The sequence below is a fragment of the Nylanderia fulva genome, unplaced genomic scaffold (genome assembly GCF_048542155.1).
Source record: "Nylanderia fulva isolate GAGA-0341 unplaced genomic scaffold, ASM4854215v1 Scaffold164, whole genome shotgun sequence".
NCBI classification, from domain to species: Eukaryota; Metazoa; Arthropoda; class Insecta; order Hymenoptera; family Formicidae; genus Nylanderia; species Nylanderia fulva.
In genome coordinates, this window is record NW_028189879.1 from 194,889 (window position 1) to 266,977 (window position 72,089).

Here is a 72,089-nt window from a genome sequence, read left to right on the forward strand (position 1 = left end):
TACTTCCTCCACTCTTTTTCTCAGTCCCTTCCTTATTCCACCCTCTTCCATTGCCTCCATTACTTTCTCCCTGTTCACCGAGTCGAACGCTGCCCTCAAATCTACGAACAGTGCCGTCATCCTTCCACCTTTTCTTTCCAACTGCCTGTTAATCAGGTAGTTCATCACATAGATGTCCCATTCCTCTTCTAAATCCCATCTGATTTTCTTTTATTATTCTTCTCTCCTCCACCTCCTTCCTCAGTCTTTCTGTTAGGATCATTGTATACACTTTATACAGTGTTGGCATCAATGTTACTCCCCTGTAATCCTCTACCACCTTTCCTTCTCCTTTTTTCTTTATCGGTACTATCACACCCTCCTTCCATTTCTCCGGCCAGCCTTCTCCTCTTCAAATCCTGTTACAAAAATCCAGTGCCCAATTTTCCAAGTTCCCTCCTCCGCATTTCCATACCTCATTCGGAATCTCGTCTATCCCCGACGCTTTTCCTTTTTTCAATTTCTTTATTGCCTCTAGCAATTCTGTGTTACTTATTTCCTGTTCCTCCTCTTCTTCTTCTTTATCTCTTCTGTCCTTTCTCTCCTTTCTTACTCTCCTCTCCTCCACACCTCCTAGCAGTTTCATGAAGTACTCTCTCCACTCCCTCATCTCAATTTCCTCATTTATTCCCTTCTCTCTCCTCTTCTTGTTAACTATTTCCTACACTTCTGCTTCTTTTTTCACCTCCGCTGCCCTCCTTTCCCATTTCTCGTTTTCTTCCTTTTTCTTCCTCTCACATAACTTCCTGTATTCTCCTTTTTTCCTCCTGTATTCTTCTCCTTCTCCTCCTTCCCTCCTCCACTTCCTCAGCTCCCTCCTTACCTTCCTTTTTTCTTCTCCACACTCCTCGTCCCACCATCCGCTCCTTTCCTTTTTCATTTTCCTCTCTTCCTCCTCTGTCACATTCATTGCTTCCTTCAGCTTCTTCTCTACTTTCTTCCATTCTCCATATATCTTTTCCTCTCTTCCTTCTAATTCTCCCACTTTCTCCTTAAACCTCCTGCACCTTTCCTCATTCCAAGTTCCTTCTCTTCTCCCTCCTCTATTCCTTCTCCTCTCTCCTCTCTGCTTTCCTTCTATCTCCACCTCTATTGGATGATGATCTGAATCCACTTTATCTCTTACTCTTAACTTTTTTACTTTTTCTCTGCTATCCTCGTCTCCCAGTACGTAATCTATTACTATGTTTTCTCTTCCTCCTGTAAAGGTCCATTCCCCCTCCTCATCTCCTTTTGTGTTCCCATTTAGTATGCTTCATCCTCTTTCTCTCAAAAATTCTAATAATTTTCTTCCCTCTGCGTTAATTACTTTGTCCTTTGACTTCCTTTTACTTTCCTCTACCTCCTCTTCCTCTGCATTTTCTTCTCCCCTCACTCTTCCCCCTTCCTTTCCGGTCTTTACATTAAAATCTCCTCCTATTATCGTGTAAACCTCCTCCTCTTTTTCCTCTGTCCACTGCTCCATTTCTTTACATGCCTTCTCTATTCCTTCTCCTGCATATATTCCTATCACCCTTCATCTTTCTCCCTCTACCTTTACCCTTCCTATCGCAACACCTTCCTTTTCCATTTCCATCTTCCCTCCTTTCTCTACTATCTCCTTTCTTATTCCCATAATCATGCCTCCTATCGCTCTTCCCCTCTTGCTCTTTCTGCCAGCTCCTTGTACTCTTCACACGTATCCTTTCGGCAAAATTCTTCTGACTTTCTTCCAACTCTTTTCTTCCATCCTATGTTTCTGTCAGCACTATCACATCCCATTCCTCTAATTCCTTCCAAAAATCCTTATCATTGTTCCCTACTCCCGCCACATTCCAAAATCTTATCTTCCATCCTCTTTCTCCCTCCCCCCTCTTCCTTTCCTCCTTTTCTATCTCTTCAAATCTTCTTTCCTCATCTCCTCTTCCCCCAATGCTTCTTTTCTTACGTTTCCTTTCTCATCTTTTAAAACCTCCTTTACCTCATCCCATCTCCACCATTTTTCTCCTATTCTTATCCTGCCCATTGTTTATCCATGTCCTTTCCCCTCTTTTCTCTTCTCTCCATGCTATTTCTCCCAATTTCCTTTTTACCTCCCTTTCTTTACACGTTAGGTCCATGCCTATCTTTTCTTTTCTACCTTTCAGTTTCTTCTTCTTCTCCATCACCTCCCATTTTTGTTCTTCCTTCTCCAGTTCTACTATCACCATCTCTCTCCCTTTCTCTCTATCTTCTCCTATCTTCCCTATTTTCATTATTTTCACTTTTGCCTCAATCTCCTCCATCAAACTCTCTACCCCCTCTCTTCTTTTCCCCTCCTTAACCTCCAGGCTTCTTATCACTATGTTTTTCTTCTTTTCCTCCTTTTCTAACATCTCCCATTTCCTTTCCATCTCCCTTACTCTTTTTTGTATTTTACCCCCTTGTGCCCTCCTCCTTTTCTCTCACTCTCCCCCCTCCCCCTTCCTCTATCCTCTCCAGTCCCTCTATCCTCTTCTTCATACCTTCCATGCTCTTTTATTTCTTCCTTCTCTTCTTTCCATTTTTCAATCTGTTCCTTGTAGTCTTTTCTTATCTCCTCCATCTTCCCTCTAATCTTCTCTCCCTGCTCCTTTATTTCCTCTCTCATCTCCCTTATCTCCTGCCACATTTCTTGTAACATTTTTTAAATTTCTCCTTTCTCTCTCTCCTCCTTGCCTTCTCTTTCTGGTGATCTTGTTATTTTGTTGCTTCTCTTAAAGATTTCTGCTCCCTCCTCTCCATTCTTTTCCTCTAACTCCCTTTTTTTCTCTTCAATAATTCCTCTATGTTTCCCAAGCTGCCACTTCTTTCCTTTCTCTTAATTCCTTCCTTCTTTCCGTTCATCCTGCATTTTAAGCTCTTATGTTCTTTTTCTAACTACTTTCCTCTCTATATTCTCTTTTTCCCTTGCTTTCCTTTCTACCTGCCTATTTACCCCTCTATGTTTTCCCTACTCCTTGCCTCTTACTTTCTGTATTCCCTAGCTATTCCCTAGCGCCTGCTTTTTTCTCTCCTTACCCTGTTTCCTCTCTATACTTTCTGTATTCCCTGCCTACAATCAGCTGTCATCCAGCCTTCTAATTCTCTCTTTCCTATCTCCTCCTTCTATCTATTTTCTTCTCAACTATTCTCACACTCTCTCACTTTTTTCCCGCTTCCTCCTCGCCCTATCCTCTCCTCTCTCGCTTGCACTCTATACTCCCTAACCCCTTTCAATTATCCACACTCACACTCCACGTGTCTAACGCGTTTGCACCGGAAACGGAAGTCCTATATTATGAAAATATTTTTTCATATAATAATATCTATTTTCTTGTTACGTAATCATCCTATTATTTTTTCAAAAGATTAACAATTATATTCTTAAAATGATGATTAGTTTGATTATATACAAAAATGAATGATATAATCTCTAAAAACTTACCTTTAAAAAAAGATGAAAAAAAGCGCTCGGTTAATGGCATGCCACTAGCAAAAAATTACCCATTGCAAACCCATGTAGAATCCTATAAAAAATTAATCATTGCAAACCCATATAGAATTCTATGAAAAAATTAATCATTGCAAACCCGTGTAGAATTCTATGCAAAATGAACCATTGCAAACCCATGTAGAATTGTATGAAAAATTATCCATTGTAAACTCATGTAGAATCTTACTACAAAAGTAATGATATCAAAAAAAATTGCGCCAAGTAAAAGTAGAAGCTTGTACTAGTGGAAAATTAAAATTGCAAACATACAGGGTGCGTTCACAAAGTTTTAAGACTGATTTTTTTCTGAGTAGGGAAAGGCGCGCAGACCAGTTTCACCGACAGGGTAAAGTAGTTGGGGGTGTCAGCTAACCGACCGCTCAGCGGCAGTTGCCTCCGAGACGCTGGAGTGAGCAGATCGCTAGTGGCGTGAGTGCGTGTCAGTGACCCCTGTCGAAAAGGAGAGTCGAAAATGCAGCGTCATTTGGAGCAGCGTTATTCGATAAAGTTCTGTGCGAAACTGAACAAAACCGCTACAGAGACTTTTGGTATGATTCAACAAGAGGCCTATAAAGAAGAAGCCATGTCACGTGCAATGGTTTTCATGTGGCACAAGAGATTCAAAGATGGCCGCGAGGACGTTGACGACGATGACCGCGCTGGGAGACGTTTAACAAGCCGAACTCATGAAAATTTGGTGAAAGTGCGTGAAAGATGACGGTCAGTATTTAAAAGTTCACGCACTTTCACCAAATTTTCATGAGTTCGGCTTGTTGAAGGTCTCCCAGCGTGGTCATCGTCGTCAACGTCCTCGCGACCATCTTTGAACCTCTTGTGCCACATGAAAACTATTGCACGTGACATGGTTTCTTCTTTATAGGCCTCTTGAATCATACCAAAAGTCTCTGTAGCGGTTTTGTTCAATTTCGCACAGAACTTTATCGAATAACGCTGCTCCAAATGACGCTGCATTTTCGACTCTCCTTTTCGACAGGGGTCACTGACACGCACTCACGCCACTAGCGATCTGCTCACTCCAGCGTCTCGGAGGCAACTGCCGCTGAGCGGTCGGTTAGCTGACACCCCCAACTACTTTACCCTGTCGGTGAAATCGGTCTGCGCGTCTTCCCCTACTCAGGCAAAAATCAGTCTTGAAACTTTGTAAACGCACCCTGTATATACAGTTGTATAATGATCTAGTAAATTAATATAATAGTAAAGTATTATATAATAAAAAAATAATAAAATTTTAGTTAAAAAAACTGGGCGCGCTGCTAAGTTTCAAAATTACAATGCACCTTAAAGTTACATAAATTAATTTAACTACAAGGCTTCCGGTTTCGGAGTGTGAGAGAGTGACAGGCATGTGAGTGTGCTGTCGAATTTGTGCGCGGTAGAAGAGAAAAGAGTGAGAGAAGTGAGAAAGGAGTGGATAAGAAGTGTAAGGAAGAGTGCAGGAACCGTGTGAGAGAAAGGGGGAATAAAAAGAATAAAGAGTTGAATAGAAATAAAGTTGGGAAGAAATAGACTGACACGTGGAAAGTGCAGATGTAATAAACAGGTGTAAAGTCACTAGAAAGAGAGCATAGAGAAATTAGATAGTAAAGGTAAGAACATAGAGTGTGAAAGATAGCAGAAGAGAAACTGAAAGTAGGAGAAAGTTTTCAGAAAAAGTAGACATTCATTCATCTATTTAAGTAGATAAATAGATAGACATCAAACTTAAAAAACAAAAATGATGCAAGAGAAAAAATTAAGTAAAGGGAAAGAGGAGGAAAAAATGATAGTAGAGGAGGAAGTGAAAAAGAAAGTAGAGAGACTGAAAAAAGTGGAGGAGCTAGCTAAGGAGGAGGAGCAGTACGGGGTGCTTGGATGATTTTTTAAAAAGGAAAAAGAGCGGGAAAGGTGAAATGGAGGGGGAAGGGGATGAAAGGTTGCTGAGGAGAAGCAAAAAAATGGAAAGGTTGGGGGATTCGTGGATAGATAAAGAAGAGTTGAGAAAGATGATCGATGATGGGCGAGATGATTATGGAGAGAATGAAGAAGGAAATGGGAGGATTAAAGTTAGAAATATGGAGAAAAGAGGGAAAATGAAAGAAAAAGAAAAAAGAATTGAGGGAAAAAATAGGGAAGCTGGAGAGTAGAGTGGCGGAATTAGAAGGGAAGATAGGAGAAGAGAGAAGGAATGGAGAAACAGAAGCGGTGACAAGGAGTGAATGGGAGTATAAGACAATGGGGAAGGAGATGGTAGGAAAGATGAAAGGTATAGGGAGAAAGATGGAGATGAAGAAAAGAGAGGAAAAAAGAAACAATGTAGTGATATGTAATATGAAGGAAAGAGAGGAGAGTTAAAAGAGAGAGTGGAAAAGATGCTAGAAGGGATAAGAGCAAAAGTGGAGATAGAATGGACGAGAAGAATAAGAGGAAAAGAAGGGGGAGGAGGAGAGATGATGGTGGCGAGGCTTGGAAGCAGAGAACAGAAAAGACAGGTGATGGAAAAGAAAAGAGGATTGAGAGGAAGGAAAGTGAGGAAAAGAAAAAAACTGAGGGAAAAGAAAATGATCTAACTTGGGAGGAAAGAAGAATGAAATGGGAGATAGCAGAAATTGCAAAAAAAGAAAAAAGAAGAGGATATAGGACCTGAGCAGGTTACAGGAAAATAAAGATAAATGAAAAATAGTGGAGATGGGATGAGGAGGAAGGATGTCTTAAGGACTGGAGGAGCGAAACAAGAAGGGAGAAGAGAAGGGGGAAAAGAACCAAGGAAGCGGAAATCTGTAAGGGCAAAGAAAAGAAGAGTGGAAAAAGGACACGGAGGAAGAGAGGAGGGAGTGATAAAAAAAAGAAGAAGAGGAAAAAGGAAAAGGGAAGCAGAAAAAGGGAGGAAAGAAAAGAGAGAAGAGAGAGAAAAAATATAGGGGATGGAAGGTAGGTTACTGGAATGTGGCAGGAGTGAAAGGAAAGGACAAAAGGTTTTGGAGAGAGTTGAAAAAATGGAACATAGTGGTAATGGTGGAAACATGGATGGACGAGAAGTGCTGGGAGAGGATAAAAGACAAGCTGCCGAAGGAGTTTAGATGGGAAAAGCAAGTAGCAAAAAAAAAGAACAAAAGAGGGAGACCAATGGGAGATATGATGACCGGCATTAGGGAGAAAGGGAGGACAAAGATAATAAAGATAGAAGAGAAAGAAGAAGGGGTAATGTCGATAGAGCTACAGAGAGAAAGAGAAAGATGGAGGATGGGAGAAATGTATGTAAATGAGGATATAGATAAAAAACTGGAGGAATAAGATGAATGGCTGCAAGAGCAAGAAGAAGGAGCGGATGGAATATAATAGAAAGAGATTTTAAGGCAAGGATGGAGGGAGGAGGAAAAGGAGAAGAGAAGAAAGAAGAAATAAGAAGAAAGTCAAAGGACAAAAAGATAAATGGAGAAGGGAGGAAGTTAATAGAGAAGTTGAAAAAGGTCGGATGTGGGGAATTCTGAATGGGAGTACAAGAGATGATGAAGAAGGAGAATTTACGTACACAAGAGGAAGAGGAAAATCAGTTATTGACTATGTAATCGGAGAAAAAAAAGTGAGAGATAAGGTGGTGTTGATGGAGGTGAGAGAGTGTGTGGAGTCGGATCATCACCCGCTGATCGTGACACTGAAAGATGGAGGAAGAAGAGATAAAAAAAGAAAAAAGGGAAAAGTGGAGAGGAGCTATGTGAACCTGGCACCCGACTTAAAATAAATGGATATTTCAGGTACGCATTTGATTGTACTTTGTTTGTACCCGTTTGTACCGATTTTTATTTGGTTTGTATCCCTAAAGGTTGCAAGTTATTAAGGGTTAAAAAATCACCAGCACCCCACTTTGAGATATCGTAATTTTCGTGGTGCCGTTCGATTCAGTATCGTTTGTACCCGTTTGTACCGCTTTCTATTTCGTTTGTACCCCTAAGGGGGTGGAAATACGGAGTATTTAATATTCGCGAAAGGGGTAACTTTGCTATTTTTAAAAATATTCGAAATCTGTAAACGGGTGCTGCTTCCTAATCGTTTGTACCCGTTTGTATCGCTTTCCATTTTGTTTGTACTCCCACGGGGGTGAATGTACCGAATTTTTATAATAGGGGTAAGCGCTAACTTTGTTATTTTTGAAGATATTCGAAATCTGTAAACGGGTGCTGCTTCCTAATCGTTTGTACCCGTTTGTACCGCTTTCCATTTCGTTTGTACCCCCACGGGGGTAAAAATATGGAATGGTGAACAAACAGTATAAGGAATAACTTTGTCAAACTGAACTCAAACTAATATTAAAGTGAAATTAAACTCAAAATAAAATTGAACATAAAATGAATATTCTTGGATTAAAAATTTTAGTTTTATTGATTTATCATTTGTTATTTCTGCGAAACTAAATAACAAAAACTGAAATATTAATATAAATACTTTGATATAATAAATTGAAAATGCGCGCGCGCGTGTGTTACGCGCGAGCGCGTAAATTGTGAAGTGTGTGTATGTGTGTGTGTATACACATACATACATAATATATAAATGTATTAAAATGTAAATTATATGTTAAGATTTTACATATATTTTTTTCTATTTTTTATTTTTTTTTAGGTTTTTTGAGATTTTACAATTTTTTTACTTAAAAACTATTATTGTTTTATAACGCTTGAAACAAATGAAAAAATGTTGTTTCATGAGACATGAAACAAACTAAGAAATTTTTTTATAAAACATAAAACAAACTAAAAAAGTTTGTATGATAAGACATACGAACTTAAAAAATAAATAATTATGGTAAGGCACATATAATAATAGTGTGTTTTATATTTTAATATATATTAATAAAGATAATTTCTTTTTTTGTAACATCATTCTTTGCGATGCCAGTAGCGGCTTTTTATTTCTGTAGAGATCATTATGAACTTCCCATCTTCCTTTCAGTCTGCGTATGTTTGCAATATAATGCCCCATACTTACTACATCTGATGTTCCTTGATACTCTATAACAGAAAGCAATTTGTACATGCAATCATGAAATAGGAGATCTACGAGTATGTGGCTCAATGTGAATGTTCCTTCCCAATCTGATATATTTAAATTTTTTGCTAAATGTGTCGATTGTAAACACTCAATATCAATATAAAGCAGGTGTCCACAAATAATAGAACATTCTATGTTTTCTCCGTCACAACGAATACATTTTTTGTTCTGATAAATATATTTTTCATTTATAGAATGTTGTAAAGCGCGCATATTTTCTTTATAAAACGGCTTGACATTAATATCTAGAATATTAAAGTTGTCATTTTGTACGTATTGGCAATTATGACAAGTTACATTTCTGCTTAAGGAGAATTCGTCCTTTAATAAATGTTTTGCAACTAAATTACAGATATTATAGCAGCAATTCCATGTGCGGGAGTGATAAACTTATTTAATATAAGTGCTCTTTCTTTATATACTTTAATGGAAGGTCCACATGTCGACAATTTTTTAATAAACGCGAACATGTCACTTTGAGCTTCTTCTACATAACAATGGAAATTTGACCAATCATAATAACGGACTAGTAACGTCTGAGCTATTGCATCAAAAGAGCATGTATTAGTAAGCATAGTGGGATTTTTTCCGAGAAGGACCGGTCCTAAAGTGCTACCATTTTTTAATAAAGGTACTGATGTTGTAAATTTTGGTTTTAAATGAATATTCTCAATGTTTAGACACGCAGTTAAATACTTTCCACGCTTCTTTGGACTATTATTTTTACCTTTCCAGTTTCCATTTTATTAAGATAGTTAAAATTTAAGTTAGCACTAGTGTCTTCTATATTACTGTCTGAGTTAATAGGATTAATATCAATAGGCGCGATAGAATTATCAGATACGCTAATATCGTTCTCACAATCAGTGGTAATTTTAAAATCTTTAGAGCTATCTGTAAGATCATTTATGTCATCGGAAATGTCATTATTATGTGTAGTCTTGTTAGTAATACAGAAAGACTGAACATTATATTTATTTAGATTAATATTATCATAGGAATTATCTAAGTTATTATGTGCGGCATGCAAATTACCAGCTTGTAAAATTTTTACCGTGCCTGCAAGCGATCTGATATGTGTAATCAAAAATTTGTCAACACGCATGCACTTAGCATCTTTAAAAACAAGTTTTTTTTAAATCCTTAAAACATTCTTCGCTGCAAGCGGAAGATGCTACGCTGGTCGATATTATTGCTGTCCATAAAGGGAAGTGTTTAGTCATTTTTAATAAATTAGTGCCAAATTGAGGACACCAGTATGGATTCGGTTTTTCGCCAGTATCACTTGGTTTACTTTCAATTTGTATAGATTGCAAAAAACTTGTTATTTTCATATCGTATTTATCATCTAAATCATCTATCAAATTTTCATTTATAAAGTCTGTATCATCAGTAGTATCATTAGTATCATATATTTCATCGTTTTTTATTAATTGAATTAATCGTTATTGTGCAGTAAGGCATCTAATTTGTTCGTCCGTAATTTCCTCTTCAGTATCTGATGCGCTTACAATTAAAATGTCACCATAAATCTGACGAAATTGATTGATACATGTGCATTTTGTCAGAAGACCAAAACAGCGTACGTAGAAATCTTTAACACGCTTATGTTTTCCATCATAGCACTTCCATTCACATACAATTTTCATTAGATGCGCGATATCAATACGTATTATGCATTTTGGTTTTTGCATGTTGTCCGAAGTTTCGAAAAATGTCATGCATCGTTCAACGTAAAAATTCAAATTTACTTCATTAAATGCAAGACTAATTGCATTTATTAATGTTAAAGAGTAATCAACAACAATCTCTGAAGGACAAGGAACAGGTGTACGCAACCATTCACGTAACCAAAAAGACAACATATTAGTATCATGTCTTTCGGAGACCATTTGACACACTGGTAATGTTTTTTCATTCAAAATAGCAACCATTTGATATATAAATATAACATTTGATGACCCATCTGGTCTATTAATACGTTTGATTAAAGATCCGGTAGCATCTATGCTTAAGACACCAGTGCGTTTTTTATTAAATATTAAATATATATTAAAGTAATATATTTTAACACAAATAAAAAATATAAACTAATATAATGTAATATTCTTTATCAAAATAGAAAAGAAACAGATTCATGTAAATTTAACCTTAAAATTATATCGGGAGCAGGACGAGCGGAGAAAAGAGCGAGCACGCGACGTGGGACACGGTGGAGAGAAAGCGTAACCAATCACACGTCGCGTCCCCACCGCGCACATCGTCTCCTCTCCGCTCCGCTTCATGATATACAGGGTGTCCCAGAATTGACAGTAGAAAAAAATAGGCATATTCTACAAGTCAAAATAAGGTAAAATTGTCCTATAAACATATGTCCGGAAACGCACCCCCTCTGAGCTGCACCCCACCAAAGTTTCTCCAAAAACTTGAATTTTCCGTATATTGTCTAAACTTGGACTTAGAATTTTATGAAAATTGGTACATACACATTTCTTTATGCGTTTTATTCATTTTTATTGTCAAAAAATCTCTAACAAAATTTCGAAGGGGGTTTTAAGGGGGAGGGGCTACTTTTCATTATGACAAAACTTATGTGTGGATGCAATAAATTTGAAATACATTACAGTTTATGACGGAAAATACAAAAATAAGCAATTTTTGACTCTTTGATTTTTTTTCATACGACAAACCGTTTTTGAGATAATCGACTTAACAATAAAGACACCTGTATCTGTACCCTACGTCTCAACCTACCGGCAAGTTTTGCGCGAACTATGTAGTGCTATTTTTGTTTTATGTTTGTTTTTATTTTTTGTAATCTACCATTTGTAGATTGAGCGGATAGTGCTTTGCGCGCGAACTACATAGTTCGCGCAAAACTTACCCGTTGAGGCGTAGGGTATAGATACAGGTGTCTTTATTGTTAAGTCGATTATCTCAAAAATGGTTTGTCGTATGAAAAAAATCAAAGAGTCAAAAAATACTTATTTTTGTATTTTCCGTCATAAACTGTAATGTATTTCAAATTTATTGCATCTACACATAAGTTTTGTCAATTGAAAAGTAGCCCCCCCCCCCCTAAAACCCCCTTCGAAATTTTGTTAGAAAATTTTTGACAATAAAAATGAATAAAACGCATAAAGAAATGTGTATGTACCAATTCTCATAAAATTCTAAGTCCAAGTTTAGACAATATACGGAAAATTCGAGTTTTTTAAAGAAACTTTGCGGGGGTGCGTTTCCGGACATATGTTTATAGGACAATTTTACCTTATTTTGACTTGTAGAATATATCTATTTTTTTTCTACTATCAATTCTGGGACACCCTGTATATAAGGTGATTAAGCAAGACTACTCCTGATAGGAAGCAATCGCACATCGCGTACGATTGAGCTCAGCATCTTCCACTGTTTAACCTAAGACACTTTCTGTCTGTTGTCATTCACGAAAACGCATTCTAAAAGATTTGTCGAAGAAAACTCTTTTCTTGAGTTTATTAAGTCATAATATATATATATATATATATATATATATATATATATATATATATATGTATCATATAATCAGGGTTGGGAAGTAACGAGTTACTTGTAACGAAATTACAGTTACAGTTACTTTTTTTCGGTAACTGTAACTTAACTTCGTTACTTTTCTCCATCTGTAACTGTAACTGTAACTTAGTTACATTTTTTTAGTAACTAGTAACTATTTTAACAGTTACTTTATTATTTACTTTTTTGGAAACATCCGCTAAAAGTATCGTTTAAGTTTGGTAGCCGTTATATTGTTAAATTAAATTTTGATAACAGTAGCATATGGATCTTCATATGATTTAATCTTTTACCTAAAATTTTCATTTGTGTACATAAAATAATATAACACATAATTAAAATCGACCAATCACAGTCAAATATTAAAAAAAATTCTTAAATGTAATAATTGATCGATTTGCTTCAAGAATTTTTTTAAATACTTGACTGTGATTGTGCATAAAATGTAAGCTCCTTATATTTAAAATAATGTATAATTATTTTTAAAAAGTAACTGAAAAGTAACGACTCGTTACTTTTTGAGTAACTGTAACTGTAATGAGTTATTTTTTAAAATCAGTAACTTGTAACTGTAACTAGTTACTTTTTCAATAAAATAACTGTAACTGTAACTAATTATTTTTACAAAGTAACTTTTCCAACCCTGCATATAATATTACGAGTATGTGCATGTATAATATTTTATATATAATATTTAGTTCTCATATATATATAAGATGTTTTGATGATTAGGGAGGTATGACACCAACAATCAGAACCTAATTGAGTTTCTGTAATAAAAGTGTTCTCTTTATTATTTACAAGTTTTTAGTTTGGTATTTACAAGGTCTCACCTGTAATAAAAGAAACGACATTTAATGTCCGTAGACCGTCGTGTCAATCACTCCTAATCACAGGTGTTTTGATCTGTTAGTTTGGCATAGTAAAGTCTTTAGGTTACTTTTAACGATTCTCCACGTGTCAATCCGCGTTTCTCGCCTTTCCGTTCTTGTCGTATGATAAGCCGTGTATGTTGCGGTCTACTACACCGACGCTCGGGAGAGCGCGGGAATGGTTGAAGAAAATATATTTTCTTTACATCACCCCTCCCGCGGGAGATATTCAGGGTTTATTCAGAGCGTACGCATTAATAATTGTATCACATTTGGTGCATTTACCCCATATTTTAACAAATATTTCGCCAGGATTATCATTAATTTTTGCATTTTTGAATGCAAAGCAACATAAAAGCTACAGTACTTTCCACAATTCTTCGGCGATTACATCCGCCCAACTTTTATTTAAAATTTTATATGAACGATCTTTATAAAAAGTATCTATCGGCGCTATTTTGTGCCATGTTTCGCTGGATAAATGGATTGAAGTACGTAAATCAGGTAAAATATTGTTCGAGGATTGTATAGACCAATTAGATTCGTTAGATGATAGAGATGTATCTTTCATTTTTTTTTGGTACAATTATCTATTCCATAATGATATAGCAATTTATGTAATAAGCCATTTCTGTTTTGTGACACGCATAAATATATATATTTTTTGGACATCGTATTATTTAATTTAATACGCGCTTCCTCCCAAACAGAATGCGTTAAATTAAAAACGTGACCTTCATCATTCACAAGATATAAATCTTTAATAGCTTCGAATATCTCGGATGGAGATTTTGACGCATTTCGGGGCATATTGAGAAAGTAATATATTTTAACACAAATAAAAAATATAAACTGTTATGTATTCGGATTCATAAGACGCGCCAAGTATAAGAGCGCCATGCTTATGTTGCGATATGGGGCGCTCAAGCAAGTAACGTGCGGGCGTGTGCCGATCGGGGCATTCCGTTTATCGGCTTGGATCAGGAAGCATGTGTGCGTGTGGGCAGGAGAATACATAAGTTCTCGATATGGACTTAGATCTTTGAAATATAGTCACGTTAGTATTAGATAACAAAACCGGCGTAATTATTGAATCCCCTGCTGGTTTAAAATTAATAACGAACATAACATAAACTAATATAATGTAATATTCTTTATCGAAATAGAAAAGAAATAGATTCATGTAAACTTAACCTTAAAATTATGTGAGCACCTTATTATATGTAAAGAAAATATATTTTCTTCAACCATTCCCGCGCTCTCCCGAGCGTCGGTGTAGTAGACCGCAACATACACGGCTTATCATACGACAAGAACAGAAAGGCGAGAGACGGGGATTAACACGTGGAGAATCGTTAAAAGTAACCTAAAGACTTTACTGTGCCAAACTAACAGATCAAAACACCTGTGATTAGGAGTGATTGACACGACGGTCTACGGACATTAAATGTCGTTTCTTTTATTACAGGTGAGACCTTGTAAATACCAAACTAAAAACTTGTAAATAATAAAGAGAACACTTTTATTACAGAAACTCAATTAGGTTCTGATTGTTGGTGTCATACCTCCCTAATCATCAAAACATCTTATAAAACGACATTTCTTGTAAAAATTCTTGTCAGAGATTGTCAAGATGGAAAAATTGAAATTTGAATTCACCATAAAAGGGAAAAAAGGAGATGAGAAAACAAGCATGCTGTGCCTAACCTCGATCAGCACACTTGAAGGTGAGACTTTTGCTTTGCCAGAAGATTTCCAAGATATAAACCTGCACACTGAATTAACAAAGACAGACACCTTTAAAAAAGTAAAAAAATCAATTACAAAAAGGCACCAAAAAAGAAACGTTTAGATTATCCTAAATAAACCATTAAAAGAAGTTTATGTTGATGATGGTGGAAATATCCAATTTGCGGACTTCCTATTGGAGGAAAAATTTGAAGATCCACAGCCTACAGAACAAGCAAGCACCACAGGTGGCATCTCAAAAGAAGATCTACAAATAATTCTAGAAAAATTTTCTGCAACAGAAAGAAACCAAAAAAAGAACTTACATAAACTAGCAGAAAAATTTGTACTAGACAAATTTAACAACAAAACCAACAATGCCACTCAATGGATGGAATTTTTTGAGAGTGAATGCGAACGGTGGAACCTGCAAAAAGATGAGGAAAAAATAGAAATTTTAAGATTATTTTTGGAAGGTTCAGGTACAGATTGGTACAGCGCGATGCTTATGAAACTCACAATTGACTCAGAATGGACAAACTGGAAAGTAAATTTCTGTGAGACTTATGCAGATAAAGGATGGTGACCGGTAAAGTATGCAATCAACTTTAAATATATGAGTGGACCATTGCTAGATTATGCGCTAAAAAAAGAAAAAGTGCTATTAGAAATGGATAAATCTACAAATCAAAACATACTGATTAACTTAATTGCAACAGGATTACCGGACTTTGTGACCGACAGAATTAATAAAACTGATATGAAGGAAACGAAAGATCTGTTCAATGAAATCAGAAGTTTGGAACACTTAGTGAAAAATAATGCGTCTAATAAGAAAAAAAATACATTTATGAATCCAAAGGAGAAACAAGAGAAGAAGAAACCATGCAAAATATGCGAAAAACTAGGAAAGAAGAATAGATATCACCCCGAGGATTCATGCTGGTTTAAAACGAAACAAACCAAAGAGGAAAACCAGATAAAACTTATCAACAACGCACAACTGGAATGTGAATTACAGGATGATAATAATTCAAAAAACTAGTTGTGTCGCCATTAATAAAAATAAAATTGATATTGAATGATGATCTTGAAATATTTGGAGTTTATGATTCCGGCTCAAACGTTTCACTAATAAATTCAAAATTATTAAGAATCAACAATAAAGAACCAGGTATCTTTAACAGTACTAATTTGAAAACTATTAATGGCGTTAAAAAAACAAGTGGTATGGTAACTCTAAATGCAAAAATTTTCAACATTGAAAAACAAATCAACGTCTTTGTGATAGATGAAAAAAACTTTGATTATGATTTCCTAATAGGTCTAGACTGCATAAAGGAATTTCAATTAAATCAAGATGAAAACCTAAGAATCAGTCAAAAAACCCAAAACAAAACAAATAATAGTATTTCTAAAGGAATAAAAATCAATGAATTAAACAGTAAGACTATTACGGAAAATAAGGGAAAAATGACTGTTGAGAACATGAATAATAATGACTCAAAAAACAATCATAATCCCAATAAAATAAAAAAAAATCAAATAGCTGAAGATTCCACAAATCTAGTAAACTTCAATGAACACATTGGAGAAAAAAACTTTAGCATTTTGATAAATCACTTAGATTATGAAAAACAAGCTAAAATAAATGACGTAATAATCGAATATGCAACTATCTTCGCAAAAGACAAATATGATATCGGTATGATAACTGACTACGAAGCACATATAGACCTATTAGTAGAAAAATATTGTAACAAGAGGCCGTACCGATGCACATTCGAAGATAGAAAAGAGATCGAGTCACAAATTGCTAAACTATTGGAAAAAAAACTAATAGAAGAATCGTATAGCCCGTTCGCAGCTCCAGTGACCTTAGCGTTCAAAAGAGAAGAAAATAAAAAATCTAGATTGTGTATAAATTTTCGAGACCTAAACAAAATTGTGGTGCCCCAATCACAACCGTTTCCACTCATCGAAGATCTTATGGTAAAAACAAGAAATTGTACCTTTTTTTCGAAGCTAGACATAAACTCAGCGTTTTGGTCGATACCCTTACGAATTTCAGACAGACATAAAACAGCGTTCGTCACGCAAGAAGGACACTTCCAGTGGACCTGTCTACCATTCGGTCTAAAAACAGCGCCAGCAATATTCCAAAGAATAATGTGCAATATAATAAGAAAACACAAACTGGCAGACTTCACGATTAGTTACATAGACGACATTCTAATATTTTCAAAATCATTCGAAGATCATATCAAACACTTGACACAGCTATTCCAGGCTATTAAAATAGAAGGTTTTCGACTGAAATTCTCGAAGTGCAGTTTTGCTGAGAATTCAGTAAAATATTTAGGCCACATATTACAAAATAATTCAGTAAGACCACTAAAAGATAACTTAATTGCAATAAAAAACTTCCCAACACCTAAGACACAGAAAAATGTGAGACAATTCTTAGGAAAAATAAATTTTTACCACAAATATGTGCCTAAAATAGCTATAAAATTGGAACCATTACACAACCTATTAAGAAAAGGTAAAGAATTCAAGTGGCCTGAAGAATGTCAAAGATCTTTTGACGAAATGAAACAAATATTGTGCACTCAGCCCATACTGACGATTTTCGACCCAAATCGGCCAATACATATTTATACAGATGCCTGCCTACTAGGAGTCGGAGCCGTACTAAAACAGCCACAAGAAGATGGATTAGAAAAACCAGTGGCATTCTTTTCAAAAAAACTAAACGAAACTCAAAAAAGAAAAAAAGCCATATACTTGGAATGCCTCGCAGTGAAAGAATGTGTACGATATTGGCAACACTTATTAATAGGAAGAAAATTTAAAATCTTTTCAGATCACAAACCATTAGAAAATTTAAACATAAAATCAAGAACGGATGAAGAACTTGGGGACTTGACGTACTACCTGTCCCAGTATGATCTTGAAATTAAATATGAACCAGGCAAATATAACCTTGAGGCAGACTGCCTCAGCAGAAATCCTGTTCTAGACCCGGACGAAAGCACGGATGAACAGCTGAAAGTGGTAACAGTAATAACACTGGAGGACATTTTGAAGGACCAAGAAGGGAATGAAAAGATACAGAAGACAAAGGAGAAGCTAATATCGAGAAAAAACATTTTCTTTAAAAAAATGAAAAAAACAGAAAAAATAATATTGACAGAAGAGTTTAGCATCAATTTTTTAAAGAAAATTCATGAAAATCTCTGTCACATAGGCATCCAACAAATGAAAAAAAATATATACCCGTATTACACGGCAAATAATCTAATCAAAAATATCGAAAAGATATGTAAAAGCTGCACAACTTGCATAAAGAACAAAACAAGAGGGCAACTAAAATATGGTTTAATGTCATATTTAGGCCCAGCCACAAAACCTTTCGGAATCATGTCATTAGACACTGTAGGAGGCTTTGGCGGCTCCAGATCTACCAAGAAATACCTTCACCTATTGGTAGACCACTTCACAAGGCATGCCTACATCCTGACATCTAAGACGCAAAACGCAGCCGATTTCATTAAACTAATAAACGACATCGCCAAAACCGAAGAAGTTAACATGCTTTTATCGGACCAATATCCAGGAATAAACTCAAAGGAATTCAAAAGATTCCTGGATGATAAAAATATATCAATAATATTCACTGCAGTAGATTCTCTTTTCTCTAACGGACTAAACGAACGACTAAATCAAACACTGGTTAATAAAATTAGGTGTAAAATCAACGAAAACGAAAAAAAGATGGCTTGGACAACGATAGCACGCGAATGTGTACAAAAATATAACAAGACAAAACATAGCGTCACTGGATTCGCACCATCTTACCTGATGAATGGTATAGACGTCTCAATGTTACCACAAGAACTGAGGAAGAAAATCATCGAACAAGATTGGATCAGAGACAAGGAAATCGCTCTAAAAAATTCAATAAAATCACATGAATATAACAAGAAAATCTACGACAAAAACCGAACATGCATAAACCTAAACGTGGGTGACAGAGTATTCGTAGAAAACGGAAACAGGCTAAATAGGAAAAAACTTGACGAGCTGAGAATCGGACTGTACGTAATCATGGAAAAAATTTCAAATTCAATTTTCAAAGTAAACACGGACCACAAAAAATCAGAGTCATTCCCGCGCTCTCCCGAGCGTCGGTGTAGTAGACCGCAACATACACGGCTTATCATACGACAAGAACGGAAAGGCGAGAGACGGGGATTAACACGTGGAGAATCGTTAAAAGTAACCTAAAGACTTTACTGTGCCAAACTAACAGATCAAAACACCTGTGATTAGGAGTGATTGACACGACGGTCTACGGACATTAAATGTCGTTTCTTTTATTACAGGTGAGACCTTGTAAATACCAAACTAAAAACTTGTAAATAATAAAGAGAACACTTTTATTACAGAAACTCAATTAGGTTCTGATTGTTGGTGTCATACCTCCCTAATCATCAAAACATCTTATATATATATGAGAACTAAATATTATATATAAAATATTATACATGCACATACTCGTAATATTATATGCAGGGTTGGAAAAGTTACTTTGTAAAAATAATTAGTTACAGTTACAGTTATTTTATTGAAAAAGTAACTAGTTACAGTTACAAGTTACTGATTTTAAAAAATAACTCATTACAGTTACAGTTACTCAAAAAGTAACGAGTCGTTACTTTTCAGTTACTTTTTAAAAATAATTATACATTATTTTAAATATAAGGAGCTTACATTTTATGCACAATCACAGTCAAGTATTTAAAAAAATTCTTGAAGCAAATCGATCAATTATTACATTTAAGAATTTTTTTTAATATTTGACTGTGATTGGTCGATTTTAATTATGTGTTATATTATTTTATGTACACAAATGAAAATTTTAGGTAAAAGATTAAATCATATGAAGATCCATATGCTACTGTTATCAAAATTTAATTTAACAATATAACGGCTACCAAACTTAAACGATACTTTTAGCGGATGTTTCCAAAAAAGTAAATAATAAAGTAACTGTTAAAATAGTTACTAGTTACTAAAAAAATGTAACTAAGTTACAGTTACAGTTACAGATGGAGAAAAGTAACGAAGTTAAGTTACAGTTACCGAAAAAAAGTAACTGTAACTGTAATTTCGTTACAAGTAACTCGTTACTTCCCAACCCTGATTATATGATACATATATATATATATATATATATATATATTATGACTTAATAAACTCAAGAAAAGAGTTTTCTTCGACAAATCTTTTAGAATGCGTTTTCGTGAATGACAACAGACAGAAAGTGTCTTAGGTTAAACAGTGGAAGATGCTGAGCTCAATCGTACGCGATGTGCGATTGCTTCCTATCAGGAGTAGTCTTGCTTAATCACCTTATATACAGAGTGTCCCAGAATTGATAGTAGAAAAAAAATAGATATATTCTACAAGTCAAAATAAGGTAAAATTGTCCTATAAACATATGTCCGGAAACGCACCCCCGCAAAGTTTCTTTAAAAAACTCGAATTTTCCGTATATTGTCTAAACTTGGACTTAGAATTTTATGAGAATTGGTACATACACATTTCTTTATGCGTTTTATTCATTTTTATTGTCAAAAATTTTCTAACAAAATTTCGAAGGGGGTTTTGGGGGGGGGGCTACTTTTCAATTGACAAAACTTATGTGTAGATGCAATAAATTTGAAATACATTACAGTTTATGATGGAAAATACAAAAATAAGTATTTTTTGACTCTTTGATTTTTTTCATACGACAAACCATTTTTGAGATAATCGACTTAACAATAAAGACACCTGTATCTATACCCTACGCCTCAACGGGTAAGTTTTGCGCGAACTATGTAGTTCGCGCGCAAAGCACTATCCGCTCAATCTACAAATGGTAGATTACAAAAAATAAAAACAAACATAAAACAAAAATAGCACTACATAGTTCGCGCAAAACTTGCCCGTAGGTTGAGACGTAGGGTACAGATACAGGTGTCTTTATTGTTAAGTCGATTATCTCAAAAACGGTTTGTCGTATGAAAAAAAATCAAAGAGTCAAAAATTGCTTATTTTTGTATTTTCCGTCATAAACTGTAATGTATTTCAAATTTATTGCATCCACACATAAGTTTTGTCATAATGAAAAGTAGCCCCTCCCCCTTAAAACCCCCTTCGAAATTTTGTTAGAGATTTTTTGACAATAAAAATGAATAAAACGCATAAAGAAATGTGTATGTACCAATTTTCATAAAATTCTAAGTCCAAGTTTAGACAATATACGGAAAATTCAAGTTTTTGGAGAAACTTTGGTGGGGTGCAGCTCAGAGGGGGTGCGTTTCCGGACATATGTTTATAGGACAATTTTACCTTATTTTGACTTGTAGAATATGCCTATTTTTTTCTACTGTCAATTCTGGGACACCCTGTATATCATGAAGCGGAGCGGAGAAGAGACGATGTGCGTGGTGGGGACGCGACGTGTGATTGGTTACGCTTTCTCTCCACCGTGTCCCACGTCGCGTGCTCGCTCTTTTCTCCGCTCGTCCTGCTCCCGATATAATTTTAAGGTTAAATTTACATGAATCTGTTTCTTTTCTATTTTGATAAAGAATATTACATTATATTAGTTTATATTTTTTATTTGTGTTAAAATATATTACTTTAATATATATTTAATATTTAATAAAAAACGCACTGGTGTCTTAAGCATAGATGCTACCGGATCTTTAATCAAACGTATTAATAGACCAGATGGGTCATCAAATGTTATATTTATATATCAAATGGTTGCTATTTTGAATGAAAAAACATTACCAGTGTGTCAAATGGTCTCCGAAAGACATGATACTAATATGTTGTCTTTTTGGTTACGTGAATGGTTGCGTACACCTGTTCCTTGTCCTTCAGAGATTGTTGTTGATTACTCTTTAACATTAATAAATGCAATTAGTCTTGCATTTAATGAAGTAAATTTGAATTTTTACGTTGAACGATGCATGACATTTTTCGAAACTTCGGACAACATGCAAAAACCAAAATGCATAATACGTATTGATATCGCGCATCTAATGAAAATTGTATGTGAATGGAAGTGCTATGATGGAAAACATAAGCGTGTTAAAGATTTCTACGTACGCTGTTTTGGTCTTCTGACAAAATGCACATGTATCAATCAATTTCGTCAGATTTATGGTGACATTTTAATTGTAAGCGCATCAGATACTGAAGAGGAAATTACGGACGAACAAATTAGATGCCTTACTGCACAATAACGATTAATTCAATTAATAAAAAACGATGAAATATATGATACTAATGATACTACTGATGATACAGACTTTATAAATGAAAATTTGATAGATGATTTAGATGATAAATACGATATGAAAATAACAAGTTTTTTGCAATCTATACAAATTGAAAGTAAACCAAGTGATACTGGCGAAAAACCGAATCCATACTGGTGTCCTCAATTTGGCACTAATTTATTAAAAATGACTAAACACTTCCCTTTATGGACAGCAATAATATCGACCAGCGTAGCATCTTCCGCTTGCAGCGAAGAATGTTTTAAGGATTTAAAAAAAACTTGTTTTTAAAGATGCTAAGTGCATGCGTGTTGACAAATTTTTGATTACACATATCAGATCGCTTGCAGGCACGGTAAAAATTTTACAAGCTGGTAATTTGCATGCCGCACATAATAACTTAGATAATTCCGATGATAATATTAATCTAAATAAATCTAATGTTCAGTCTTTCTGTATTACTAACAAGACTACACATAATAATGACATTTCCGATGACATAAATGATCTTACAGATAGCTCTAAAGATTTTAAAATTACCACTGATTGTGAGAACGATATTAGCGTATCTGATAATTCTATCGCGCCTATTGATATTAATCCTATTAACTCAGACAGTAATATAGAAGACACTAGTGCTAACTTAAATTTTAACTATCTTAATAAAATGGAAAACTGGAAAGGTAAAAATAATAGTCCAAAGAAGCGTGGAAAGTATTTAACTGCGTGTCTAAACATTGAGAATATTCATTTAAAACCAAAATTTACAACATCAGTACCTTTATTAAAAAATGGTAGCACTTTCCCAGTAAACACGCAGGGATTATTTACGTAATAATTACATAATGTTTTATATGTATATATTACAGATCATCATAACGAAACTGTGACGTATCGTTTATGTCAATAACGTAATGAATCTATAATTGTTATATAGAATTGTTATATAATTTTAACGTTACTTTGTTATGTAACATTTATGAAATTTGGTGAATGTAAATGTGCATTCTCTAAAAGTTTCGTAAATACTACATAATTTTAATGACATAATTGTAACGTTATGTTAAATACGTAACATTTATGTTTCTTTGTGAATGTAAATGTGCATACTCTAAAATTTTCGTAAATGCTACGTAATTTTAATGATATAATAGTAACGTTATGTTAAATACGTAACATTTATGTATTTTGGTGAATGTAAATGTGTATACTCTAAAAGTTTCATAAATACAACATAACTCTAATTACGTAATAGTAACGTTATGTTAAATACGTAATATTTATGTAGTTTGATAAATGTAAATGTGCATACTCTAAAATTTTCGTAAATACTACGTAATTTTAATGACATAATTGTAATGTTATATTAAATACGTAATATTTATGTATTTTGATAAATGTAAATGCACATATTCTAAAATTTTTGAATATACTACGTAATTTTAATGACATAATTGTAACGTTATGTTAAATACGTAACATTCACGTATATTGGAAAATGTAAATGTGTATATTTAAAAAATTTTATTAATGCTATATAACTCTAATGACATAATTGTAACGTTATGTTAAATATGTAACATTAATATTATTTTGTTGATATCAATGTATATATTCTGTAAAAACCTTATTATAACCATTATATAATTATAATAACGAAATTGCGATGTCACATTAAATAAAAAAAGATATCGCAATTTCGTTATTATAACTATATATAACGGTTATAATAAAGTTTTTACAGAATGTATACATTGATGTCAACAAAATAATGTTAATGTTATGTATTTAACATAATGTTACAATTATAGTTATTAGAATTATATAGCATTTACGAAACTTTTAGATTATACACATTTATATTAAGCAAAATACATAAATGTTACATATTTAACATAACATTACAATTATGTTATAAAAATTACGTAGCATTTACGAAACTTTTAAAGTGTACACATTTACATTAACCAAAATACATAAATGTTACGTATTTAACATAACGTTACAATTATGTCATTAAAATTACGTAGTATTTACGAAACTTTTAGAGTATACACATTTACATTAACCAAAAACATAAATATTACATAACAAAGTAACGCCAAAATTACATAACAATTTTATGTAAGAATTATAGATTCATTACGTTATTGACATAAACGATACGTCATAGTTGTGTAATAATTGTTAGTTTCTTCTTTTACCGCTACGCGGTGTACGATTCTTTATCTATCTTGCATTCAAATTTTAGTCAGGAAAGTTTAAAGTTGATGAAATTGACGGTAACATCTGTGTTAATATAGAATTGAATTTTCTTATGTTGGGATCATGTCACAAAGAATAATGAGATTATTCTTTGTGACATGATCTCAACATAAGAAAATTCAATTCAGATATTGAAGTATTTATTTATCTGATTCCTCAGAAATCAGATAAATAAATATCCGACGAGACTGAGTGAAAATATCTTCATTATATTATTTACTTTCTGTGAAAAAAACACGAATAAAATAAAAATTTTTTAATATAACATTATCTTAAACTCTAAAACGCTTTCCTTAATATTTTTCGAATAAATAATCAGTAAAAACGTTTCCGAGAGCTGCTTATTATGAAACATTTCTAAAACAAATATGTGCTATCTTTTATAAAAAAAAATTACATAATGGTTATTATAGAGAGATTCTGTATTAGTTACGTAATTTTATAAAATTTTATGTATCTGTTAGGTTTAAATTTTATGTATTTATTACATATCATATCAGGCATAATGTTGCTGACAATTCCATCTAAACGTTACTTAATAGTTGACATATCGGTTACCTGAACAGAGAATATCTTATCTGTAAATGTTATGTAAATGTTCTGTAAATGTTCTGTAAATGTTATGTAAATGTTACTAATAATATTTAATATAGATTCTGTAATAGTTACGTAATTTTATATCCAATTTTATGTATCTATTACGTTTAAATTTTATGTATCTATTACATATCATATACAGGCATAATGTTGCTGACATTTCCATCTAAATGTTACTTAATAGTTGACATAACGGTTACCAGAACCGCGAACAACTGTTTTGTAAATGGTCTGTAAAAGTTACAGAACAGTGTTTATTGGGTTAGGACCGGTCCTTCTCGGAAAAAATCCCACTATGCTTACTAATACATGCTCTTTTGATGCAATAGCTCAGACGTTACTAGTCCGTTATTATGATTGGTCAAATTTCCATTGTTATGTAGAAGAAGCTCAAAGTGACATGTTCGCGTTTATTAAAAAATTGTCGACATGTGGACCTTCCATTAAAGTATATAAAGAAAGAGCACTTATATTAAATAAGTTTATCACTCCCGCACATGGAATTGCTGCTATAATATCTGTAATTTAGTTGCAAAACATTTATTAAAGGACGAATTCTCTTTAAGCAGAAATGTAACTTGTCATAATTGCCAATACGTACAAAATGACAACTTTAATATTCTAGATATTAATGTCAAGCCGTTTTATAAAGAAAATATGCGCGCTTTACAACATTCTATAAATGAAAAATATATTTACCAGAACAAAAAATGTATTCGTTGTGAATGCGTACCTGAAATATCCATTTACTTTAAGTCGGGTGCCAGGTTCACATAGCTGTGGAGAGGAAAAAAGAAAAATGGACGGAAGGGGAGGGGGGGAAATAAAAGAGAAAGCAGATTGGATAGAAGGGGATAGAAGGGTAGATGAGGAATTAGAGATATGGGTAGGACAAACTGAGAAAGAGATAAGGAAAGGGAAAAAGGAAAGGGGAGGGAGGAAGAGAAGAAGATGGTGGAATGAAGAATGTGAGGATAAAAGAAAGGAGGTGAGAAGAAAACTAAGAAAATGGAGAGGAGGAGGGGGGGGAAGAGAAGGGTACAGAAAGTAGAGAACGGAATACAAAGTACTATGTAAAAGAAAAAAGATGGAAGAGGTAACGAAACTGATAAAAGAGGCTGCAGAGACGAAGACAGAGAGAGAGATGTGGAGAATAGTAAATAGGGAAAGGAAGAAATGGAAGAGAATAAACGAAAAAATAGGTGAAGATGAGTGGAAGGAATATTTTATGAAACTACTGGGAGGAGTGGAAAGGAGAGTAGTAAAGAGGAGAGGAGGAGGAAGAGGAAAGGATGAGGATCAGGAGATGGGAAGGACAGAAGTGCTAAATATAGTGAGAAGAATGAAGAAAGGAAAAGTGGTGGGGCTGGATGGATTACCGGGAGAGGTATGGAAGTTTGGAGGAGAGAAGGTGGAAGAATGGATGTGGAAGTTTTGCAACAAAATATGAAAGGATGGTCGGAAAATTGGAAGGAGGGAATAATAGTGCCGTTAGGGAAAAAAGGGAAAGGGAATAAGGTAGAAGATTATAGGGGGATAACGCTAATGTATACGCTGTATAAGGTATATGTAGGAGTGCTGACGGTGAGGTTGAAGGAAGAATTGGAAGAGAAAAAGATAATACTACAAAGCCAGACGGGTTTCAGAAAAAGAATGAGGGTGATGAATAATGTATACGTATTAAACTATCTGGTTAATGGACAGTTGGAAAGGAAGGGGGATATGGTGGTGGCGACGTTTGTGCATTTGAAGACGGCTTTTGATTTGATGGATAGGGAGGTAGTTAATGGATACGCTGAGGGAGAGGGGTATAAGAGAAGGAATTAGAAAAAGGATGGAGGAGATAAATAGAGAGACGAAGAGTAGAGTAAGGTGAGAAGGTAGGAGAGTGTTTCTGGACAGCGAGAGGAGTAAGATAAGGATACCCGATGAGCCCCTACCTGTTTAATACTTTAATGGCAGATATGGAGGAAGTGTTGAAGAAGGAAGGCTGGGGACGAGTGAGGCTAGGGGAAGAGAAGGTGTACTGCTTGGCGTATGCGGATGATATGGTGTTGTTAGCGGAAAATGAGGAAGGAATGAAACACATGATCTAAAAGTTGGAGAATTATTTAGAAAAGAAGAAGCTGAAGGTAAACGTGAAACAAAACGAAAGTCATGAGATTTAGGAAGGGAAGAAGGCTGAAAAAGGTTAAATGGAGATGAAAAGGGAAAGAGATAGAAGAGGTAAATGAATTTACGTACTTAGGATACAAGATAAAAAGGAATGGAAGGCAAGAAATACATGTGAAAGATAGGGTTAGAAAGACAGAGGTAGTGATAAGGCAGGTTTGGGAAATAGGGAAAAGGAGATTTGGAAAAGGGCAGAAGATTGGGAAAAGAGGATATGGCTGTGCAAAAGGTTGATAGGGACAGTGATGGAATATGGATCAGAGATATGAGATTGGAAAGAAAGAAGGGAAGTGGAAGCGATGCAAGAGAGATGGATTAGATGGACGATGGGATTGAATTGGTGCACGCCGGGATACTTGGTGAAAGAGATGGGGAAGGAGAAATTCAGAGTAAGAGTAGGAAGAAGGGCAGTGAGTTTTGAAAGAAAATTAGAGGAAAGTAGAGGAGGAGCTTTATCAAGAAAATGCTTAGAGGAAATGGAAAGAAGAATAAGAGAGGGGAGGAAGTTATCGAATTGGGAGGAGAGGAAAAAGGTCTTTGAGGATAGGGGGATGGAGATAAAGGAGATGGAGAAAAGAAAGAGAAGAGGGGAGGAAATATATGTGATAGGAGGAAAGGGACAAAGAAAGGCAGAAGAGGGAATGAATAGGAGAGTATAAGGGAGTCGAGGTATAACAGATGGTATAAGGAAATAAAGGAGGAAGGGGTGCCGAATTACATAAAGAAGGGGTGGGGAGAGGGTAGATGGAAAAGGGTAATGAGATTTAGGCTAAATAATAAGATGAAAGAAGTAAGGTACTGAGAAGAGAAAGAAAAGAAAAAGTGTAGGATATGTGGGAGAGGAGAGACATGGGAACATGTGTTGGAAGGATGCATGGAAAAGGAGGAAGGAAGGATTTGGTGGGAGAGGATGAGCGAAATTCTGCGGCAAGAAGGAGAAGGGGAGGGGTGGATGAGGGAGTTGGAAAGGAAGAGGGAGATAAGGAGGGAGAGGGAGGAAGGGAGAGAGGTGAACGGGGATGTATAGAGGAAAGAAAAGTGGATGAATGGATGTGAAGTGAAGAGAACGAATGAAGGAATCGGGAGCCGAGGCGATTTTAATTAGGGAATAGCGCTTTCTCTCTCTCTCTCTCTCTCTCTCTCTCTCTCTCTCTCTCTCTCTCTCTCTCTCTCTCTCTCTGTCAATAGGTTAATAGAGGTAGTAAGTTAGTTGTAAGTAAATGTAAAGTTTAAGCGTATGTGTGTAGCAAGCTCAATGCGAGGGCGTATTTATGGGTTATGTGCGGAAGGTACGGCTGTGTAAATTCTGCATATTTGATAGAAATTTTTGTTATTTTTATTAATTATGTTAATTTTGTTAATTTTGTAGATGTAAGAGGTTTGGGTACCCTCCTCAAAAAAGCGGATTCAATCTCCAAGGAGACGAATAAAGTATTTATCTAGATTAACAATTAATCTTTTAAGTATTAATTTAATAATTGTAAAATTAAAGAATAATTAACAAACATGCAAATGCAATATTATTTTATTGACAAAAAATATTTATTTTGTGTGGAACTGTTTTTAATATTATTTTCTTATTTATTATTATATTAATATTCTCTTATTTAATACTATTATAATAATATAATTTTAATGATATTTTTTATACTATTTATATATAATAATAAAAAATTAATATTATAGGATATTAGCAATACAATAGTATATTAGCTAACAAGTGCGGGGAATCGTAAATCGGCCAAGAGTTCGGAAATTTGGTGCATGAGGCGAAGCCGAGTGTAACAATCCGCACGACCGGCCGATTTATGACCTGCACGTGTTGGCTACAATATTTTGTGTAACCGATGCGTGGAAAGGGAGCTCTTTCTAAAATCCCATTATGTGCGAAAAGGGCGATTTTCCGCGCGCCGGCTGAACAAATAATGTTTTATTTATAATTTTATTATAAAATGTTATTTATTATACATTTATTATATATTTATTATATTTATTTATTTATTTATTTTTTATTTATATTTAATTATTTTTTATAATATTAATTTTGATTAATCTTAATTATTTTTTATTATATATTTATTGATTTCAGAAAACGGTCAGACGTTAAAGAGAATGATTGCAGCAATTGATGTTCACTTTGCAAATATTCAACAACGTTTTGACGATATTACGTCAGGAGTATTACCAATTGCTTCTACAGATCGAATACCAAAGTGCTTACCTTTGAAAACAACTAATTAAATTCTTTGGATGGAAGAAAAATTTAAAAATGAAGGAGAAGCATTTATTAACAAATATAAAACTTTTGTCCAAAGAATTGGTGGTCACACCAAAATAAAAACGAATGAAAGACCAGACGAATTCAAAAATCTAGTACACTTTAGTTTAGGCGAAACTTTAACAAAATGTGATATCGAAGATTGTAATAATATAGCTGTAGTAAGATGTTCTTGGTGCAAGATGTCATTATGCTTGAAACATTTTTTTGTCGAATATCATTATTGTAATGTGTATAATGAGTAAATAATATAAAATGCAAATATATTTTTTTTTAAATCTAAATGTATACAATACGCAATTATAAATACATAGAAAACATAAATAAGAATTATACAAAAACATTTTTTATATATCTTATTGTTCAACGGTAATTACTTACGAACCTAACACGGATGAGCGTATATACGGGAGCGTTTATAATTAATTTTTGAAAATGATATTTCGTGAAATAACTTTATTACACATGATTGAATTTGGAAAAAAATAAGCTTTAAATTAGGTAAATCAAAATTTTTAATTTTGAAAAAAAATTAAGTAATGGGGTTTTAAAAAAAATAATAAAAATAAAAAATTTTTGTTCATATAATTTTAAAGTACTCTTCAAGCCATTAAAATTTGTTTTACGTTTTTTCTTTTTATCTCATAATTTAGTAGATATTCGATCTTAAAGAAAAATACCGTTTTTCTTTAAAAGGATGTTTCACCCCTTAAAATTCAAATTGCGTACGTATAAAAAAATACGTGTCTTTTAGATTTGTGTATTTAACAATATATTTCAAGGAGAATCAAATCGGTCCCGGACAGTTGTGACATGTCCCTTGTAACGTTTGGTTTACCCTATATAACATGAAGAATAATCATTGCATGTGATTATCTTTGGTAAGAGCTATTTGGTAAGAGCAGTTGCCCGGAAAGTGAAAGACGCGAGTTCGATTTCCGCTTCAGCGACTTTTCAAACCTATATTTTTCTCCATATGTAAGTTCGAGATTAATTTATATATGGAACTTAGTAATCTCAAACCAAGAGATACAGTTCCAAAGAATTAATTTTTCGCGCTTGGGCTCTATCGGCCGATTTAAAATTCATATATTATTATTATTATTAATATTGAGAGCCGACACATATTTCTTATCTGATTTTTATAAGAAATATTTAATTTAAGAATCTTAAGAATGTCAATAGAAAACTTTTCGTAATTCTTGGAACGTCCACTATGCATCCTAAATTAATTCAAAATACGTAATTGAGGTATTATATATGCTATTTGAAGAATTATAATTTAGGTTATATCTAAGAGCACAAATGTTTAAAAGACGTTCAGAGGACATCCACAGGATGTTAAACATCCTCTAGACGTCTTATGGACATCTTTTGCACATGTGAGCCATTAAGGATCCAGCATACTTTTTCAAAATTATTTTAAGACAAATTAAAAAATTTTATATAAATTTTGTTGAAAAACATTGAAACGTTAATTGGCTTACCGTGCCGCTTTTTAGTGAACGGTATTAAAGCCGATCACATTATGAACTCTAGATGAGTACGCATGCGCGTATGCGCACCATTACGCGCGCAATTACAGAAAGTGCCTGATGTGTGTCTGTTTAGCTTTCCCACCTTGAAAGAAAAAGAAAAAGCTTTCTCGCCAGCTTCTTCGCATTCACTTTGTGTCTTTGTGTGTGATTTGAATATTTAACAGTGTTTACATCATTTCCAAGATACCAAGAAAATACCAAGAAAAATCGAAGGGTAAAATTATACCATTTTATACGTACTTTTTACGTAAAAATAACTTTTGAGGTTATGCAATGTGGTAATAATAAAAAAACCTTTGATATGAATTCTTCGACACAACGTAAAATTCGCAAATTAAAGAGTGATATGATTAGTAAAGCTTTAAATGATGGACCATACACATATAATAATGTATCCCATACAGCACGTCCAAATATAAGTTACATTATAGAAACGTAACATAGTTTTAGTCTCAATTGACATATATATTAGATACGTATTTGAACGAAATGATGAAAGCAGATTTAGTTTCAATTTGCTTTCACGGAATGATGAATTATAAGCTTTGTATAAAACGTATCTGACATGTATCCAAAAGGTAACAAATTATGTCGTTTGTTATATATTAAAATGATATCAGTTTGGTATCGGTTGTGCATTTGACACAAATTAGATCTTCATTTCACATGAAAATATACGCCACATTGGGTCACAAATTCACGGGAAATCAGATCATATTGCAAGAGTTAGATGCAAAAGATAGTGACGGTGGGTGAATTTCTTGTAAGTTTGTGACTATTTAAATTTTCATCGTTGTCGGGATAGTTAGAATTATAGTGTGTATTGCGAGCTCTGTGATAGTAGTGGAATACTCTGAATTTCGGAGCGGATATTATTACCAGCAACTACATAACCTGCGTCAGTATAACTGATTCATTTTCTTATTTAATTCTAAGATAAAACTTTTTAGTAAGTATATATATAGTATGTATCCTTTCTAAAAAAGACATGTATAAAATATAAAAACTCACCTTTAAAAAAAGGTAAAAAATGGCGATCAGTTAAGGGCACACCATTAACAAAAATTATCCATTGCAAACCCATGTACAATAGAATTGTATGAAAAATTATCGATTATAAACCAATGTACAATCGTAACAAAAGTAATGAAATAAAAAAAAAATTGCGCCAAGTGAAAGTAGAAACTTGTACCAGTGGAAAATTAAAGTTGCAGACATATATAGAGTCGTATAATGAATCAATAAAAATTTAAATTTGCAAATGTAAAATTGTACCATAAAAAAACTTATCTTTTAAAAAAAAAGATAAACAAGATGCCAAGTCCATGCGCCATGTGAAAAAGTGTTAAACAAAAAAGTATTTTTAAGTAAAAAAATCTATCAATTGACAAAAATTTATGTTCTAAAATTAATATCTTTACAAAAAGTAATGTCCAATTATTGCGCGAATAAATAAACATTTTCATAAAAAATTAAAATTTAAAAACTTATGCAAATTTAAAATTAATATAAAATAAAAAGAAATAAAAAAATTTTAGTTAAAAAAACTGGGCGCGCTGCTAAATAATATTCTAATGATATTAAAATTAAATTGTTATTTTTAAACTCATTGCAGCGCGCCCAGTTTTTTTAACTAAAATTTTTTTATTTCTTTTTATTTTATATTAATTTTAAATTTGCATAAGTTTTTAAATTTTAATTTTTTATAAAAATGTTTATTTATTCGCGCAATAATTGGACATTACTTTTTGTAGAGATATTAATTTTAGAACATAAATTTTTGTCAATTGATAGATTTTTTTACTTAAAAATACTTTTTTGTTTAACACTTTTTCACATGGCGCATGGACTTGGCATCTTGTTTATCTTTTTTTTTAAAAGATAAGTTTTTTTATGGTACAATTTTACATTTGCAAATTTAAATTTTTATTGATTCATTATACGACTCTATATATGTCTGCAACTTTAATTTTCCACTGGTACAAGTTTCTACTTTCACTTGGCGCAATTTTTTTTTTATTTCATTACTTTTGTTACGATTGTACATTGGTTTATAATCGATAATTTTTCATACAATTCTATTGTACATGGGTTTGCAATGGATAATTTTTGTTAATGGTGTGCCCTTAACTGGTCGCCTTTTTTTACCTTTTTTTAAAGGTGAGTTTTTAGAGATTATATCATTCATTTTTGTATATGATAAGCATCTTTAAATAAATAAGCAAATTCAATTTTTCTGGCATTTTCTTATTTTAGGTACATATATATCCAATAATTAATATACAAAATTAAATATTATTCATTACACAATTTGTATCAAAATAATATATTTTTAAAAATTTATTTTAAATTTATTTAATCATTTTTATCATTGTGATTGTAGTGGCAAGGATTTTATTGCTCAGTGTCATTGCAAGCATCTGGCCTGTATATACCATAATATATTGTGTAATACATTGGCTAAGTATGACAATATGGATTTTGATAGATTCCCATGGAATATTGGAATTTTGTCGGACTTGCAGTCATCCACCACATATGCAGCCTACAATTAAAGAACGCATTTATTCCATATTATTTGCTTCCGTTATTGGCATAGTGCACATTTTTATATATCTCAATGCTGTAGATAGCAAAACATTTTGAAAACATCTATCTTTCTATGTTATCTGCTTTTTTGAAAATATTGCAGCAAATTTATTATGGCAATATGCTTGTCCTCCTGCAGTTAAAGAGGCTTAGTACTTTAATATAATCTTTATTATTTGTATCATTTCCTTTTTCTTGGGAATTACAGCAATGCTTTTGTACTATATTGTCTTGCATCCCTCAAAAAGACAACATACTTCAAACGCACCAGTTCAAGCAATGTAACTTTGATATTTATTTACTTTAAAAAATGAGAGATAAATTATACAATATGCAATTAACCTTATCTTATGACTTTTATAAATCTTATGATAAAATCTAACTCTCTCTTAATCTTTATTATGAAAAGAATCTCGGTATTATATGAAATAATTTCATTGTATAGTTTAACTTTCAAAAATTTTGCAAAATAAAATAACTCACATTGTATTTCTACCATATATATAAAAAAAAGATAGGTAAATATAAATAAATAAATTAAGAGTTTAACTAGGCTCTGTAATATATAAATATAAATTTAACATATATAAGATAGGCAATAAGAGCCAAATCGCGGATGACAGTGCGTTATTCTAAACGAAACTAAATTTTTTCGTTAGAATTAAATACCTGTGCACAAGGCACCAAATTTTTACTTGGACACGGCCAAGATATAAAATTGGAATAATCTCTACAAGAGATTTTTTATTCCATGTATCCCCTATTCCCCCTAAAGAAATAAAGTGCGAGAGAAAAATATAGATCCGAAAGTCGCAGAATCGGGAATCGAACCCGAGACCTTTCGCTTGCCGGGCGACTGCTCTTCCAACTGAGCTATTCAGATCCTTTCGATTCTATACTTTTCTCTGTTATATATATTAATGTTGGTAAATAAACGCCTTTAAGCCAGCGTGTATAAATTAAGAGTTTAACTAGGCTCTGTAATATATAAATATAAATTTAACATATATAAGATAGGCAATAAGAGCCAAATCGCGGATGACAGTGCGTTATTCTAAACGAAACTAAATTTTTTCGTTAGAATTAAATACCTGTGCACAAGGCACCAAATTTTTACTTGGACACGGCCAAGATATAAAATTGGAATAATCTCTACAAGAGATTTTTAATTCCATGTATCCCCTATTCCCCCTAAAGAAATAAAGTGCGAGAGAAAAATATAGATCCGAAAGTCGCAGAATCGGGAATCGAACCCGAGACCTTTCGCTTGCCGGGCGACTGCTCTTCCAACTGAGCTATTCAGATCCTTTCGATTCTATACTTTTCTCTGTTATATATATTAATGTTGGTAAATAAACGCCTTTAAGCCAGCGTGTATAAATTAAGAGTTTAACTAGGCTCTGTAATATATAAATATAAATTTAACATATATAAGATAGGCAATAAGAGCCAAATCGCGGATGACAGTGCGTTATTCTAAACGAAACTAAATTTTTTCGTTAGAATTAAATACCTGTGCACAAGGCACCAAATTTTTACTTGGACACGGCCAAGATATAAAATTGGAATAATCTCTACAAGAGATTTTTAATTCCATGTATCTCCTATTCCCCCTAAAGAAATAAAGTGCGAGAGAAAAATATAGATCCGAAAGTCGCAGAATCGGGAATCGAACTCTCGCACTTTATTTCTTTAGGGGGAATAGGGGATACATGGAATTAAAAATCTCTTGTAGAGATTATTCCAATTTTATATCTTGGCCGTGTCCAAGTAAAAATTTGGTGCCTTGTGCACAGGTATTTAATTCTAACGAAAAAATTTAGTTTCGTTTAGAATAACGCACTGTCATCCGCGATTTGGCTCTTATTGCCTATCTTATATATGTTAAATTTATATTTATATATTACAGAGCCTAGTTAAACTCTTAATTTATACACGCTGGCTTAAAGGCGTTTATTTACCAACATTAATATATATAACAGAGAAAAGTATAGAATCGAAAGGATCTGAATAGCTCAGTTGGAAGAGCAGTCGCCCGGCAAGCGAAAGGTCTCGGGTTCGATTCCCGATTCTGCGACTTTCGGATCTATATTTTTCTCTCGCACTTTATTTCTTTAGGGGGAATAGGGGATACATGGAATTAAAAATCTCTTGTAGAGATTATTCCAATTTTATATCTTGGCCGTGTCCAAGTAAAAATTTGGTGCCTTGTGCACAGGTATTTAATTCTAACGAAAAAATTTAGTTTCGTTTAGAATAACGCACTGTCATCCGCGATTTGGCTCTTATTGCCTATCTTATATATGTTAAATTTATATTTATATATTACAGAGCCTAGTTAAACTCTTAATTTATACACGCTGGCTTAAAGGCGTTTATTTACCAACATTAATATATATAACAGAGAAAAGTATAGAATCGAAAGGATCTGAATAGCTCAGTTGGAAGAGCAGTCGCCCGGCAAGCGAAAGGTCTCGGGTTCGATTCCCGATTCTGCGACTTTCGGATCTATATTTTTCTCTCGCACTTTATTTCTTTAGGGGGAATAGGGGATACATGGAATTAAAAATCTCTTGTAGAGATTATTCCAATTTTATATCTTGGCCGTGTCCAAGTAAAAATTTGATGCCTTGTGCACAGGTATTTAATTCTAACGAAAAAATTTAGTTTCGTTTAGAATAACGCACTGTCATCCGCGATTTGGCTCTTATTGCCTATCTTATATATGTTAAATTTATATTTATATATTACAGAGCCTAGTTAAACTCTTAATTTATACACGCTGGCTTAAAGGCGTTTATTTACCAACATTAATATATATAACAGAGAAAAGTATAGAATCGAAAGGATCTGAATAGCTCAGTTGGAAGAGCAGTCGCCCGGCAAGCGAAAGGTCTCGGGTTCGATTCCCGATTCTGCGACTTTCGGATCTATATTTTTCTCTCGCACTTTATTTCTTTAGGGGGAATAGGGGATACATGGAATTAAAAATCTCTTGTAGAGATTATTCCAATTTTATATCTTGGCCGTGTCCAAGTAAAAATTTGGTGCTTTGTGCACAGGTATTTAATTCTAACGAAAAAATTTAGTTTCGTTTAGAATAACGCACTGTCATCCGCGATTTGGCTCTTATTGCCTATCTTATATATGTTAAATTTATATTTATATATTACAGAGCCTAGTTAAACTCTTAATTTATACACGCTGGCTTAAAGGCGTTTATTTACCAACATTAATATATATAACAGAGAAAAGTATAGAATCGAAAGGATCTGAATAGCTCAGTTGGAAGAGCAGTCGCCCGGCAAGCGAAAGGTCTCGGGTTCGATTCCAGATTCTGCGACTTTCGGATCTATATTTTTCTCTCGCACTTTATTTCTTTAGGGGGAATAGGGGATACATGGAATTAAAAATCTCTTGTAGAGATTATTCCAATTTTATATCTTGGCCGTGTCCAAGTAAAAATTTGGTGCCTTGTGCACAGGTATTTAATTCTAACGAAAAAATTTAGTTTCGTTTAGAATAACGCACTGTCATCCGCGATTTGGCTCTTATTGCCTATCTTATATATGTTAAATTTATATTTATATATTACAGAGCCTAGTTAAACTCTTAATTTATACACGCTGGCTTAAAGGCGTTTATTTACCAACATTAATATATATAACAGAGAAAAGTATAGAATCGAAAGGATCTGAATAGCTCAGTTGGAAGAGCAGTCGCCCGGCAAGCGAAAGGTCTCGGGTTCGATTCCCGATTCTGCGACTTTCGGATCTATATTTTTCTCTCGCACTTTATTTCTTTAGGGGGAATAGGGGACACATGGAATTAAAAATCTCTTGTAGAGATTATTCCAATTTTATATCTTGGCCGTGTCCAAGTAAAAATTTGGTGCCTTGTGCACAGGTATTTAATTCTAACGAAAAAATTTAGCTTCGTTTAGAATAACGCACTGTCATCCGCGATTTGGCTCTTATTGCCTATCTTATATATGTTAAATTTATATTTATATATTACAGAGCCTAGTTAAACTCTTAATTTATACACGCTGGCTTAAAGGCGTTTATTTACCAACATTAATATATATAACAGAGAAAAGTATAGAATCGAAAGGATCTGAATAGCTCAGTTGGAAGAGCAGTCGCCCGGCAAGCGAAAGGTCTCGGGTTCGATTCCCGATTCTGCGACTTTCGGATCTATATTTTTCTCTCGCACTTTATTTCTTTAGGGGGAATAGGGGATACATGGAATTAAAAATCTCTTGTAGAGATTATTCCAATTTTATATCTTGGCCGTGTCCAAGTAAAAATTTGGTGCCTTGTGCACAGGTATTTAATTCTAACGAAAAAATTTAGTTTCGTTTAGAATAACGCACTGTCATCCGCGATTTGGCTCTTATTGCCTATCTTATATATGTTAAATTTATATTTATATATTACAGAGCCTAGTTAAACTCTTAATTTATACACGCTGGCTTAAAGGCGTTTATTTACCAACATTAATATATATAACAGAGAAAAGTATAGAATCGAAAGGATCTGAATAGCTCAGTTGGAAGAGCAGTCGCCCGGCAAGCGAAAGGTCTCGGGTTCGATTCCCGATTCTGCGACTTTCGGATCTATATTTTTCTCTCGCACTTTATTTCTTTAGGGGGAATAGGGGATACATGGAATTAAAAATCTCTTGTAGAGATTATTCCAATTTTATATCTTGGCCGTGTCCAAGTAAAAATTTGGTGCCTTGTGCACAGGTATTTAATTCTAACGAAAAAATTTAGTTTCGTTTAGAATAACGCACTGTCATCCGCGATTTGGCTCTTATTGCCTATCTTATATATGTTAAATTTATATTTATATATTACAGAGCCTAGTTAAACTCTTAATTTATACACGCTGGCTTAAAGGCGTTTATTTACCAACATTAATATATATAACAGAGAAAAGTATAGAATCGAAAGGATCTGAATAGCTCAGTTGGAAGAGCAGTCGCCCGGCAAGCGAAAGATCTCGGGTTCGATTCCCGATTCTGCGACTTTCGGATCTATATTTTTCTCTCGCACTTTATTTCTTTAGGGGGAATAGGGGATACATGGAATTAAAAATCTCTTGTAGAGATTATTCCAATTTTATATCTTGGCCGTGTCCAAGTAAAAATTTGGTGCCTTGTGCACAGGTATTTAATTCTAACGAAAAAATTTAGTTTCGTTTAGAATAACGCACTGTCATCCGCGATTTGGCTCTTATTGCCTATCTTATATATGTTAAATTTATATTTAAATAAATAAATATATATTTATGATATACAATAAATAAATATATATTTATATTTATATATATATATATATATATATATATAAAATGTTGGATTTTTATTATATATATATAATTTCAAAAAATCTTTTTTATATGCTATTGAATTTTAATACATACAATTTTGATTATATGTATTTTAATTGATTATATTTATAAGTATTTTTATATTGTCTTAAAAAGACTGCATAGAATTATTTGTGCGACATTCTTATATGTATGTATAATTAATAGGGACCAACTACACATTTTTTTTTCCACTGAATAAAAACAATCTCAATATTAAAATTAAATTATAAAAAAGATACTGTGATATTTTATTGATGAGAAATGTACATTTATAATTGTATTAAATACAAAAATAAACATGCCATGAATTACTATATATACATATTTTCATAATTATCAAACTTAAAAATATAATATTGTTACCAAAGAAGAAAGCACTATTTAAAAACTCTAAAAGTTCATAATTTGTTAAATTAGTAATTAAATACTGCATTTTGTATAATTTTTAAGCTTTATTCTTTTATTTTTCTTTATTTAATTGAATAGATATTAACATCCACAATGTAGCATACAGATTAAATTAACAACCAAAGAAATAAATCTTAACTTTGAAATATATTTTTGTTTCTTTTAAATATCAATCAACTGGATTTTGTACTACTATTAATATGAATTCTTTATCTGGTGCCATCATAATTTTATGTTTTTTGCTACGTATGCGCAAGAAAGTTAAATCATTTGTTGGATTCAAGTCACGTACGACAGAACGAGCTTTATCTGACAATTGACTTATCAAACCTGCGTATTGAACTGTTGTCGTATTATCTAATGTTGACTTTATAGGAATACCTAAAACAGATATAATTTTATAAATTTTTGTTTACAACTACAAGTAAATCATGTCAATGATCTCATGTAATACCTTCTGCATTCACCACTATTGTTCCAACTACCCTTTTATGAGACTGAATTTGTTTCATAGTTTCTTCAACCTCTTATAAATTATTTCATCGAAATTTATTAATAAAATTTTTATTTTAAATATTCCAATAACGGAAGCAAATCATATGGAATAAATGCGTTCTTTAATTGTAGGCTGCATATGTGGTGGATGACTGTAAGTCCGACAAAATTCCAATATTCCATGGGAATCTATCAAAATCTATATTGTCATACTTAGCCAATGTATTACGCAATATATTATGGTATATACAGGCCAGATGCTTGCAATGACACTGAGCAATAAGATCCTTGCCACTACAATCACAATGATAAAAATGATTAAATAAATTTAAAAAATATATTATTTTGATACAAAGTGTGTGATGAATAATATTTAATTTTGTATATTAATTATTGGATATATATGTACCTGCAATAAGAAAATGCCAGAAAAATTGTAAAATAGTTCCTATAGCACTGATATTAGATTTATCTTGTTAAGCTAATCAAATGCTGCGATGATAACTAGCCATTGCCCAACCCATGCTCACAAGTGAGCTGATAATGCTACCTGCTTGATGTACAACTGAAAAAAATATAGAAGCTAATTAAGAAAATTATTAAAAATATATGCACACTCATACATAGGCATTTATAATTTATATAATTGAAATATTATTGAAATAATAGCAAAATATCTGATTTTGTATCACAGACTGTAAACTTGCACATAAATTATTATGACAATAAATTTGCAAATAATAACATTAAAATTGAATGTAAAAATTGAAATTGAAAATTGAAAATATCTAACCCCGCACGCTGTCAATATAGCGGAGGGCAACTATCGCCGTCTGTTGTAAAACGTGCGAGATGGACATTTCCAATACATGCATCTATTCATGTGTTGTGTACGTGTGATATATGTGTGCGCATGTGTTGTATACGTGTGAATACGTGTAGCACGATACTACTATGTTTGCGTGGTCGATGATGATAATAATAATGATGATGACGGGGACGTTTCTTAAAAGAAATTTTTCATATTTCGACTTTGCAATTATATATCTCTGCTTACAAATCACGTAGAGCAGAAATAAAGACACTTTTATAATATAATTCAAACTCAATCTATCGATTAAGTCTAGTATAAACTCGATTGCTTCAGCCGTTATTGAGAATTCGAAATATTATAAAGACTCAAATGTCCGACTCGCGTTAAGATACACGGTGTCTCGGCTACGCCCTTAACTGGTGGCGAGACACTACCGTGTCTCTTGATACAATATGTTGCATAGTTACATGCCTTTCAAAATAGGCGCGTAAGCATGACATCGCGTTTAGGACAGGAAAGCAAGTTGGTATGGCGGAGGTGACAATGTGCGATATATATATACACGCGTATCGGCGGATTCAGTCTCTTCCTCTCCGGCATAGCGTAAGGAACACACACACGGCTGAGTTATACGAAGGACAGGAAATAAACCGATTGTAAATATAGTGAATACGTGGCAGATTAATTATTGAACCCCTTTCCCAAGCGGAGACACAACAATATATATAAAATATATATAATGGGAATCTCTTATGAAGGTTAAATAAGTTAATTCTTTTCTTAAAATATATATTTTTTCACAGCATGTCTGGTAACAAAATAAAATATTCGTCGTACTCAAAACGTCATCGTAGATATTTAGTTGCTACTGAAACACAGGATGATTTGGACAGATTCCGATATGTAAATGATGATGATGATGATGATATTCAATTTTGTGAAGATCTTGAAGGAGTTACGGCTATTCGCATCATTCTTCTACCGATAACTTGCAAGCTGCTAGCTCATCATCTTCTCAATCCAATAGTAATTGATGAAATTATAAATAAATTTGATAATAAAAAGTACATAATCAGTTTTGTCATGATAATTAATTAGATTTTTTTTCAGGTGATAATCCTCCATCTAAATCTGATCTGGCTAATAATGAATCTGATGATAATGTGAACTCTGATAGCGATACGGAAAATTGTAGTTCAGATGATGACCCATTATCTGATGACGAAGATTATGGATGTGACTAGTTCGATGAAGACAACATCAATGCTGCAGGTAACAGATATGAATGTCACGACTCACTGGTAAGTAACGATGGGATACAGAGTTCTGAATTCATGTCAGATTTAAAGTGGTGGGCAATAAAATACAGAATTTGTTTGAATGCAATTAGTGACCTCTTACAAATTTTAAAAAAACATATTCCAATATTATCATTTTTGCCTAAAGATGCCAGAACTTTTTTAAGAACACCGCGTGAAAATAATATAATTAAATTAGCAGGCGGATTATATTGGCATTGCGGTTTACGTAATTTTATTGAAAAATTAATAATTGACTATGATAAATTAGCACTCCCATCCAATATCGATTTAATTTTAAACATAGACGGTTTACCTTTAGCTAAGTCCTCTAAAGTTTTGTTTTGGCCTATTTTAGTATCCGATATTAAGTTAAAGAATGTTTACATGGTAGGTTGCTATTATGGAAATAGCAAACCAACCAGTGCAAATGATTTCGTGAAAGAATTGATTCATGAATTAATTAATATAAATAATAAATTGCCTATACAAGTTTCACTTTATGCAATTGTTTGTGATGCTCCAGCAAAATCGTTTTTATTGTCCACCAAAGGTCATATCGGATATGGCAGTTGTTCAAAATGTTACATTCAAGGCACGCATAAAAATAGTAAAGTTTGTTTTGTTGAAAATGTTCCAAGTCATCTTCAAACTGATACAGATTTTCTTGAGCAAACGGATGTAGATTATCATAAGGGGGAAACAATATTAACAATAGTTCCTAATTTAGGTTTAGTGACAAATGTACCGTTAGATTATATGCATCTTATTTGCTTGGGAGTCGTTAAAAAATTATTGATTTTATGGATAAAAGGATCTCTTTCGATACGTTTAAATTCTACTCAAATACAAAAAATTTCAAAATTATTAATAAAAATTAGAGAACGAACTCCTATAGAATTTGTAAGAAAACCAAGAAGTCTTAACAATGTTATGTATTGGAAAGCTACAGAGTTCCGCCAATTTTTATTGTATACAGGACCCGTAGTGCTAAATGAATTTATACGGTAAGACATCTATATCAATTTTTTAACTTTACATGTAGCTATATCAATTCTTATTAATCCAAAATTAATTGAAAACCAAAATAATATTTTATACGCTGAAAAACTTTTGACACATTTTGTAAAGTCATTTCAAATTATATACGGAGATCAATTCGTAACCCACAACATACATAATTTATTGCATCTTAGTAGAGATGTTCAGAAATTCGGAGCATTAGATAAATTTAACGCTTTTTGGTTTGAAAATTATTTGCAAATGTTAAAAAATATTTTAAGAAAATCAGACAGGCCTTTGCAACAAGTTGCGCGACGTTTTGGGGAAATGTATGCATGCGAATATCAATTCCATTCAAAATTAGATAATCAATCAAATACTATTTTGAAAAACAAACATTGTGCAGGCCCTCTGCCGAATAACTTAATTATGCAAAATAATCTTAATCAGTACAAAATTCTTAAAACCCATTTATATTATATAAATTGTAAAGAGGACAAAAATAATTGTTGTGTATTAAAAGATGGATCTATTATTTGTGTTGTAAATATTATTCAATCACAAAATCTAGAGATATTTATTATCGGATTAAAATGGGCGCACGTACACTTTCCATTTACGTATTATACAAGATACGAGAGGTCAGTAGACCGATTCTCTAACGTTTAACAATAATTATCATCGTTATCGTTACATCGTCGCGCATGTATTTCGACATATGAAAATATATATGCGCAACGACATATATAACGATAGCGAAATCGTTGTTAAAAGTTAGACAATCGCCTTAAAGTGCCTCTTCCAATATATATATATATATATATATATATATATATATATATATATTTTGTGTATGAAGAACGAAGAACATTCACACACGTGCGTGTATATTGCTGCGTATTATATTATTTGGTCTAAAGTATTCATTGAAGGTACGTACAATATTTTAACATATTTAATTAATGAAACTGATGATAGAGTTGGAAACATTATTTCATCCAAAATAAAAGAACATAAAAATGTTTCACAAAAAGAATCCACAGTATTATTGAATAAGCTTGCAGTAGAACAAAATATAGAATGTACCAATTCTACTACAAACAGTAAGTTTATATAATTATTTGTATCTATACATTTAAAGAATAATATTTATAATGCATATATATATGTATGTATGTTGTATATGTAACTTTATACAGTTTTGTTTCTGTATAATTTCAGAAAAGGAACAACTCCCGTTAAGACCTTTTAAAAACAAAGATGCAGATTATAATACCAATAGTAAGTTTTCATTTATCACTTAGGTCCGATTGCACCAACGTTATTTAAATATACATGTGTCTTTATTTATTTAGAAAGAAAGATAAAGATAGATACATATTCAAGTCTCGCTTAAAGCAAAAATAACGTTGGTGCAATCGGCGGGTTTTATACGTTATACGTAGTATATTATATTCATAGAAAATTGTTTGACAAGTCTTTCTCTCTAATGACTTTTCTCTACCTCGAGTATTATTTCGACGTCGCCAGCGTCTCGCGTTTGCCAATACAAAAATATTCAACTTTAAAATAGTTAACTTTCTATTTGCATTCTTACTTAGCCCCATCTCTGATAATGTAATATTTATAATATTTAACATTTCAGAAGGATTATCAAAAGTTTTTAGAAAGCTAAATAAGTTACTCCAGGAGGTCTATATAATGAAAGAAGACATCGCAGAAATAAAAGAAAACGTTGTACCTAATAGATTCAAGAATGATAACCGCAGCGAAGGTTTACACATTGTTAACAGGAAAGTCATTGATGGAAAAAAAATCTTTATTGAAACGTTGGATGATCTGGATATACTGGAGAGTGATTTAGAAGATACTGAATATTTCCAAAAAGTTGTAAGAGCAGTTTATATAATCTATTTCCATAGATATATTAATCCATATATTAATCCACATATATACATTTTAATTATTATTATTACTATTACTATTAAATTTATTACAAATATTTTCAGAAATAACTTTATTTCAGGGTACAGCTCTTTGTCAAATTGGTGGAGACAACGTAAAAAGTATTACACGAAATGTCCTGTTTGAAATCCGGTCAAACAAAATTGCGGCAGGCTTCAGTTGGGCGAGAGTCAGAGGGAAAAAGGGTTTCAAAGATTTAAATATAACCAAACTAGAGTTCGAGGTAAATTTTACACATTTATATACTCATTTTAAAAATTAATTTTTAATTGTATATAATGTGATATATATTGTATATTTTTTGTAGTTGTGGTGCAGAGCCAGCAAATCAATACGTCGGAAACGGAAATTGACAATTTTATTGGGAAGTGGCTGGTCCAAGCCCCGTTAAGATGCAAGAGAGAAATGTATGTATATAATTTATATTTGTATAGTTAATTATTATGATATTAAATAAATATATAATATATGTATGTACAATATATTTTTCAAAAATATGCAATATTTTTAATTTTGTGTTTCAGAGCGAAGATCAACAAACCAGTGAATTCAAAAGACAACAGTGACGATAAAAATTCTGATCTTTAGCATTCTGATGAAATCTTATTCATCAATGATTTGATATCGTATTCAGAGTTAAATAGAAATAGTTATAGTTAAAAAAAAGAGAGAGTTTATTTTTTGTTATAATCTAATAAGATTATATATACTTACGTTTTGTCGACATTTACGTTTTTTGATGTTTATTTTCTATATTTGTCAGTGCAATATAAAATTAGTTTCTTAAAAATTTTTAATAACTTTGTGTAACAATTTTACGTACAAAATGTACATTCTAAAAAAAATTCCATATGTACATTTTATATATATTATTCAAATACACATATTCAAATGTACATTTTACATTATAAAATTTCTTATACCTAATTTCTACCTTCTATTAATTATATTTCTTTATCTAAACGAAAAGGATTTTAAGTTTCAATTATATAATATATATCCGACCGTTACGAAAAAATATATAATATTCAATTATTGACGAAAAACTGTACAAAACTATTGAAAACCGAAGTTTTTAAATTATATATAGTGTAGGCATTTTTGTATAAAGACGTTAACCGACGATGAGATTAGCTGATTTACGTGTTTTGTTTGTCGACCTCGTGCCGGGTACTTATTTATTTGTAATATTTATTATTGAAAGCGTTCTGAGCGATCCTTTGTTTGTCGAGAAAACCGAAAACACAGTTCTGCGCGATGAACAAAGGTAATTCTGATTGGTCCGATGTTTCGGGTAGGGAAGGTTTTAACACCGGGTATAAATATGCCGACTTTTTGGGAATCGGGACAGATCATTGTTGAGAACATCATCTTCGGAGCGTTTTATCGAGACACAAGCACGCATTCTCTCACGATCCGGCAGACAATCCTTCATATCGAGGCGGCGGAAGGAAGATAGAGTAGAACCGGGACTTGGACAGCGAAGACGTTTCCGACTCGCAATAAACATATATATATATATCTTCCGAACCTGACTTCTTTTCCTGAGTCAACTAAATTCATCCGGCCTTCTCCTGCACTCCTACATTTCCATAATCAATAATTAATTGATATATTCGATATTAGATAAAAGATACGCCTACAGTTAATCAGAAGTGGGATCGAGGCGTTGCACCCGGTTTCGCGAATTCGGCCTGGGAGAGGCGATTCGGGAGTTCGCGATACGCGTCGAGTGTGGGACGCGCGGGTTGAGACGATCAACGCATAGTGATCTTTGGGTTGCGCGAGTGTCGGGGACATCGCGGAGTGCCCGAGGAACCGATCGAGCAAATCTGAGGGACGGTGGCGGAGTCGATGCAGCCGAGTGATTTCACCATCGCTGAGATGAAGGAGGCTCTTCGCGAGAAAGGACTGACCTTGGGAGGGTCGAAAGCCGAGCTCATCCAGCGCCTGAATGCCAACGATTCAGGCGTATGGGCGAGATTGAGCGAGCAACGGAGGCAGGAGAGATATTCGGATGGCATCCCGGCTTCAGGAGGGGTGCGTGCACCCAGGGAACAGGGTGACGCCATGGAGATGGAGACCGTGGACGATACGCCGAGACGAGGGGACCGAGTGAGGATGACGACGCCGGAACGGAGAGAGCATGACGACGCGACGCAGGCAGAACTCTTATTACTGCGTCGAAAGCGAGAAATTTTGGAGAGAGAGCGACAGTTGCTCCAAAGAGAAATAAAGATGATGAGGAGTGCAGCCTCGACACCGACGATAACGAACGACAGCGTCATTTCTGCGTTCGGCGGTGTGAGAGGAATCAAGGAGCTGCTGCCTGAGTTTGACGCGACGGACAGCACCTTTTGGAGATGGAGGCAGCAGTTGGAGCTGCTGAGACGCACGTATCAGCTGGACGAGAATTCGACGAGAGTGTTGATTAGCTCTCGGTTGAAAGGCCGTGCGTTGACCTGGTTTTACTCAAAGGCCGAGTATGTGACGCTGGACCTGGAGGACCTTCTGCGAGAGATGGAGTCGATGTTCGACCTGCGGCCAGGAAAGCTGACACTGAGGAGAGAATTCGAGGCTCGTGTGTGGAAAGGAGACGAGCAGTTTTGCGATTATTACCACGAAAAGGTGATTCTCGCAAATCGCGTACCAATCGCGGAAGACGAACTCCTCGATTACATCATCGAAGGAGTGACGGATCCTCGGCTGCAGAGTCAGGCGCGCCTGATGAACTTCCAATCTGGAAGAGAGCTATTGAAGGCGTTCGAGAAGGTGGTTCGAGGGAATCCAAAGAGACCAGACGTCCGGCCAGGGAGAGACGGAGCGAGGACGACCAGCGGAGGAAGAGCGGAGACATCGACACGGGGAGACTCGACGAGGTGCTACAGGTGTCGCGAAGCAGGACATACTGCGGATCAGTGCGTGCGACCACAGGCAAAGCGAGTGTGTTATGTGTGCGAATCTCCGAATCATTTCGCCAGAGAATGCCCAAAGCGAAATCGGTCCGCGGCGTCGGAAACGCCGAACAGCGTTGCGCAAACTACGTCGATGAACGTCGTGCAACCGGTTGCATTATTAAAGCCATATACAATCACTGTAAAAATTATAACTGAAAACGAGAATAAAGGTTTTGACAATTACGTGGTGGACGCAATCATAGATTCGGGTTCTCCGATCAGTTTAGTTAAAAGCGATATAATTCAGGGCGATTCACGTCTGCTCGAGAACGAGAGCATCGATCAATTTTGCGGAATCAACGGCTCGCGGTTAAATATTGACGGTATCGCTCACGCCGATTTGGAGGTAAAAGGCGTGCGCTTGAAAATGAAATTTTATACGGTGCCTCCTAATACGATGGCGTATAGCGTTTTGCTCGGTAGGGATTTCCTGAATTGTCCGTCGCTGCGTGTAACATTAGGGCGAGATTTTGAAATTACAAACGCGGAAGAAGCGCGCGTTAGTCAAATGATGCATATTGAATGCGACGACAATGTGGTATGGTCGAGCGAAAAAGTGAAAATTAATCCGGCGGTTGATGAAGATACCACCGAAAAGATCTGCGAGGTCTACGAATCTCATGGTTTGAGTAGTCTTCGAGCGGAGAAGTGCGTGCCGGATCTCGAGAGGGTTATCGCATTAAAACACGAACGACCGAGCGATGAGAATATAGAGTCTGCGTTGAATGATCCGGTGCCATGTAACATCAGGGACGTACATAGGTTCGTCGGACTCGCGAGTCATTTTCATCGATCTATGCCGAGATTTTTATTGGTGGCAAAATCATTGTACGTTTTTATTCGAAAAAACTCTGTTTTCAAGTTTGGGCGTCACCTGTTTGTCGTCATCAACGTGTTCGCTAAATTTATCCGGCTCTACCCGCGTAAGTCAACAGCATCGGAGGAATCGGTAGAGTATCTCTTTAAATATTTCTGCGCGTATGGTAAATCGAGACATTCAATTTCGAACAGAGGAACTTGTGTCAAATCTGACATATTTGAGAGATATTTGGGATCCGGTGCTATAGAGCACGTATCAATTGCTGTGGGCACGCCGAGGGCAAACGGACAGGTGGAAAATATGATAGAATGATAATTCCGATGGTGAAAAAATTGAGCAGCGAGGTGATGCGAGCGATCTATTAAGGTGAGCGATTATCCGTAGTGCGACCTCGACGCGAGATAAACCTCAGACAAATATTGACGAAGCGCAAAAGAAAAAAACGAGATGTGATATAATTTGCGACGGATCAAATGCACCCGTATATTCGAGCATGATTATATATTATTTGGTAAAGGAATTTTATTTATTGCGTATTGTAATTTTGGTAATAACGTTGACCGGGACGGTCAAAAAGTCAGGATGGCCGAGCTGTAGGCATTTTTGTATAAAGACGTTAACCGACGATGAGATTAGCTGATTTACGTGTTTTGTTTGTCGACCTCGTGCCGGGTACTTATTTATTTGTAATATTTATTATTGAAAGCGTTCTGAGCGATCCTTTGTTTGTCGAGAAAACCGAAAACACAGTTCTGCGCGATGAACAAAGGTAATTCTGATTGGTCCGATGTTTCGGGTAGGGAAGGTTTTAACACCGGGTATAAATATGCCGACTTTTTGGGAAATCGAAAAGACAATAGAGAACCGAACAGAACAGATCATATCTCTCTTCCTGAAACATCGAACGACGGCGAAAACGGCAAGATACACTCTGAAGAATTGTCGACGTGAAGACGTGTAATATTCAAATTCACATTTCCCATATACATACTATTATTTAACGTGGAATAAATTAACCTTTGGCTATCCTTAAAACCCCGATACCCAATCGAAAGGGTGAGAGCACTTCTATTTCTCTCTCTCACCCCATCAGACGCCTATCAGCCGTGAAATAACAAAGCGAGCCGAACGCGAATTTTTTCGGGCCGTTAGAAAGCAAAAAATTAATTTTTTCACTATGGTTTATATAAATTGTGCACGCGCACGAATTTCTTAATATAGGGATAAGAAAATTTTAGAAAAAAATCTCAATTATTCCTATTTCCCCGATTAACGATTTTGGGCCCCGATACATTTTTTTTTACCCATCTCGTTAAAGGTTTTCAGAGAAGACCATAGAAATTAAAATCTCGAATTAAGATTTATTTTTAAAGTAGTTTTAGCAAGTGCTAAGAAAAATTTTCGTGCCTTGTACACTTTCAGATATTAGACGAAATTTAAAAAAATTTTGGCTAAAGTTTTATATTTTAAAATTTTTATATTTCAAAAATAATGCACCCCGTATATACGCGCCAATAAAACTACATAAAAATTTTTTAAAAATTTCCCTTATATAAACTATGTATATACATCATTTATTAAATATTCGTATTGTAAAAAGTCGGGATTTTATTTAAGCTGAGAATTTTACCTGTAAAGTTTTGAAAATAAAAATGTAAATATCTCTTTTTCCCCTTTCTCTTTTTTAGAGAAAATTTCAAATCACAGCACTGGCGTTTTAAAACGTAAAATAATACCTGAATAATTATTGGTTTAAAAATTTTAAAAAAATAATTGATTATTTAAAAAAAATTTTTTAATTAACTAAATAATACATAATATAAATACATGGAATATAGTAAATTAAAATAACTAAAAATTTGTAAAATATATATTTTAATTAAGCTTATAGAAAACAATATAAATAAATAAATAGTTAATAATAATAAATTAAATAATAAAAAATTTATTAATTTTTTATTATCTGAATATGAAAACACATAATTCGAAAACACATGCTTAGTGATAAGACAGCAAATGTACTCCGATTTGGGCACAGAACCCCATATAATGTCATTAAAATGTAAAACCCCTTTTGTTTCCGTTTTTTTAAACTTCTAGTAGAACACTCATCTTGTATTTTTTTTTCAAAAATCAATTTTTAATTTTACAAATAAAGTTTTTTTCAGTATCGAGCGATTTTAAACAATATATATCCTCTAATCACTTTGTAATAGTTTACATCCCGTAATACCGCGTGAAGTTAAAACTAAAAATAAAATTGTCAGAATATTTTTAAACTAATTATATTTAATACATTATTTCAGTACACGTATTTTTTCAATATATTGCATATAATTTTTTTTAGATTTTTGAAATTTTCTCGATAAGGAAAAAGGGAAAGAAAGAAAATTTTAAAATTTTTCAACTTTATACCAATAAAATTTTTTAGCTAAAAAAAATCCTTGATTTTTTACAGCACAAATGGGTTTTGGGAAATTTTATCGCTAAAGGACATTATTTATATACATGTTTTATTTAAAAGTTAGAAATCATATGTACATCTAAACTTGCTGTTCAAAAGTTTTTTAAGGGTTTTGTGTTTTAACCAAAAAATGAACGTCACGAGGTTCTTTCAAGCGCTAGAAAGAAATGGTAAATTTTTTTTAAATTTTAAATTACATTTTTCTGCGCATGGCCGAGGCAAGTCCTTTTACCTATATCTTAGTGAAAAATAACAATAAAATTTTAAAAACTGAGATCAAATTTATAATAAAACAGACCGTCTTATCGGGGGAAAACTTTCCTCGCCTTTACATCAAACACACATCTGTGCCTTGTAAAGGCAAACTCTTTTTCGTGTACTGCGAAAAAAACCCAAAAGGAAGTAATATACGCGAATGGGGAATGCAATCACTTAATTTACTTTCCCTTTTTTTGGTTTTGGTTTTCTCATAATTTCTGATTGTAAAAAACGTACTTACCAGAGGAGATAATAACCAGCATTCTGGGATAAAGTTATCACTTTTGAGGATATAAATTACTTTCGATGCTTTGTGCCAGCAATTTCGTTATGCAAAAAACCCAAATAAACAAGTTCTTGGAAAAAAAAATATCTAAAAGGTAATTCTTTTTAATTTGTAAATCTTTTTGTCTCATTAACGCTTGCGCACCAGGATTATCACTTCTGCGAAGAACGTATTTTATAAATATGTAAAAAATACAAAATATTGGGAAAAATTTAGGTATTTGCATTTATTTGCATTTTAAATTTATCGCTTTCTTTTTTTTCAAATGCTCAATATTTTGGCAAACTCTACCGTTATTTTAAAACGGGTTTAACATATATAATATATATATACAATATAAGTTTAAATATAATATGGAATGAAAAACGTAATATAATATACTGAAAAATTTCTAAGGTCGACTGTCAAAAATAAAAGCCCAAATTTTTAAAAACCAAAATTTTCAATTGATGTTTTTTTAAATTAATCCAAAACTTTTGGGACCAGGTTTTTTGGACGTTTATAATTTGGTCTTTCGCACATTTAAACAATAACACTTGAGAAACCATAAATATTAAACTTGTGTAATTAATTAAATAAATATTATTGTTTATTCATTCGGTCGAAAAATATTAAATCATTAAAAAATTTTTTTTTAAAAGATTTAATTATTAAAAATGCAACGTAAAAGTACTTGATTTATTTATTAAATGGGGATTGTTTAATAATTTTAACTAAAATTTTTAAAATATAAAAATTATATTAATGATATATATTCGTGATAAAAGCAAACACTTGATTTTGTTCTATCGGTTTTTTTATAAATAGCATAAAATCACCAAAAAATTTTTATAAAGTAAAAAGCTTCCAATGACATATAAAAAGCACAGTCGAAAATTTTTTGTAAATATCTTTGGGAAAAAATTTTTCCCTACAAAATATTAAAAAAAATTAAATCATCATACATACACTTAGCACATTAATGTTTATTAATTGCATATAGAATACACTTATAGAGTTTTGCAATTACATAGAAATAAAAATTTGAAAAGATAATTAAATTACAAATTAAAAATTGACTATATATATTTCTTTTCTAATTAAAATATAAAAAAAGTGTCATATATATACTCAGCTTTGAATTGTAACTTTAAAAATTTTTAATTTAAAAAATTTAAATATTATTTACCCATAAATATTTCAGATAATTTTGGTTTTAAATTCATAGCACATAAGAATACTTAAATTAAAAACAAAAAAGGGCGATAAAAATTTAAAAAAAAATAATGTATACATATAGTTTTTTGTATCTTTTTCATAATTTATACTTCTTGTATAACTGTGTTTACAAAGCATTTTTAATATTATTCTAAAACAATTATCTAAATATCGTCATATAATTAAAAAATCTTTATCTACTAAATACACTTAAACAAATCATTTTATCCTATCTAAGATTAATTTAAACTACTTTTTATCCCCCATCTTTATCTAGCTCATTTTTATTTAAACTTGACCAACACTAAGTATCATTTCAAAAATTATTACACTATTTTATGGTCGTATTTTAGATTGCCCTATGCCCCCAAAAAAAAAATAGAAAGTCTTAGGGAAAAAGAAAAAAAGAAAACAAAAATTTGTTTACAAAAGGATAAAATTTTTTCGACACATGCGAATTATTTGTCTCAATTCCCTTTTTTTTGTTATTATTACAATAAGGTCAAAAAAAGAATTACTTCGATAACTCATTTGCTAATGTATTGAAATTAAAAATAAAAGTAAAAAATTCAGTTACTCGATGATTATTGATCTATTGATAGAAAGAAATTGATTTGAAAAGTATACTAACCTTAGGGCTGAAATAGTTTTAAAATTGAGAAGATTAATCTTGTTTTTTAACACTTTTTTCCCCAGTAGGATCTTCATATATTTAATGCTACTATTATAAAATTTAATGGATTTTTAAATTGTTAAAAATTCATTACATTTTTTTTGGGATGGAAAAACACGAAAGTTTTTTTCAATATGAAAGTTACTATTTGAAGTACTCCATCGAAAGAGTTTTGGGCAGATATATAAAGAACCTAAAAAACAGCTTTTTGGAAGAATTTTTTACTTTTTAGACAACAATTCAAAGATAATCATTGGACTGAAACAGCAAGTACGCAAATTTAGGAAGAAACTTCAAGAATATATATTTGGCACTTTGCACGTTCGAGCAATGTATCTTCTTATCCGAAAATTCAAATGGCTTTGTAAAATTATGTAAGAATATTATAGATAATAATACTATATAATTATGGGTCATATAGTATGATGTTTATGTTGTTCTTATATTCTGCGCTTTGAATTAATTTATCCTATATTTATACCTGGCCAGGTTTTCCAAAATATTTTTGGTCAAGAAATCAATGATATACAATATTTCTTCATAGCGTGGAAAGACGACTTGTCTACGTTTCGATGTACTAGATATTGAAAAATGAATTCTTTATATTTTGTGGAAACAACATTGTAAGTTAGAATATTGTTAGAATCGACATTATCATTATTTCACATATTCTTTCTTTTTTTATTATACGCATACATATATAATTTTTTTTTTTAATTTTATATGATTAACGTAATATTTTAATTGTTTTACAAAGCGTCACTGAATAATTTAGAAAATGCAAGATGTTGTTACATAAAAGCGAGAAATGCCCGAATTGGCTACGTGATATCTACCGACTTACAAGTCTTGTGAACAACTCGCGTCCTTCGCAATAAGAAACTAAAGAGGTTGAAACTTATTTATTACATCTATTACTTTTAAGTTATTAATATACTTGTAAATTTTACTAGAATCATATATTACACTAAATCTGTATAAAAGAAGAGAAAATGTGGCAATCTCTCATATTTTAATTAAAATTAGATTTTGTTTACATGTCGCTTTAATCAATGTTTAATGCCATTTTTAGATGTTGGAGTTAACAAGAGATATCGTTAGAGAATTTATAATAGAACATAAAATTAACAAATGCGATTAATCCTGTTAATTGCATTAGCAGAACGTCCGATATGATAAAATGTATTGTAATTCATATTATAATGAAGGTTATTATGAGTGCAGTTTATACTATGAGACAAAATGTGAGTAATTAAATATTAATTGAGCATATTCATGGATACTCATAATGACATTTTTGCAACATTTCAAAGATATCATAATATGTCTGTGTTTTTGAGTAGTCATATTAGCCTGCTCTGTGTCTATTTTTGTCATCATGTTTTAAAGAATATGAGTCAATATGAAAGTAAAGTACATACGCCACTAACAATCGCATAATTAGTTATCATATATACAATTGTAAAAATGTTGAACATTGTGAAATTCTTTAGATAACAAAATGATCATTTACATATTTTATATTTAAAACCTGGTTAACGCGTTTATTGAGAATTTATTCCAAAAAATCTATTAAACTACAAATTATACAGTTTGTGTCTAGATTTCGTTTAAACAAAATAGGAGAACAAATAAAATAAAAACGTAAAATATCCATATTTGCATGGACCAACATAACAGACCATGTTATATTGACATTACTGTAAGCACTATATGTTCGACTTTTGTAGATATACCAATGCCCTATTTTGTATACAATGTCAAAATTGAGAATCAACGACGATAAAATGTATTTATTATCGTTCTCTGCTATATTATTGTATTTATTAATATAAACAATTAAAATATGAAAGTGTGATTGCAAGAATTTGAATTAGTGCAGTAAAATTTCATATATTTAAAATTTATAAAAATTAAAAATTAATTAATTTATGAACTTCTTTTTTATTACTTTAAGTATGAAAAATATGACATAATTAAATTTACCATTTATTACTATCTAATATTTGAAAACTTTTATAACCGTGTTGCATTTGTATAAGTAAAAACAGGTATATTAACAAAAGACAATGAAGTATTATTTATTTTGAAATATATTAATACTTTTGTGTTGAAGGAAACAATAAAAACGTATTAAATGATAGTAGATTTTGTATGGACATATTGTATATAATTGCAGATTTTAAAAATTCGTGTCAAGATTCAAGCAAAACTTAAATTTGGACTAATTCCCCCAATTTATATCTTCCTTTATTTGAAATCTCTTCAATGGCGGAGGGCATTATTTTAAGAAATATAACGGAACAACGTTTACTATATTTAAATATATTCAAATTCATCAAATGTGGTATTGTACAAAGACTTATACCAAAATTTTTGATATTATCTGAAAAATAATCTTGACACAACACAAGTCTCATTATCAAAAATTTTATTACAATATTTTATGGTCGTATTTTAGATGCCCTATGCTAAGAAAAAATTAATATATTATTCATTACTTAATATTTCATATAGCAATATAAACAAATTTTTTAGAGAATTGATCGCAAATCAATCAAAAGAATATTTCAATACTAGAATTCTCACTAGGAGACGCTATCTTTGATACGAATGAGTTGAACAGATATAGAGAGAAACCTGAAAGAGAACGCTTTGCACGAAATTTGTACTTTTGTGGCAAAATCTATTCAAATTCGAGAAGATGTATGTTTACACGAATGTAAGTGCATCATTGGAATACAATCGCACAAGAAGGTACTACTGACTTGTCCTCAGAGTTAGCATCCGAACCTTCGATATTCTCCACGTCAGAAGAAACTTTTTTTTTTTTTCCTAGTGGAAACCAACAATATCGAAGATAATCATTGGGACGAACGAAAGTAGCAGAGTATGGATACACTCCAGGAATATATATTTTGGCACTTTGAAGTTTCGACCATGTATCTTCTTACCCTCAGATATCAAATGTTGTGTATATATTATTTAAGTTTTATAGATATAAATTCATAATTATGGGCCAGATATTATATGTTCTATATGTTTGTTCTAATATCTCTCGCGTTGATTAATTTTCTTATTATCCCTGGCACAGTATTCAAAGTAAACATGGTCAATATATCCATATATTTGCAATATTTCAAGCGTGGTTAGAAGACTTGGTCTACTTGCTATATAATATTATTTATCCCAATACTTAATAGTTTGGGGACCAAAATTGTAAGTATCGATATATTAAATTCGACATTATCATCATTTTTCGGTAATCTTTCTTTTCTATTATACGCATACTATATAATGTTTTATTATCAATATTTCATTAATGATTACAAAATAATATTTTAATTGTTACAGCGTCACAAATAGTTTAAAAAATGCACGATGTTTTTTTCCATAAAACAGGAAATTTTTTGGATTATGTTATTGATCATATATCAGCAGTACAGAGTCAAACAGATACTTTCGCGACTTCGCATAACAACTACAGAGGTTGGAATTAATTATTTATTTACTTATATTGATTTTTTAGTTATTAATATACTTGTAAATTTACAAAGAATCATAAAATACAATAAATCTTGTATAGGATGAAGAGAAATGTACTGCCTCTCATTTTTTAAATTATATAAATCTCTTTGTTTACGTTAATAATATCTTGTTTACATTTACTTTGTTCTGTTTAATTTGCTTATTTAGATGTTGTTTTTTTTAAAAAGATTATCTGGGAAATTTAATAATGAATCATGAAATACGAAATTTGGGATTAGTCGAAATAAAATGTAATAAAAGAGAACACGGAATCATCATTTGTTATACATAATATATACAATTTAAAATTAATATTGAACTTTGTAATGCTTTTAAATAACACATTAGGTATAATTTACAAATTTTCTATAATTTAATGTGTTTAAAATTTTTAATGAGACATTTATTTCACTTATGTATAGATAAAGAAGAGAAATGTGAAATCTCGCATTTTTTAAACTGTATAATTAGAAACTTTGTTACAGTCCGTCTTTATCATTTTAATTAATTTTTTAGATGTAGTGTTAACAAAAAATACCGTTGTAATTTTATAAGGCGGATCCTAAAATAAAAGCTTCGCGATCAATCCGAATTATTGTATAGGTAAAGAACTACCGCACTAACAATGCATATTAAGTATATAAATATATATCAATTGTAAATAATATATTATATTATTAATCGCCAATAGAGTCCAAGCGCTAAAAATTAATTTTTTCGGACTGTATCTTTTGGTTGGAATTACTAAGTTTATATATAATTAATCTCGAACTTATAATATGGAGAAAAATAAGCGAAAAATATAGGTCCGATTTTTCTCGCCTAGTTTTCTCCTCCATATGTAATTTCGAGATTTAATTTATCTATGAAAACTTAGTAATCTCAAACCAAGAATACATTTCCGAAAATTAATTTTTTGCGCTAGGGCTCTAGTTGGCCGTTTAATATCATATATTATTATTATTTAATATGGATAATGGCAAATTATTTCTTATTTAATGTACAAATATTGAATTTTGTGAGATTCTTTTAGATAACAAATTTTTTAGATTAATAATTGGATAATTTACAATTTTTTAGAATTGTAACGTGGTTTTAAGTGTTTTTTGAGACATTTATTCACAAAAAATCACTTAAAGTACATTTTATACAGTTTGTGGTCTTATATTTCGTTTTAAATGTAGAACACTAAATAAAAACGGAAAAATGCCGTAGTTGCATGGACCAACTAATAGACAGATTTATATTGACCCATATAACCCGCCCCCAAATAATATACCTTATATTTTCGACTTTTGTAGATAAATACTATGGGGTAAAAGACGGGGAGTTGGTATGTCGGTGGCAGGGGGGGAGGGGAGGAAGAGAAGGAGGGTGTGTGTAGCTCTATTTTGTATGCAATGTTCAAGGGAGAATCAACGACACATAAAATAATATTTAATTATTCTCTGCTATATGTATATTCTATTTATTAATATAACCAATAAAATAAAAAATGTGTGATTGCACCAATTTGAATTCGTGTAGAGAATTCACATAATGTTTTAAATTTAGAAATATTAATAATATTTTATTAATTACCCTGTTAACTAATCAATAAGTAAAACACCGATAAACTGAAATAGGATATTATTTAGTTTGCTTTTATAGATTAATAGAAACTTTGAAAAAATGAACAAAGTTATGTATAGGATAATAAGGTGTTATTTGACCAAACGCGAAATGTTTGTGCGTTTAGCTAGCATGTTTTTTATATTTCCTTTAGAGTTTAGATTTCTCTCTGAATATTGTATTATTTATATAGAATTTTTTTGAAATTTTCCGATAAGAGAGGAAGAGAACAAAGAGAGTTACATATTTTTAACTTTACAGATAAATTTTCAGCTAACATAAAATCCTCGATTTAACAATACATATTTAATGGTTATTATAAGAAGTAGTCTAGAATTTATTTCATTTTTTTTCGCTTTTCCCGCGTATAATACGGGATAATATATATATAATAATATGCTAGAATTTATTTACTTATTTTTTGCGCGTAAATACAAGTTCTCTATATATATATACTCCGTATTATAGCGCAAAAAAACTTAAATAAAATTCTAGATATTCCTTATAATAACCATTAAATATTCGTATTGGTTAGTCCGAGATTTTATTTAGCTGAAATTTTATCTGTAAAAATTTGAAAAATGTAATCTCTCTCTGCCCTTTCGCTCTTTTGAAAAATTTTATAAAATGCTATATAAATTATATACATGTATTATATATATTGGTATAGAAATTGTAGATCATATCACATAATTGTAGAAGATAATTTTTAACTATGTATATACACTACATTATACACTTATAGAGAAGATTTACATTTTTCAATTTTTAACAAATAAAATTTCTCACTAAAATAAAATCCTTGTTTTTACAAGCACAATATTTATATGTAATGAATCGCTAGGACATTATTTTATACATGTTTTATTGAATGTTTGGAAATACATATGTACATCTAAAATTGCTGTGCAAAAGTTTTTTTTAAGTTTTGGTTTTAAACCAATAACTGAACGCACGCTTATTATGGTAAAATACTTTTTCATTTTGTTCTCACCTATTATTAGTGGCAATACATATTTCTTTCTCATTACATGATTTTTCACAAAATTATTATGACTCAACATTAAAATAAAAATGCGGAATACTTATTTAGTCAGCTCTTTTTAATTTTTTAAGCCACATCTCCACTTGATTCTCTCGACCACTAGAGCCAAACGCGATGTTATTGCGACATTATGAAGGAAAGAACATTTTGGAAGGAATTTGAATCCTATGGTTTGGGATCGGTCAAAATTTCCCCTTTTCCTTCCCTTAACATCCCCTGTAAAGAAATAGGCCGAGAAAAATAATTGTTCCGAAGTTGGCTGAAATCGGGACTCGAACCCGAGACCCTTCCACTTAGCCGGGCGACTGCTCTCCAAAATGTTTCTTTCCTTCATAATTGTCGCAATTAACTCGCGTTTGGCTCTATTTGGTCGAGAGGAATCAGTGAGATTGTGGCCTTAAAATAAAAATTGGTCAGACTACCGACACAAGACGCACAGCCTTGTTGTAAACTGTAATCATAACAAATAAATATAACAAAGACATGAAGTTGGTAACATTAAATAAAAATCATTGATACTTAAAAATAAAATTATTTCAAAAAAAAATTGAACATCACGCGTTATAAAAAATATTTTTATACTTTCTTCCAAACTCATATTATTTGCGATACATATATTTCTTTCTCCTACATGATTTTCACAAATTATAGCACAAAATTAAAATAAATTGCCATACTCACCGACACAATGCACAGCACTGAAAACTGTAACTGTAAAATATAAATACAAAAAATTGGTAAAATTTATAAAAATAATTGATAATTTGAATAATATTATTTTATAAATTTAACGTATAAGACGGGCAACAAGAGCCAAATCGCGGATGACAATGCGTTATCCTAACGAAACTAAATAATTTTTCGTTAGAATTAAATACCGGTGCACAAGGCACCAAATTTTTACTTGGACACGGCCAAGATTTTAAATATGAAATAATCTCATATTTTGAGATTTAATTTCAATACCCCTTTAACCCCCCTACGGAAAATAAATAAATGAATGCAAGAGAAAAATATAGATCCGAAAATCGCTGAATCGGGAATCGAACCCGAGACCTTTCGCTTGCCGGGCGACTGCTCTTCCAGCTGAGCTATTCAGATCCTTTCGATTCTATACTTTTCTCTGTTATATATATTAATGTTGGTAAACAAACGCATTTTTTAAGCCAGCGTGTATCAAATATAAGAGTTTTAACAAGGCTCTGTAATATAAATATAAATTTAACGTATAAGACGGGCAACAAGAGCCAAATCGCGGATGACAATGCGTTATCCTAACGAAACTAAATAATTTTTCGTTAGAATTAAATACCGGTGCACAAGGCACCAAATTTTTACTTGGACACGGCCAAGATTTTAAATATGAAATAATCTCATATTTTGAGATTTAATTTCAATACCCCTTTAACCCCCCTACGGAAAATAAATAAATGAATGCAAGAGAAAAATATAGATCCGAAAATCGCTGAATCGGGAATCGACCCGAATATTATTTTAATTAAGCTCGAATAATACATAATTAATAAATAACAAAGAAATAGTAAAACTTAAATACATGATAAATAAAAAAAAAATATTTTAATCAGGTTTAACTAAAACAATAAATAATACATAGTATATAAAATAAATAATAATGAATATTTACCACGTACTAGTGTCCACTTTGTCAGATTTTTTACTTCTCCTGGTGCTCACTAACAAAACGTTTGTGTAGCATTATTGCCTCGATTACAATATACCTTATCTTTTTATTTGATAATCTGAAGACCATAGTGTACCTATAATGCTATTGTGTAGTTTCTATCGTTGTTCTTTTCTGTCTTTAAGTGTATAAGAGAAAATGGTAATTTTTGCTAGTTCTAAAATTCATCTTCTGCGCAAGCGTGACAAGTCTTATATTTGTATCTCACTGTTAGTGGAAGAAGCATAAGGCTTGAATTTAAAGTCCATTTCATATAAAGAACGGACCGTCTGTAGTGTGTAAACGTCTCTCGTGTTACATCAAACACAACATTTGTGCTCTTTGTAATCCGGGGCCAAAAAGAACCCCCCCCCGCAATTTCGTGTACTGTAAAAAGCAAGGAATTAATTACACGCGAATAGTATATTGTCAATCCTTCATTTATCTAATCCTTTCTTGTTGTTTGGTTCTCATAATGTCTGATTTAAGCTAACGTGCTTACCAGAGGAGATAATACCATCAATCTCATGCTATAACGTTATCATATTGAGGATATCATTAACTTCACGACGATGCGTGTGCAAGCAATTTACTTAGCAGCCAAATATGACACATTCTTGGAAAAAAAGTTATTTCAAGGTAATTCTTGTGATTTTGTAAATCTTTTTATTTCGTCCTCATTAACGCCTTTCGCCCAATGTATAGCACTTCTGCGAGAACGTATATTATAAATAAATAATAAATAAAAATATTCGAAAAATTAGATATGTTTGCATTTATGTTTGCATATTAATTATTCGCTTTCATTTTTTTCTCTTGCTCACTCATTTTGGCAAACTCTACCGTTTATTATAGACATATATAATATACAACACACACCCACACAGATATAGATCTATAATATATATATATATAAAATGGTAAACGTTAATATAAATACTGAAACAGAATTCTTAATTCTCGGCTGTCGAAAATTAAAAGACCAATAATTTTCAAACCGACTTCGTCATTGATGTTTATTTAATTAATCCACAATGTTTCAGACCACGGGTTTTCGACTATAATTTTGTCCTTCGCACACTTAACAGTAAACTTGACATAACAAAATTATATGAAACATTGTGTAATTCTTAAATAAATATTAATTAGGCCTATATATATATATCGGCGTCGACAATATTATCATTCAATAATTTTTTTTTAAATTTAAGTATTAAACATACAACTTAAAATAATTTGGTTTTTTATTATAATGTGTATTCTTCAATATATTAATTGCATTTTTAAATATAAAATATATATGATATATATTTGTGATAAAACACAACAGATTGATATTTTTCTAATCGGTTCTATTTTTTTTATAAACAGCATTAAAATCACAATAACATCTTATAAAAATAAAACTGCCAGGTGACATATAAAGCACAGTCGACATTGTTTTTATATATGCTTTTCGAAAAAATGTTTCGACATAATATTAAAAAAAAAACTAATTTATACATACACACACTAATCACATTATGTTTATTATTGTCAAATAGAATACACTTATAAAAATTATGCTATACATATTGGAATCAATTTGAAAAGAGAGAGAGAGATAGAGTATAAATTACATTACAATTAAAATTGAATATTATATATTTTCCTTTTGGCTGATTAAAGTATAAAAAGAATGGACATATATAATCAATATTACTCATTATTTGAATTGTATCCTTTAATTAATTTATTAATTGAAAAATGACTTGTACAATCACTTGTTTCTATCATCAAAGTTTGCCTGTATGTTATCTAAATAACATTAAATGAAGAACTGTGGGCGTCATCTTATCTGCATATAGAAATAAAAATATGTATTATCTTTATATCTGCATATTACAAGTAGATAAAAAACAAAGTACTACCTTTATATATGAGTTATCTACAATAATTTTCAGATAATTTGATTTAAATCATAGACCCTTAAGGATATTAAGTAGACAGTAAAGCGATAAAAATAAAAATTTAACTAAAAATATGAATACATATATTGTTGTACCTTTTTCATATTTATATTTCTTTTATAACTGGTTATACATAATCAGTCTTAATATTATTATCTAAACCTTTAATCTAAATAAATCGTCATTTATTAGTAAGATCTTTTTTATCTAAATATACTTATAACAAAATCATCTTTATCTTATTAGATGAATTTACACCCTTTTCTATCATCTTTATCCAGCTAATTTTAAAATAATCTTGACACAACACTATCTATCATTATCAAAAATTATTACAATATTTTAGTGGTCGTTAGTTTTAGATGGCCCTATGCGAAGAAAAGATATGAAAAGACTTACACAAAAAAAAAAGAAAAAAGACATAAACTTTGGTTACAATAGCATAAATTCTGCGACACATGTGCGAGATTATTTGTCTCAAATTCTCTTTTATGATTATTATTACAATAATGGATCAAATCAGAATTACTTCGATAACTTATTTGCTAATGTATTGAAAATTAAAAAAATAATGTAAAAAAATTCAGTGGTAATATCGATGATTATGTAGATAGGAATGATATTGATAGAAAGTGAAATTGATTTTGAACATATACATAAGCCTATAGATGAGCTGAAATATATGTTTTATATTGAGGAGATTAAATTACTTATTAACACATTTCCACAATAGGATCTTCATATATATTATAATGCTACTATTATTACATTTTAATGTATTTATTCATTAGTTAATACTTCAATATACATTTTTTAGAGATCGTATTCAATCCAAAAATTTTGCAATATAGAAATGTCTCACTATGAGAAGCTATCTTCCATACGAAATGAGTTGACAGATATATAAAAGAAACCTAAAAAGGAACAGTTTTTGGAAGAAGTTTGTACTTTCATAGCACACGTATTCAACCTCGGAAAGATGTATGTTACAACACACGAATGTAAGTGCATCATTGGCTACAATCGCACAAGAGGTACGGAATCGTCTCAGAGAGAAGCATCCAAACCATTCGATATTCTCCACGTCTGATGAAAACTTTTTCTTATTGGAAAACCAACAATATCGAAGATAATCATTGGAATGAAACAGAAAGTACGCAGATTATGGATACACTCCAGGAATATATATTTGGCACTTTCAACATTCGAGCACGTATCTCTCCATTTTTACCAAATGGTATCAAATGTTTGTGTATAGATTATGTAAGTTATTATAAATTATAATATATATAATTATGGGCCATATATGTATACGTTATATGTGTTTTATATTCTCTCGCTTTGATTAATTTGTCTTGTATTATACCTGGCACAGGTTTTACAAATAAATCTGGTAAAGATTCCATTGTATATACAATACTAGCTTTCGACCGCGCTTCGCGCGGTCCTCATTGCCTATATTAAATCCGTTAACACCAAAAATTAATTATTCTTTTTTTTGTATACCACCCGCGAACTACTCTACTCTTTTCCACATTTGTTGTCCGATTTTTCACGAAATTGACTATCAAAATAAATGTTTAAAATTTTTTTTGGGTGGGTGCGTGGGTAGATAATATAGTGATAAAAATTTGTTTAAATCATATAGTAGCCATCCCGGACAAAATGTGAGTACCAATTTCGAAAAAGTCTGTGAATGAATGTTGAAATGCTGGGTGGATGCATGGGTGGGGATAAAACTTAAAGAACCAACAGCATCTTTTTCATAGACTAAAATTTTGCAACATTTTTGTACAATTCGTGAAAATTGGTCCATAATTGCGCATGCGTTGTGGGTGAATGCGTGGGTGGAGGTGTAAACACTTGAAAAACCACCATCGCGCATCTCCAAAAAATTTGCCAACATTTTGGTACAATTTTTACAAAATCCTTCATAATAGCGAATTGCGTGGGTGGATGCGTGGGCGGGAGCGTAAACTTAAAAAACCCACACAGTCAGCTTTCTCAAGAAAATTTGCAACTTTTTGTACCATTTCGTGAAAATTGGTCCTAAATGCGCATGCGCGTGGTGGTTGCGTGGGTGGAGTGTAACACTTGAAAAAACCGCATCGTCTCCATCTCCAAAACTTGCAACATTTTGGTACCGATTTCAAAAAAATCGGTTCAGAAGTAGCGATTGCGCAGGGTGGTTGCGTGGGTGAGGCTAACTTAAAAAACCACACAGCAGTTTCCTCAGAAAAATTTGCAACATTTTGGTACTATTTTTCGTGAAAATTGGTCTATAAATGCGTATGCATGTTGGTAAATCGTGGTGGGTGAGTGGGTGGAATTGTGTAAACACTTAAAAAAACCGCATCGTCGCTATCCTCCAAAAATTTTGCAAACATTTTGATACGCCATGTGTTTCAGAAATATTGCAAAAAAAATTTTTTTTTTGCAAAAACATACCCTCCTCTGAGGCAAAAAAATAAAAATAAAAAATTAAAAAAAAAACCCACAGCAGCCACCCCCGAAATTGCAACATTTTTTGGTACCATTGTCGAGACTATCGGTCACAAATGCTGAAGTAGTTCGGGGTACAGACCGACAGACAGAGACGGACGGTGTTTATATATTAGATTTCATAGCGTGGCAAAAAGAACTTGGTCTACGTTGCCGATGTACTAGCTGTTTTTTAATCGAATTCTGTAAAAAAAAAATATTTTGGAAACCAGAATTGTAGTATAGATATATATTAGAATCGACATTATCATTATTTCTCGATAACTTTTTTTTTTTTATTATACGCTTCCATATATTTTTTATTATTAACTTTTTATAATAATTAAAGTAAGATTTTTAATTGTTTACAGTGTCACGAATAATTTAAAAAAGCACGATTGTTTACACACACAAAATCCTTCCCCTGCGTATTTTAGTATTGAAAATCGATCATAAAACCTGTCTGAGAGACCATTCGCAATAACAATTACAAAGGTTAAAAATTTCTTATTATTACTTCTCATAATTTTAAGTTATAACTTAAGCATTTTTTATATATTTAATTAAACTTTATTGCCGTTGTATAAAGGGAAAGAAAGCCGAGAGATATGTTAATCTATTTTATTATATTTTTGTTACTTGTCCTTAGACCGGTTTAGTTTTTATAACCGTTATAATTTTTTATTTTTTGTGGCGACCGTCAATCTAATCTCTTCTCGTCGTAAGAATTATTGTTTTCGCGGGGGGAAGCCAACCGAACGATTTTGTGTAATATTACTCCGATTGGTCCGGTAACTTTGGGGGGGAATCTTTTAGACACGAGTTAAAAAGGTGAGGATATTTGAGGCGCGCGAACAGGTTGACACAGTCCTGCACAATCTGAGAAAGTACTTATTCCTGGCGGCGTTACCAGCAGCTCTCGGCGTCTGTATCCTCTCCAGTATATATATATATCCACACCTCGGATCGAAATAAATACATTTTACTGAACATAATATACAAAATATATATATATCCTCACACACATCTGACTAAATTATAATAATAAATTGAAAAACGAGATCCACCATCTGGCATAAATCTGAGGACCCGCGAATCAGTCAGAGCGACGAGGTAAAATGTTATGTGCTAATGCTTATAACGCGCTTAAAATTTAACACATATTTATTAAAAAAAAATGAAAACTAAACAGAAGGGAGAGGGGAAGAACGATTGGGGAAATATATTGCATAGTATACATACTTCGTAACGATACAATAATTCGTACAAAGATCGTATTTAGAAAATTGGATTAAGTTTAAATAAATTTAAATTAATTGAAATTAAATCTACATTCATTTAAAAATGTCTTCGCTTTTTGTTGGTTTTAAAACTTTTTTAAATTTATAAATTCATTCTTGAATTCTTATGCGGCGCATTTATCATGATGTGAATTGAAATATTTACTAATTTCGTTAGACAATCAAAAGAAAACCATAATTTAATGGAATAAAATCCAAACACAGTTTAATATAACTATAACAAAGAAGGTGTTCACGTTATCATTTATGCAGAAAATCTCTTCGATGGATGTGGCATTATTTTAAGTATAATAAACAACGTGGAGCATGCGATATCTGTGATAGAAAATTTCATCCCTATCTCTATCGATACAGCTGTGCATATCATATAAAAATAAGCATAAAGAAATTTATACATAATGTTTCAATGTGGCCTTTCTTATTCTATATCAGGAAATATGTTAAATTCATATAATTACAAAGCTATACCTAAATTTTTTAATATATCTAAAATATAAAACAACATAATTGTAACACACATGCTTAAACAACAATATACTCCCATTGGGATAAAACAAATTTAAGTTCATTTCTGGAAACGCAAGATTTGCGACAAATTTAATAAGATAAATAATGTCTTTAAATAATGATATTTATTTCCAACTTCATAATATCTCTTCAATATCTCCAATGCTACCAAGGAGTAAGTGAAAAACCGCTAAATATAAATATTACTATGTTAGTTTTTTTAGTGATTAATATAAACTTTTTGAAAATAAATGAACTAAATATATTTAATGAATAAGAAAGTTAGTCTCGTAATAAACAAGAATGCGAGCCGAACCCCGCGAAAGGTTTGTGTTTTAGATAATAAAAATTAATTTTCCCCTATGTCTTAAAATTGTGCCGAGGCACAAATTTGCTTAGCATAGTGCTAAATAAACTATTTAGAATAAATCTCACTTGGTCTCAATTTTAGAACCCTTTTATTTTTAATTTCCAAACCCCGATTCGCGATTTTTTGATCGATAAAATTTTCTTTTTCTACATCTTTTTAGGGGTCAGAAAAAAACTAATAAAAATCTCGAATGAGATTTATTCACAAAACGCTTTGATTCGCATTCTGTTCATTTGAATTTGCATTTATCTATGGATTTTTTAAATTCTTATAGTTTTAAATTTCTAGAAAAATATACCCCCCTTAAAACACCCCGCAAAATAAAACAAATAATTGTGAATATTTTTTTATTTAAACTAGGGTGCATACTTAATTATTAAATATTTGTACTGTAAGTCTAAAATTTTTTTACTGAGAATTTTATTGTAAGTTTTAAAAAATGAAAAATGTATCTCCTCTTCCCCCTTCCCCTCTTATAGAAAATTTTGACAATGCCCGCACTGGAGTTTATAAGGGGAAAAATAAATACATAAATTTATTGGTAAAAATTTAAAATAAATTCATGATTTTTTGAATAATATTTTTTTCCCGTAAGGGGGCAACAAAGCCAAATCGCGGTCAATGCGTTACCCTTTAACTAACAAATCATTTTTATCCTTTTAAAGATTATTCATACTTTTACTCTCTTTACCCACTATTAAAATTAATTTTGCCCAAAACACAATTTTAAGTACATATCAAATTTATTAAAATTTTTTTTGGTCGTTTTTTAGATGGCCCTATGCAAAGAAGATATGAAAGTCTTAGGGAAAAAAGAAAAAAGAAACCTAACTTTTTTAATAGGCATAAATTCTGCGAAAACAATTGCGAAATTTTTGTCTCAATTTTTTTTATTATTATTACATAATGATCAATCAAATTCCTTCGAAAAACTCATTTACTAATGTATTGAAATTAAAAAATATGTAAAGATTCATGGTAATATCGATAATATGTACATTCTTTGCCTGAAATTCATTATTTCCTGATCGTCCCAAAGCCTCTAATTGTTAAAAAAATATTTTTAAATTTGAGGAAAATAAATCTTTTTAAACACCCAAATTTTCCACTGGATTTTCATATATTATAATCTACTATTATTACATTTAATGTTTTAGTTCTTAGTTAATAATTCAAAAATTTTAAAAATTTTTTATCGGTTCTCTTATTGTTTCTCTAAAATTTTTTTAGAAGTCAGGAAAAAAACTAGAACAAAAACCTCGAATTGACATTTATTCCAAACATCTGCGTTGGTTCGCATAGGGCTGTTCATTCTGATTTGCATTTAATCCCTGGAGTTTTTATATTCTATAGAATTTATATTTCTAGAATATATACCCCCCCGATTACGCGCGAAAAAAACTACATAATTTTATAGAAGTCTTAATAACTATGTACATCCACCAATTATTAATATTTTTTACTGTAGTCGAGAATTTATTTTAGCTAAGAATTTTTTTATGTAAAGATTTAAAAATGAAAAAAGTAAACTCTCCTTACCCCCCTTTTCATATCGAAAATTTGCAATCACGCATGGAGTTATAATTGTAAAATATAAAAACATAAAAATTTTGGGAAAATTTAATATAAAATTGATATTTGAATGAAATAATTTAAATTTTCTTAAATAATACAAAAAAAAATACATAAAAATTTTAAAATTAAAAAAAACTGATAAATTGAAAAATTTATATTTTAATTAACTTATATGAGAACAATAATAAATAAAAAAAAGATCCAAAAATAATAATAAATTTTTACCACTTCTTTTTCAAACGCATAGGAAAAAACGGAAAAATTTTCTAGTTCTAAATTAATTTTTTTTGCGCATGCCGTGGCAAATTCTTATACCTATACTTAGAGAAAACAAGCAATAATGCTTTAAATTAGTCAAAATTTTTTTAAAAAAGAAAAACGTACAGGTGGGAAAAAGTCTCTCGTGTACAAAACAAAACCCTGTTCTCTTGTAATCGCAACTCTTTCGTGTACTGCAAAAACAGAATTACGCGAATAGTTTATTTTCAATTACTTTAATTTTCATTTCCCCTTTTTTTGTTTCGGTTTTCATAAAGGGGCATTGAAATAAAAGTGCTACCAGAGGAGATGATAAACACATTCTCAACGTCCCTCTCACTATGAAGATATCTTAACTTTTGATGCGTAAAGCAAGCTTTTGTTATCCATGCTCTATACAATGCAAGTTCTTGGAAAAAAAATATCTCAAAATATTCTTGTGGTTGGGAATCTTTTGTATTTGTCTCTTACGCTGGGCGCACATGTATTCACTCGTGAAAAACGTATATTATAAAAAAATAAATTTAAAAAAAAATATTTAAAAATTAATATGTTGCATTTTATGTTTGTATATTTTAATTATCGCTTCTTTTTCTATGGTTTAAAAATTTTGGCAACTACCGTTATAATATAACTATATAAATACATATATAATATATATATATTATGGAAGAAAAATTAAAAATAATATAAATGTATAATTCTTAGTTTTAGCTACTTTTAAAAAACTCATAAATTAAATTGGTTTATTTATTTTAAGTGTATTCTTCATATATTAATTCATACATAAAACATACAATTAATGTTTTAATTCAAAAGAAAACACTTACAGAATTATCAATTACAATATTGAATCAAATTTGAAAAAAAATAAAAAGTAATAAATAAAATGCTATTATATATTTTCTAATTTTGATTAAAGTATAAAAAAAAAGGGTATATTTTAAAACTCCTGCTTTTTAATTGTTACTTTTAAAATTTTAATTAAAATACTTGTGCAATCACATTGTTTACTACATCAAATTGCTGTTTGTTTTTCTAATGAAAAATTTAAAAATAGAACTGTGGCGTCCCCTCTTATCTGCATATGATAAAAAAAAAATTATTATCTTTATATCTGCTCTTACAAGTAAAAAAAAAAGTACTACTTTACTAATTATTTATCTAAAAAATATTCAAAAAATTTGTTCGAACATAGCCACAAAATATTTAAAGTAGACATAAAGCGAAAAAAATTTAAATAAATAAAATATAATACATATGATTTTGTATCCCTTTAAAAGGGGAAATTCCTTATCTTTTGGATCTTATCCAGCTAATTTTTAAATTAATCTGGGACAAAAGACTAAGAATCATTCAAAAATTTTTTAAAAATTTTTATGTCGTATTTAGAGGGCCCCCATGCAAAAAAAAGATATAATGTTCTTAAAAAAACAAAAAATGGAGAAACCAAACTTTGTCACAATAGCAAAATTTTTGCGGAACAATTGCGAATTTTTTGTCTCTAATTCTTTTTCAGATTATTATTACAAAAAATAAAAATCAATTATTTAAATATTAAATTAATAATGTAGTATTGGATTCGATTATGAAAAAAATTTCCGGGGATAAATTCGATGAATATGAAAATCGTTTGATGAAATGAACTGTTTTAGACGTCCACTAGCCTATAAATGTGCTAAATGAAATGTTTTTTATTTAGGAGTTTAAATGCTTGTTAACCAAATTCACATAGGATTCATATTATTAAAATGCTACTATTTTTAAAAATTTTTTATTGTTTTTTTATTCTTGTTAATAATTTAATTTTATTTTAATTTTTTTGGGAAAAATTGATCAAAATTCATCCAAGATTTTGCAATATAAAATGTCTCACTAAAAATATCTTCGATCAAAAATTATTAGACAGATATTCAAAACCTAAAAGGGAAAACAGCTTTGGAAAAAACATGTACTTTCATAGCCCCACGTTTCAACTCGAAAGATGTTTTCACAATGAAAGGCATCATTGGATAAAACGCACAAGGGGTACAAAATTTTCTCAGATTAAAGCATCCAACCCATTCGATTCCACGTCTGAAAACTTTTTCCTATTGGAAAAGCAACATATCGAGATTCTTGGGATAAACAGAAAGTACGCAGATTATGGATATACTCCCGAATATATATTTAGCATCTTGAAATTTTTGAGCATGTATCCCCCCCATTTTCACCCAAATTCAAAAGGATTTGTAAGATTATGAGTTATTAGAGTTATAATATATAATTATGGGGCCC

General features: G+C 31.8%; 3 protein-coding genes across 7 annotated transcripts; 2 read left to right on the forward strand and 1 right to left on the reverse strand.

Annotated features, from left to right (window-relative positions):
* Nucleotides 1–39,301: 39,301 nt before the first annotated feature.
* Nucleotides 39,302–40,987, reverse strand: LOC146723851 (dynein light chain roadblock-type 2-like). Its single transcript, XM_085480986.1, has 4 exons — nt 40,566–40,987; nt 40,182–40,337; nt 39,732–40,066; nt 39,302–39,658 (listed from the first exon to the last, which is right to left on the reverse strand). The coding sequence occupies exons 3-4, from the start codon at nt 39,787–39,789 to the stop codon at nt 39,447–39,449; spliced, it is 270 nt and encodes an 89-aa protein (XP_085337112.1). The 5' UTR covers nt 39,790–40,066; nt 40,182–40,337; nt 40,566–40,987; the 3' UTR covers nt 39,302–39,446.
* A 171-nt stretch (nt 40,988–41,158) lies between these two features.
* On the forward strand, nt 41,159–45,747 carry LOC114941333 (uncharacterized). 5 transcript variants are annotated; one of them, XM_085480981.1, is made up of 9 exons: nt 41,159–41,242; nt 41,390–41,612; nt 41,685–42,891; nt 43,865–43,989; nt 44,108–44,167; nt 44,532–44,776; nt 44,913–45,074; nt 45,159–45,258; nt 45,376–45,747. In XM_085480981.1, exons 3-8 carry the CDS (start codon nt 41,921–41,923, stop codon nt 45,240–45,242), a joined length of 1,647 nt encoding a protein of 548 aa, XP_085337107.1. In that variant the 5' UTR covers nt 41,159–41,242; nt 41,390–41,612; nt 41,685–41,920; the 3' UTR covers nt 45,243–45,258; nt 45,376–45,747. The 5 variants fall into 5 exon arrangements, with proteins under 5 accessions (XP_085337107.1, XP_085337111.1, XP_029172122.2 ...); XM_085480985.1 differs by having other exon boundaries at nt 41,697–43,818; nt 43,897–43,989; XM_029316289.2 differs by having other exon boundaries at nt 41,697–42,891.
* Nucleotides 45,748–46,699: 952 nt separating this feature from the next.
* LOC146723852 (uncharacterized) lies at nt 46,700–49,464 on the forward strand. The gene is given in 2 exon segments (XM_085480987.1): nt 46,700–48,445; nt 48,447–49,464. Coding segments are annotated over 2 exon segments (1,785 nt in total). The 5' UTR covers nt 46,700–46,705; the 3' UTR covers nt 48,492–49,464.
* Nucleotides 49,465–72,089: the final 22,625 nt, after the last annotated feature.

Bases quoted from the DNA above. Each gene is read 5' to 3' on its own strand.
- LOC114941333 (XM_085480981.1), top strand. From the start codon at position 41,921: ATGTCAGATTTAAAGTGGTGGGCAATAAAATACAGAATTTGTTTGAAT. The intron at 43,990-44,107 runs GTAAGTTTATAT...GTATAATTTCAG, and splicing joins TACCAATTCTACTACAAACA to AAAAGGAACAACTCCCGTTA. The intron at 45,075-45,158 runs GTAAATTTTACA...TATTTTTTGTAG, and splicing joins TAACCAAACTAGAGTTCGAG to TTGTGGTGCAGAGCCAGCAA.
- LOC146723851 (XM_085480986.1), bottom strand. From the start codon at position 39,789: ATGAAACAAATTCAGTCTCATAAAAGGGTAGTTGGAACAATAGTGGTG. The intron at 39,659-39,731 runs GTATTACATGAG...TATCTGTTTTAG, and splicing joins AATAGTGGTGAATGCAGAAG to GTATTCCTATAAAGTCAACA.